The sequence below is a fragment of the Helianthus annuus genome, chromosome 14 (assembly GCF_002127325.2).
Source record: "Helianthus annuus cultivar XRQ/B chromosome 14, HanXRQr2.0-SUNRISE, whole genome shotgun sequence".
NCBI classification, from domain to species: Eukaryota; Viridiplantae; Streptophyta; class Magnoliopsida; order Asterales; family Asteraceae; genus Helianthus; species Helianthus annuus.
The window spans coordinates 59932888-60004976 of NC_035446.2; the positions used below are offsets into that span (position 1 = coordinate 59932888).

General features: G+C 36.1%; 2 protein-coding genes and 1 long non-coding RNA gene across 6 annotated transcripts; 2 read left to right on the forward strand and 1 right to left on the reverse strand.

Moving 5' to 3' along the window:
* Positions 1–30371: 30371 nt before the first annotated feature.
* Positions 30372–38913, reverse strand: LOC110908278. Of its 2 annotated transcripts, XR_004879061.1 has the most exons (4): positions 38592–38913; positions 34612–37827; positions 30670–32138; positions 30372–30593 (listed from the first exon to the last, which is right to left on the reverse strand). It is a non-coding gene; the product is annotated as an uncharacterized LOC110908278 (long non-coding RNA). The 2 variants fall into 2 exon arrangements; XR_004879060.1 differs by having other exon boundaries at positions 30372–32138.
* Positions 38914–44591: 5678 nt separating this feature from the next.
* On the forward strand, positions 44592–55484 carry LOC110908280 (serine/threonine-protein phosphatase BSL3). Of its 3 annotated transcripts, none has more exons than XM_022153188.2 (21): positions 44592–45695; positions 46282–46342; positions 46458–46536; positions 46647–46726; positions 46835–46929; positions 47017–47116; positions 47723–47792; positions 47972–48073; positions 48212–48293; positions 48575–48754; positions 52463–52733; positions 52872–53100; positions 53180–53350; positions 53430–53668; positions 53751–53835; positions 53918–54016; positions 54117–54316; positions 54416–54491; positions 54576–54711; positions 54804–54946; positions 55033–55484. In XM_022153188.2, the coding sequence occupies exons 1-21, from the start codon at positions 45329–45331 to the stop codon at positions 55114–55116; spliced, it is 2949 nt and encodes a 982-aa protein (XP_022008880.1). In that variant the 5' UTR covers positions 44592–45328; the 3' UTR covers positions 55117–55484. The 3 variants fall into 3 exon arrangements, with proteins under 3 accessions (XP_022008880.1, XP_022008881.1, XP_022008882.1); XM_022153189.2 differs by having other exon boundaries at positions 52875–53100; positions 55033–55476; XM_022153190.2 differs by having other exon boundaries at positions 52463–52586; positions 52875–53100; positions 55033–55476.
* Positions 55485–56931: 1447 nt separating this feature from the next.
* On the forward strand, positions 56932–63401 carry LOC110908281 (GTPase LSG1-2). Its single transcript, XM_022153191.2, has 7 exons — positions 56932–57299; positions 58978–59079; positions 59181–59267; positions 59454–59547; positions 59620–59676; positions 60637–60716; positions 62165–63401. The coding sequence occupies exons 1-7, from the start codon at positions 57073–57075 to the stop codon at positions 63225–63227; spliced, it is 1710 nt and encodes a 569-aa protein (XP_022008883.1). The 5' UTR covers positions 56932–57072; the 3' UTR covers positions 63228–63401.
* The last annotated feature ends 8688 nt before the right edge of the window (positions 63402–72089 follow it).

Here is a 72089-nt window from a genome sequence, read left to right on the forward strand (position 1 = left end):
GCTTTAGTGTTGAAATTAATTGTAATGCAACTTACCCGCGGCAAGTCGGCAACGCACGGGCATTACCACTAGATTCCCACATTCCGTAAGGTTACCTTTCTTTATGTCAATTATGATGAAATTTGTAGTGAATTTGTTTATGCTTTTTTGTTCGTTTGGATATTTAAGTTAAATCATTAGTTTATACCTTTTTCACCTATTTATACATGCCAAATAGCTAAATGGAATGAATTGAACTTCAACGAGCTTGAACTGCAGTTCATAAATGGGAATTTACTTGAACGGAGTTACATTCTATCAAGTTTTAATTACAAAATAATGGAATATGAACTACTAACATATACATCATCCAAGTTAAAGTTCTGCCTAACATTTCCTTGCTTTCTTTCACAACCCTACTTATGAAGGTTCTGATTCGGATGATTCTGTGGGTAACTACTAAGGGGAACGTCGACTACATGGCCATGCATTAGCGGCAGAAGATTTCGTGAATTATTAAATAAAACCGGAAGCTTTGTGAACTCCTTTAAGTTTTTTCCCTGTAATGTATGTTTTTAGACTTGGCATACATGTTTCTTCTTAAACAGATTCCGCAAACAAAGTTTCCTGTGCTATGCACGCCTTACATTTTGTGTGGCCGGTTTATGGTACAAGCTCTTATCACGTTTTGTATGACTTCTCTTACATTGTCTTTTGTCTAATTATCTTTTATCCATAGATAAACATTTTTCCCGAACACACAACAAAATGAAGGACACTAACTGTTGGTCATGTCGTGCATCGCATGGGCCTTCCCTCTAGTGAGATAAAAAGTAAAAACAAATTACAAAAGTTTCAAGGTAATTAATATGTTATGTTTTTCAAAATTTATAGATTTACATTCGCTATTTTCATGTAACAAGGTTAATAGTTTTTACTATTGATTTAAAAAGTTGTTAAGTTGTGTAGAGGAGTAGGTGTGTAGTTAGTGTTTTTTAATCGGGTTTCAAGTTATGTGGATTTTTTTTAATAGGAATCCAACCAGTAACCTGACCTAAATACGATTCGGGTTAAGCGGTTTCACATTTATTCGGGTTTAAATAATCGGTATACGAGTTTCTATGTACAAATTGCAATGCATACTTTACAATTTAATTTAACAATGCATAATCGGTATACGTGGCTCCAATCAGCGTGCGCCGACCACTTCTTCATGATCTCTACTTAGCCGCTGATGACAGAACAGTCAACAAGGACAACGGTCAGGACACGTGGATCCATTCAGCATGCGCCAGGTACTCTCTTACCTAGAAGCACCAACGGTCGTGGTAGAGGGGACAAAACGGATATTCCTTATTGTCGACTACATGCCCAAGGCCCATCAGCCCATCTCCTTCCCACACCTCTCCGGCTATAAATAGTGAACCCCACCTACAGGTTTAAGGATCGTTTCCTTGTTCTCTCACTCTTAATCACACACTTTTATCCTCAAAGCATATACTTATTCTCACGCCGGAGGGTGGTTGCGAGGAGAACCCCCTATTCCCCTCCTCGTAACGAGCTTAATGGTGTGTTTAGCGTTTTGCAGGATCTTCGCATCACAACTTGGACGAGAGAAAGAAGATTAACCTTATTGTTGGCTCATGTAATCCTTCCTTGAAGAACAGATGATATAAAGCCAAAACTGGTTCTACAACAGATGATCCCTAATAACAGTGTTTGAACATTATTTCCTTCCAATGGTAGTGTCACTCAACAACTGATGATCTCTAAAGTCTGATGGTTTTATAAAGACTGTTATGCTAAGCTCTGTTGTATGCAAAGACTGTTGAAGACCAATCATCTGCTAGAGTCAAAGTACTACTGAAGTCAAAGGCCTAATCAACCTTAAAGGAAAGCACTGCTCAGCCTCATCAGTGGTTGAGCATCATCAGAGGATAGCTATCACACCCCAACCGATGGCGGAAACATCGGGGTGAGGCAATGAGCGAAACAGATTGTCCAAGAGATTCCATAACAACTGTAATTACCAAATATTTAATCATTACGTCCCATACCGTAACATATAAAGTAACAAAGTTATTACAGACAAATTGTTCTCAAAGACAGATAAAAACTGTTCCGACAACTCATAAATTATTAAATGACGTTTCTAGACTCCCCTAGCTTGATTCCACAAAAGCTAGCATAGCATGTCAAATACGTTAAAATAGGTAAATACACATAGTGTAAAGGTGAGTATACAAGTTTAATAGTATAATAGATAGCGAAAGCGGTTTACGCATAACCAGCATGTAACATGTTGAAAAGTGAAGCTAGCAGGTTATCGACAATGAAATATGCACAGATATGACTGCGAGTTGTAGAATGCGCAACACATATCACCACTGTGACACGTGGAGTAAAACCCTTAACAACCCTTGTCCACGACAGGTGCTGAGTCCAAACTATAATACTATCGTTGCTAAGGTGTCAGGCAACAATTCACTGTGTAAACATAACATACAAGCATTCATCGAGTAACACGTATAACATGCAATAATGGTTAGCGTATAAAAGTGTTTGCGTTGTGTGTCGATTGTGATTTGAAATAGGTAACGTATGTAACACCCAAAAGTGCGTAAAGCAAAAAGGGTTCGAGTATACTCACAGATCGTGTTAAATGAATAACACAGTCTTGGATTGAAGGGAGCGCTGGAGAGTTAGCCTGATTACAGAACGATAGCATAAGCGATGAACAGTGCGTGAAACAACGTGTCGGTAAAACAAGTGACGGATAGTGATCTGATCGAATGACAATCCGGACGGACGACCATTCGGTCGGATAGTCATTCGTTTGGGATAGATGTGTTTGTGTATGATGTGACTTTGAATTTTCGTAGTAACATTTATAAAATAGAGAAGTATCTCTACCTTTCAGGTCGTCCGGTCGAACGGTCATCCGGACGGATGGTCGTTCACTCGGATGGCAATCCGTCCAAGTGAGACATGTCTCAGATTTATTTAAGTCTCCTGATAGAATAGTCATTCGATCGGATGGTCATCCGATCGGACTGCCGTGTGATCGGATGGTGATCCGATCGGACGGCAATCCGCTTGGTAACCAGTTCGTTTTGAAACCTCGTAGAATTTACTAAGTTTAGAAAGTTTTGCGTTTAGACCGAGACGGTATTACTATGTGTCAAACAACGGAAACCCCGTCAAGTCTAAGTCATCCGATTAGATGGGAATCACCCCGTCCGATCAGTAACTGTTCTTGACGGCCTTCATGTTCAACCCGTTAAGTCGGTTATCTCGTCGATAGAAATCAGTTCTCAAAATGACACTTCACTAGAGTATGAGTAGAAGGCCTGAACGAGGTCAGGTTCTATCGGTTTTTAGTGAAAAGTTAAGGACATTGAAGAAAAGTGGAAATCAGTTGGAAAATGTTTAGTTTTAAGAGTAATCAGTGTTTAAACATTGTAGAAATAAATCCTTTAGATCTGAGTTATTCTTGGTGGAATGAGGTCACACTTTGGTGTTCATGAGAATCCATGATGACATCATCCTAGAACAGCCCAAATCCACAGATTTCATGGTGAAAAGTTAAGATTTGATGGTGAAATTGATGAGAAAGTGTGTGTAGATCAAAGAAGTACAAGATTTGAGGTGAAAACTTACAAGAATTGCGAGGAATCGAGAGAAATGCAGCTGAGAAGGCGAAGGGTCGGAGGAGAGCTGTCACATCACATGAACAGTGATGTGACAGGTGGTATTTATAGGTGAAGAGGAGAAAAGAGGCGGTGTAGTGATTCGATCGGAGGGCCTTCCGATCTGATGGCCACCCAACCATTCTGGATGACCATTCGATCGAATGGTCCTTCGATCGGATGGTTTGTGCAAGTTGGTTTCCGTCTTTTGTTTCGTGCGTTGAGCGTTGCGATGCGTTTAAGCGAGTGTCGATTAAGCGATGCGATAGTTTTAAATAATAGTTACATAAATAACATAACTAACATACAATAACATAAATAAACTTGTGTTTCCCGTCCGCGATGAGATTGCGTTGCGATAGAATTACGATTACGGTTGCGATTAATCACCACAACATATAATAACATGCACAAGTAACACGTAATAGTACACACACGTAAAACAATATCCAGAATATGCGATTCAAGTTGCGATGCGATAGCGATGAGATTAGCGTTAAGTAGATTAGCGTTTAACTACGATTTATTGCATTTACTCCACATAATACAACTAAAGTAACACAAATTAAAGTATCGATTATCAAGTCAAAAAGTACAATTAATAATTAAGCAAGGAATGACATATCAAATTAGCAATCTTTTCTTCCTTTGACTTTGACTTTGACTTGTACTTTGACTTTCAAAAGTCGGGTTGTTACAGCCTCCCCTACTTTAGGGAATTTCGTCCCGAAATTAAGGCGCAGACGTAACGAATAGCTGTGGATACTTAGCCTTCATGTCACTTTCGAGTTCCCAGGTGAACTCGGCGCCGCACCGCATTTACCTTCCCAGCGAACCTTCACTATGAGAATGCGTGAGCGTCTGAGCTTCTTGGTTTCTCGATCCATGATCTCAACAGGTTTTTCCACGAAGTGTAATGTTTCGTCCACTTGTAGATCCTCAAGTGGCACATGTAAATTCTGCTCGGCACGACACTTTTTGAGGTTCAAAACATGGAAAGTCGGGTGGACGTTACTAAGTTCCTCTAGTAGTTCGAGTCTTTAGGCCACCTTGCCAATCCTTTCCAAATTTTACAGGGTCCAACATATCGAGGCGCGAGCTTTCCTTTCTTACCGAATCTGATCACCCCCTTCCAAGGTAAAACCTTTAGGAGTACGTGATCGCCAACGTCAAATTCAAGGGGCTTGCGGCGTCTATCGGCGTAACTTTTCTGACGACTCCGAGCTTTCAGCATATTGTCTCGAATTTGGAGGATTTTGTCAGTCGTTTCTTGCAGCAGCTCAGGACCGGTAATTTACGCATCTCCGATCTCGTGCCATACAATAGACGATCGAAACTTTCTTCCGTATAGTGCCTCAAATGGTGCCATTTGAATGCTAGAATGATAACTGTTATTGTACGAGAATTTGACCAAAGGTAAGTGCGCGTCCCAATTACCACCGAAATCTATGACACACGAGCGAAGCATGTCTTCAATAATACGTATCGTGTATTCAGTCTGACAGTCGGTTTGGGGATGGAAAGCGGTACTTAGATTAAGAGTAGTACCAAGAACGGATTGGAACGTTTCCCAAAGAAGCGAGGTAAACCGACCATCGCGGTCAGAGATGATATCACGAGGCGTCCCGTGTCGATAGATGATTTCGTCGGTGTAGATCCGTGCTAATCGTTCTACCTTGAAGTCTTCTCATATCGGCAGAAAATGAGCATATTTAGTAAGACGATCGACGATAACCCAGATGCTATCGTGACCTGATGGCGTGCAGGGAAGTTTCATTATAAAATCCAAAGCTATACTCTCCCATTTCCACATAGGGATCTCGGGTTGCACGAGTAAGCCAGAGGGTCTTTGTTGCTTGGCCTTGACTTTCGAACAAGTCAGGCACTTCGAAACATAGATTGCGATATCCTTCTTCATTCCAGGCCACCAGTACCGTAGACGAAGGTCATGGTACATCTTGCGGCACCAGGATGAATGGAATATCGAGACTTGTGTGCTTCAGTCAACAATATATGTCAAAAGTTATTGCGACTTGGAATCCAGATGCGATCTAGATAGTAATAGATACCGTTCGATTTGGTGACAAATTGAGATTCAGCACCACACTTCTTCATTTCCTCTCGCAAGGTATTCTCGATGAAGCAGGCGTGCTGAGTGTCACGAATTAAGGCTTCGAGGTCGTGCTGGGCGTGAGTATTATGAACGCTATGCAAATAGCTTCATCTGCTGAGGGCATCAGCAACAACATTGGCTTTGCCAGGGTGGTAACGAATCTCACAGTCGTAATCGTTAAGAAGTTCAACCCATTGGCGTTGGAGCATATTTAGTTCCTTTTGATTCAAGATATGTTGCAGGCTCTTATGGTCTGTGAAGACCGTACACTTAGTACTGTAAAGGTAGTGTCGCCAGATCTTAAACGCAAAAACAACTGCACCAAGCTCCAGATAGTGGGTTGTATAGTTCTTCTCGTGGATCTTGAGCTGTCGAGAGGCATACGCGATAACCTTGTCCCGTTGCATGAGAACACAACCAAGACCGAGGTTCGAGGCATCACAATAGACTGCGAAGTCTTCGTTCCCGTCGGGTAAAGCGAGAATATGAGCATTGCAGAGCATATGCTTGAGAGTCTGAAAGGTCGTCTCTTGTTTGGTTCCCCAAACAAAAGGCTTGTCTTTATGCGTGAGAGAAGTAAGCGGAACGACGATTTTAGAAAAGTCAGCGATGAATCGACGATAATAGCCCGCCAATCCGAGGAACGAACGAACTTCGGATGGTGATTTTGGTGTCATCTAACTCTTAACAGCTTTGATCTTCGCGGGGTCGACGTGTATACCTTGACTATTGACGATGTGACCGAGGAATTGAACCTCCTCTAGCCAAAATTCATACTAGGAGAACTTGGCATAGAGTCGATTCCCTTGGAGTGATTCGAGAACCAAACGTAGATGTTGCGCGTGTTCGTCTTTCTATTTTGAATAGATAAGGATATCATCGATAAACACAATGACGAAGCAGTCGAGAAATGGTTTATACACGCGATGCACCAAACCCATGAAAACCGCGGGTGCGTTGGTTAAATCAAAGGGCATTACGACGAATTCATAATGGCCATATCGGGTTCAGAAAACGGTTTTGGGTATATCTTCCTCCTGGATTTGTAACTAGTGATAACCTGAGCGTAAATCGATCTTCGAAAAACAGGTAGCACCTTGTAACTGATCAAATAAATCATCGATTCGGGGCAGGGGATAGCGATTCTTGATAGTCAGCTTATTCAATTCTCTATAATCGATGGACATCCGGAACGATCTGTCCTTCTTATTCACGAAAAGGACAGGTGCACCCCAAGGAGAGGTGCTAGGGTAAGCCTTTGTCAAGCAATTCCTGGAGTTGACTCGAGAGTTCGCGCATTTCAGACGGAGTGAGATGATAGGGAGCTTTAGCAACAGGATTTGCTCTAGGAATGAGGTCAATACAGAAATCAATATCACGACTCGGGGGTAAACCAGGTAAACCGTCAGGAAAGACGTTAGAAAAATCACGAACCACAGGCACCCTATCCATTGCCTTCTTTTCCTTTTCCTCCGCTACTACAATGTGTGCCAAGAAAGCTTTGTATTCCTTGCGGAGATACATGCTCGCTTGTATGCACGACATGAGTTTGAGATTCTTCGATGTGACTTCGCCATAGACACAAAGTTGATCACCATTCGCAAGCGAGAAACGAATCATTTTATCAAAGCAAACGACTTCAGCACGATTTTCGCGAAGAAAATCCATGCCTACTATGATATCAAAACTACCAAGCTGCATCGGGATAAGATCGATAGGGAAGACGTGATTGTTGAGTTCAAGCATACAATCACGGAGAACAGAATTAACAGTGATGGTTCTTCCAGTGGCAACTTCTACGTCGAAAGTCGAAGGGAGGTTAGCGCGTTTACGGTTTAGGAGCTTTTCGAATTCTAACGATACAAAATAGTTATCGGCTCCAGTATTAAATAAACACGAAGCATATACACCGTTGACAAGAAACGTAACATTAACCACATTGTTGTCTGCTTGCGCCTAGCGGGCGTTGATATTGAATGCACGTCCGCGGGCTGCTGGCTGCTGTTGCTGCTACTGTTGATGTTGTTGCGCTGGTGGCTGTTGTGGCTCTTGATTCGCCACTCTGTTTGGGCAGACATTTGCAAAGTGGTTGGGATCACCACATGCAAAGCAGGCTCTTGCGTGAGCAGCGGGAGCAGCAGCTGCTTGTTGGCCCTGGGGAGCAAGAATAGGAGCTGGCAGTGCAGGAGCTTGAACTTGAGCTTGAGCTTAGCGGGGACCAGTACGACAGTTGTGACACACCCTGACTTTTGCGGAAGCGTGATTATGTGTGACTTGCTTAATATCATTGCCTTTAACCATAACAAACAACTATATGATAAAACCAAAGATGTTCATCCATTGATTAAGTTTAAAACATTACATGCAACATGGTTTTTAAATCCCAAAACACAGACTTCGCGTTCAGAATACACACCAACAAGTTTTAAGTTCCGTAAGGACTTCCCAAAAGATACTTAATGAAAACTAGGCTTTGCAATATGTATCCTATCCAGGATAGGATACACACTCCAACCGGATGACATCTTTTATTCCAAACAACACTTGAAAACTTCAACGCCCGCTAGATCCTCACTTAGTTTCCTGAAATACATGTAGTTTGAAAACATCAACAAAAGTTGAGCGAGTTCATGTTTTTAGTGTGTGAGCTCGAATAAACTTTGTAATCATTATAAGTATGTATGAATTATAAACCCTGGTATGAAAGCAACAAGGAAACAGATCAACTAATGTGTAGCTAATACATTAATATAGGTGAACTGGTGCAGGAAGGCTCAAACCTTTGCGTATTTCATACTGGGCCACCCGGCTGGAATGACATAGTCACCACATGCGGCCAACTCGCGGACCCATGGGTGGGGCTCGAAACACCTAAATAGATCTATCACTCATGCCCCTCGGTCCTTAACAAGGATTAATGGTCTCAAGATAACGCCTACCCATTCACTTGATCTAACAGTATTTTCCTTAGCTAACCATACCATTTGTAATCATCGAAACATTTGTAACATGTATTTCACCCCCGAAGTTATAAAACCGAAAACAGTTAAGAGAAAAGGGGGACGTGAACTCACGGTTTTGCGTTCCGTAATCAACTGTAACTCAAAGCTCCTTCGGGTGTACACAACTACCTACAACGTACTAAGGTCTATTAGACGAGAAGGTCGTGCCTTGACTTTGGATTAATTAGTGTCTTTGAGTTACGTTTCATTGTGTCTTCAATATTATTCCAAGTTATATAATTATTTGTTAAAATAATAAATATTTTAACTTAAATTATATTTATTAAATTTTGGAATAATAGTTAAAATAATATATTTTAACTTGTTACATTTATGTATTTATACATATATATCCTTCCCAAGGACGGGTGTATTTGTATTCGTATTCTTATACTTGTATATTTTTGCCAAGTATCGGTGGCGTATTCCGGTGTGTATTTATACGTACGAGAATACGTATTTTTATTGTGTTTATTAAGTATCCTTATACTTAATTTTTGTATTAACTTTTCCGGAATAATATCTTTAATAAAAATACATCAATATATATTTCCAAAATATATATTTTGAGAAATATTACTTAGAAAGATTATTCATAATTTTTCTCTTGGCAAAATATTTATAAATCTCATACAAGTGTCAAAAATAATATATTTCCAAGTCTACCTTAGAAAATTATATATAAATCCATTTTTCTTCCAAAAATAATATATTTCAAGTTTATTTAAGAAAATACATTTTCTCCCAAAAATAATGTATTTCATGTTTGTTTGAGAAAATATGTATTTTCTTCCAAAAATAATACATCTTCTAATAATTCCAATAAATATATATATATATATATACATATATATATATATATACTTGCCAAAGATAATATATTTTCTCCTTGTAAAAAAATATGATATATTTTGTAATAATTGTAAAAATCATATTTTTGTTCTTTTGGTGTCCAAGATATTATTTACCAAAATATACTTACGAATAAACTTTCCGGAATATTTTGTAAGTTATATTCCTTTGTTTGGTTTCTCCAATATTTTGGGTATAATTTATATGTTCATTCTCTTGGAATTTTGGTAATATTTTGGATTGTAATTTTTGGTATTTTGATGAGTTATATTATTTCAAGTCCTAAAATAATATAACTAATACACATAATATACAAATAATCACACTCATGGTGACTTCTAAATATATATTTCCTAAATACATATTTAGTCACTTTTATTTATAAAAACCAACCTCCAATATTTATAATTTCTGTAACAAAAATTATGGCAAACTTTATATGAAGATTCATGGTTTAAAATATACTTGTAAATATTTGTTTAAAAATATTTTTCTAAGTGTTTAATTTTTAGAAAAATTTTGCCATAGTTTCCCCTAAAAATGGAGGTTTCCATGCCTTCAAGGCATATCATTTTCTTTTGTAAATCAACACAATCAACAACAAATCAATCTACACTTACCAATTTGCCAAAAACAAGCATAAACTACTACCTCATGAACTTGAAAATTTATAAAAATGTGTAGTAACTTACTAGTGTATTTAGTAAGTCTTGTTACCCTTTAAAGTGTGGTTGTTTATTTAAAAACTCTATTTTTAAAGAAATTAGTTCTTTACAACTTGTAATTACATTTTCTAAAAATGTTTCTTCTTGGATTTTTCTTGTTACATATGTGTTCCTACACTTGATTAACCACTAAAAATGCGGTTTATTTATTTAAGAACCAAGATTAAGTAAACTTTGTATTTTTAACTTGATTTCTTGAAAAATCATTCTTGAAATCATAGATTTACAAGACTTTATTCTTACTTTGTTCATCACTTTACAAGAAAAACATTTCATACTTTCAAGTTCATGATTTTCATGAGGATGATCTATGGATCTTTAATATTTTCATCCTCTCATCTTGCTAGATTATGTTTTTAATCATTATCTAGCAAGATCATGTGATGATCTACATCATTAACATAAACAATCAATCATCAAGTAGCACAACAACACTAAACAACATGATTTCTTAAGATTTTAAGCTTATGTTCATGTTTTATGTTCTTGATTCTTAGTGTTCATCATGATTAACAACATGTATCTTCTTTTAACCAACAAAATATGATGTAAAATGAAGAGTATAGTGTTCTTACTACTAGCTCAAGGCTAGGGATGATCAATAGAGAAAATGATGTGGATAAAAGCAAATGGTGAAGGTCCTTTAGCTTCCAAAGGCTCCAAGCTTCCTTATATGTCTTCTAACACCCTTGTATATGTGTGGATTGAATGAAAATGAGATGAAGGTGATGGTAGTGGGGGTGGTGGCTCACGGCCGAGACTAGAAGAGAGAGGAGGAGAAGAACTCAAATGTTGTGATGTTGTGGAAATGAAAGGGTTATGTTCCTTATAGTCATTCTTAGAATCCACTAACTCTAGTTTCCACTGGTTTTTATGTTTAAGAAAGAACAAACACAATCTATTATAAAATTCTCATAAAATCCATTAGTGGGGCCCTTGTTGGCCGTTTACTAGGTGGGGGGGGGGGTCTAGGCTTAGGTGGTAACTAGTAATTAGGTGAAGTAGTTAGATTTCAAGTATTAGTTAGGTTTATTGGTAACTAGATGTTACATAGTGTGTTATGATGTTCGGGGACCATAACTAGCTTGGTAATGTTAAAATAATGCTTCTAATGAAAATTTGGTGTTTCGGGTAATGTCCGGTTGTTCGGTTGGTTACCGGTTCGTTAAGGTGCTAAACTATGCATTTTAGTGTGCATTATGTTACCTTTTGTGACAGTTTTGATTCCCGACACTTAGGAAAGCATTCAGGATCATTTAATCATATTTCTGCATGATATTAAGTTGTTTAAATGCTGAATTTTGCTGAATTCTACAGAATTCTGCAGTTTATGTAAGCTTTAGGCACTTTCCGGCTCTTAAACTATCACTAGGAAGGCAGTTTTGTGATCCTTACTTTCCTACACACTATACTAGTGTAACTCTTGGTTTCTGGCCCATTTTATATCTCAATACCATGTCTGTTTATGTACTGAACCCCATCAGCATTTCTCTGATTTGTCTGATAACTGTGCTAGCTTTGTTTCGTGCATCATTTGAATCAATAAAGTGTTGCATGTAATAATGATATGACATTTGCAATATATGATGCACATGTATGTATGATAACAATAATCAAACAGTATTCACGAAATAAATGTTAAATCAGCACAATCATTAAGCACTAATTACTGTTTAATAATTGTACGGATGCATGTAAATTTGACAGTTGTCACAAGTTGGCAGTAAAGTAGCCGTACAGGTTGTAGTGAACACAAAATCGGCATGCAATCCCAATAGGATGATGATAAGTGTAGGTAGGGCACAGTGGGTGTGGACCAGTATATGCACACTTAGCTGGCGGTGCATTGGTCACTGGTGCCACTACTTGGCGGTTCTTGTTTGTGCATATGTCTGACGACTTCGTCTTTTATTGAGTCTTGTATCTAGATAGGATAGAATGGAGCTCGGTAGCTTAGAAAATAGGTTTTTAGGGTTGTTGGTCCAGTTCACGCGAACTGGCAAAGCCAGTTCATACGAAGTGGCCACTTCTCACGAACTGGTGATGTTTGGTTCATGGGGACTGGCCTGCCAATAGATATGAGAGCTCATGTCTTCATTTGTAACGTTGCTGATTCTGGAGCAGAGGTGCTGCCGAAGTGTCAAGTGGTCTGTAAAGCTTTAAAATCAATATACAAGACAATTAAAGTGATTCTCTGTGTTAATCAAGCTGTAATCAAGTCCGAATCATTGAATTCCGCCTTTGGATTGGATTAGAACTCTTCTGATCGACTCGTTTAGGTCGGACAACGATCCTACAAGTGGTATCAGAGCTCAGGAGGAAGAGTTCTTACCATTTCAGCTTGTTTTCACCGAAATTTCTGACTTCTACTCATTCTTCTTCACATTTTTCAAAATTAACTGAGATTTTACGGTTAAAATGGCCTGATTTTTACATATAACAAGCGAAATACTGTTTTAATCAATCCGTGAACATATTAGACCCTAATTCAACCTAAAAATTGATAAAATCATGTGAGACATCATCCAGGTCATACGGATTGAACCTCAGATCGCGTGAAACTGATTAGGTTATATTAGTTAGTCCAGTTCGCACCAAAGTTGAGCAAGATGTTTGAACTAGTATTCATTTCGTACGGATTGAACAAGTCTGAACCAGTTCGTATGGATTAAACAAATCTGAACCAGTTCGCACGGATTGAATAAGTTTGAACCAATTCGTGTGAGAGTAACCCAGGTCGTTTGAAAAGTTTATTCCAATTCGTTTGAGTTGTAATCAGAAAGTTTAAATCTGATTCAGATCGTTTGAAAGCATATTAGGTTGTTTGAAATTGTGATCCAGATCGTGTGGGGTGAACTATAAGCTACAAGGTCATTTGAAACTTTGATCAGTTCGTTTGAAAACAGTGATTTTGTGAAACCTTCTATACCGGAACATGGAAAACGAGTTTTACAACGCGTTTGCTACTGCTCCAGCTGCTCCAGTTACAGTTGCTGAAACTGTTAAAATCGAAAATGAAATGGGAACTTTCCAAAAACCTCCAAAACTTATGTACATTGAGGATTTTAAAGGATGGCAAAATCATTTTGAAAACTGGGTGCAAGGAAATAAGTTTGATGCATGGGTTTCGATAGAGAAAGAATATGTTAGACTGAAAGATAATCTTGAAAATGAAAAACCATTAAGTGAATTTACACCGAATGAAAAATTAAGATACGCCAGTGAAAAGATGATGATTAGCCTTCTCCAACAGGCTATAAAAGAAGATATTTTCGTGTTGCTTCAACATGAGGGAACTGCTAGATCAATTTGGTTAGCGTTGATTCAAAAGTTTAAGGGAAGTGCTGATATGATAAAAAAATAAACGTGCATTACTAAAAAAATCGTTTGATATGTTTACAGCTTTTGAAGGTGAAACAACAAGAACGACTATTGAGAGATATTGTCATCTTGTCCAAGAGATGAAAAGATTGGGCATCAAGAAAGAAGATTATGAATGGGTTGATAAGCTAGCCGATGCGCTACCGCATAATAAATGGGGAACATATCTGTTGATTCTAAAGCATAATCGAAAATCTGAAGATATGAATTTGTGTAAGTTTATTCAGAAGCTTGAAGAACATGAATTGGATGTTCAGAAAACTGCTATCATGAGGAATCCGAGTGCCCAACAAGATGTTAGTCTATACTATAGAGGAAGCAAATTTGAGACTACTCCGAATCCGAAGATTCAGACTGCTTTCAGTGCTGATGGTACTTCCGGAACAAATGTTAGCACTACAACTCAGAGTGGTGGATATTCTTCGTCTTATTCAAGTTTTGACCCAAATTTCTCAACACCAAGTTCTCAACAACGGAGTTCAACAAATTTGCAATGCAATGTGACATTAAACATACAAAATGGTCAAAATTTCTCTCCAGATATTGCAAAGCAACACATGGCATCTCTTGTTACTATGTTAGAGTCGTATGAAAGCTTAGTTGCTGGACGAATCAGGAATCCAATGCTCACTAAAGAAGATTATGATCAGATTGATTCTGAGGAACTTGAGTTGATGGACATCAAGTGGTGTTTAGCTAGTGTTTTGAGAAGAGCAGAAAAATTCAAACAAATCACTGGAAGAGATGATCTTCGTGATGCTGCTACATCTCAGCTAGGTTTTGACAAATCAAAGGTTACCTGTTTTCGTTGTCGAGAAAAAGGGCATTTTAAACGAGAGTGTACAAACAGATAAGCAACCAGAAGACAAGATCCGTTTGGAAACAACGATTATCATCGAAAAGCAATTTATCATTAGGTTGCTCAACAACCATATCAACAACAATCTTCAAGCTCAAACACTATTAAAATTGAAGATGGAAAGAAGAGAGCTTGTTATGGTCTGATAGACAAAGAAGATGAAAAACTTCCAAATGGTGGTCTGATAGACCAAGAAGATGAAAGGTTTCCAGAAGGATTCAGTTGGGATAAGTGGGATCCTAACAGAACTTGGGAAAAAACAGCATTTGTTGCTCAAATCCTTGAAGACTCAAGTTCAGGAGAAGAATCAGTCAAATTTAAGAAGAACCGTCCGAGAAGAAAACCGATTTTTAAGTCTTTAGAAAGTGATGCAGACACTGATGATGAGGAAGAGTATATTAATAAAGCTAGAAGACAATTGGATTCTTAATTTGTTTTTTGCAGATAAAATCGAGATGTTGAAAGAGAAAAGGGCTGCTAGACTGAAGAGAGAATTGGAAGCAAGAAGGATTGTTGAAGAAGAAATTGAAGCAAGAAAGGTTGCTGAAGAACAGACTAAAGTTCAGATGGAAGCTGAAAAGGCAAAAGTTGAAGAAAAATCGACATAGAGGGTCGAGATTGATGAGAGTGAAGTGATGATAGAAGTTGAGACATAACAGAATGTGATTGAGAAGGTGGTGGAGAAAATAGTTGAAGTGGAGAAATAGTCGAAGTTGAAAAAATAGTTGAAGTGGAGAAAATAGTCGAAGTTGAAAAAATAATTGAAGTCGAGAAAATAGTTGAAGTTGAAAAGATTGTAGAGGTTGAAAAATCTTGTCTGAAATGTTTGGAATCATGCAAACATTGTGAAGAGAAAGATAAGAAGTATATTGAGCTTAACAAGATGAAAGAAAAATTGTTGTTTGATGTTAAGTACGTGAAAGAATCTTATGATCTGCTGAACAGAACAGTTAACCAATTGGAAAAGACAAACTTAGAAGTAGAAGATGCTTTGACAATGATGAATGCAACGATGATGTCTAAGCAAAAGGCTATCAATCACTATATTGATGAGTGTGCAAAGTTGAAGCAGGAACTGGAGACTGAAAAGATTGAGAATGAAAGAATCAGAAGATTGCTGCAGAGTTATTCAAGTTCTGATTATTTGATTGATAGAATTTATCCGACTGTAGCAGGTTTTGAAGCCTTTCAAGATAAGAAGTCAGAAGATACGGATACTGGTAAGAAACAAAGTACAAATTATAAAAGGTGTCCGCCTCCGATCTGGGAAGGTTATTCTCCCAGAAAGTCTATTTCGGATGAAGTCAAAAAGGCAGTTAATAAAAAGTTAAAGTCTGAAACAACTGATGAGTTACTAGACAACATTGACATTACATTCACATCGTCTGACACTGATCATGAGTCTGAGTTATTAAAGAAAGTGGTCGATTAGGTGTTGGATACAGATGAAGAGTCAAAGTCAGAGTCTAAATCTGAAAGTTAGAGTCCATCAGACAAAAGCTCGAGTTCACCGGTCAAACAGGTTTACAATAAAGATTTTCTGATGTCAAAAAATAATTTGAATGACGAAACATTCAAAGTAGCATATACTTTGAATGATTCCGACAAATTATTTTCTGATGAGGAATTTCCAATAAGAAGTGTTAAAACTGAAAAGATTAACAAAGTTTTCAAATTAATAGACATTAATATTTCTGAAATAAAAGATGTAAATCTTACTGAAAAACCTAAAAAATACACTTCAAGAATTCAACAAAGATTGAACAAGAAAAAAGGTTACAGTTCTGGTTTTGGTTTTCAAAAGAAACCAAACCATAACAACAATTTCAAAAAGAAGGGTTTAGGTTTTATTCCACCCGAAAATCATAAAAATGAGAAAATTTATAAACCAAAAACTAAATTTGTTTCAGAAGCAAGTTCAGAAGAAGAAAAAGAGAAATCTTTCTGGAGACAGTCAAACAAGGAGTTTCTCGCTGAAAGGAAAAAGAATATGTTGAAAGAATCTGAACGAAGAGTTGAAAGAAGAACCTGTTTCAAATGCCAAGAGGTTGGACACATTGCTTGGAATTGCTCAAAGTCCACCAACACAAAATAGGAAGTTTCTTCTAACTGTAAAATGAAAGAAAAATGTGTTGAAGAAAAGAAACAACCAACAGAAAAATTTAAAGAGTTCAAAAATTCGACTTTCGAAGTTGGTGAAAGTTCGAAACATTTTTACAAAAGAAGAGCGAAACTTGATAAACAAAAATGGGTTGTCAAGAATTCAGATGTTAGTTCTGGCGATGAATCTGACTCGTCAAAGTCAGAGGAGCCACATGTTGTGAAAAGCAATGAGAATTCCGTTCCAACATTGGATGATGAAAACTTTCCACCATTGTCAAACGAAAACTTGAAATCAAAAGGTAAGTTTGAGATTTCAGATCAATTCTTCTCTAATGAGAAAGAATTTGATGCTGAAAAAGCTTTGAATGGTAAAACATTACATATTTTTTGGAAGATGGTCGACGGGAAGGTAAAGGGAGTGAAAGAGTTTTATAAATCAAAAAGATATGTTAAAAAACCGAGTGAAGATGACTCGGAATCACCCAAGGACCATCAGGCTTGGGTGAATCTCTTTAACTGAAAAAACCTGACTTGCCGAAGCTCCCAAGTTGGTAATCGTGGAGCAGGAATCGACATCATTCTTGAAAAATGTTTTTGTGAAAAACTTACAAGTGTTAAAATTTTACAAGTGGTGAAAGAAAAGGAAATGTGATCTTACAAGTGGTAATTTGAAAACAATGTGATGAAACCCCAAGTTTGTGAAATGACAAACAAAACTAATTTTCCGGAAAAACCATTTTGATTAAAACAAACTTAAGTGTTTTGAGATCATAATGGGAAAATAGTTTGTTGTCAGGGGGAGTTCTGATTGTTTATGCCATCTGGATGTCGAATTGAAGCAATTTACATCAGCTTGTCACTTTATTTGTACAGTTTATTGTGTTTTATTTTCAAATTTTCCTAGAAAATCAAAAATTGAAACATATTTTTGATTTTAGGGGGAGTAAAAAATTAGAAATTTTGAAAATTTGAAAAATCCAAAAACATGATAAAATCTAAAATCCAAAAACATCGAGAAATCAAAAATGAGTTTTGTTGTGAAAAAGAGGAAATGATAGTACATCAGTGGACAATCACAGCATGCTAAAGAATTGGAAAGTCAAATTTGATAAACGATCTCACTGATGATATGCCAGTAGGTTTTTATACATTCAGTAGATTGTTTTCGAGATATAAACCTAAATTTCAAATAGCTTACTTATTTCGTGGGGAACATCTTTCGAATATATAGGTAACCCCTGAAATCTTGTATGAAGGGCTTTCTATTTCTGACATACTAGGTCTTTGTGCGTGATGATATCTGGGATATTATACCAGGACTTCTGATTTTGCGGAAGCAATAGCCTAGTCCTCGTATAATATCCTGCACTTCTTTAATCTTAAAGCCCACCCTCAGCATAAAAATGATGAAACATTGAAAAATGATAATCATTTGTTGTTGAAGAAAAGATCCCCAAACGGGACACACCGAAAGACGAGTCATCATCTCTTTGTCTGAACGGAAGTTCTAACCTGAGCTCTCATGGTCTCGCATTACCCATTTATAGATATCATTAGTATACATTCACCTGTAAGACTGAATATAGGAGTCTGGATACGGGAGTATATTCTGAGGTGGAACACGTGAATAAGTTTAGTACTTAAAACACTAATCTCGTATCTCGAAACAATTGAACTTTGTGTGAAAATTTAAGTGGATCAGTATACTGACAATCTAAGTGAATCGTTTAGAACTTAAAGTGTTTAAAGCTCAAAGGTGTTAGTGATTTGTCTCATAAACTGATATGATCCTCTTACACAAACTCACAAAAATATTGTCTGTAAATATTTCTTTACTGCTTTTCATAAAAAACAAAATCCAAAAAGAATATGTTTTAGCATAAAATTTTGAAAAATCAAAAAGATTTTATTTTATCTTATTTTCGACAACTGATGTTAAAAAGCTGATTTTCAAAATTCCGAGTGCTAAACATGATGAACAACAGGATTTGGAGAGTTTGTTTTGAAATGAGATTTGATTTTGAAAAGATTAAATGGTTCATTAATTTGAAACCAAATTTAAATGTTTCGATTACAAGTGGATAATAGAGATTAAATTTGTTAAATTTTAATAATTGTGGAATTTACTGTTGGGTAGAGTTTTGTGCAGATCCCCGATTCTAAGCCTGAGCAGAGTTTGAGCCAGGTTTCAATTCTAGAACAAGAGCTATGTCAGATTGCGATCCCGGAACAACTTAAGGGGGAGTCTGATAGCAAAGGGGAGTCTGAAGATAGTAGAGCCAGTTTCGAATCCTACCGTCCAAGCCAGCTGCTAATGCTGAGGAGAGTAAGAGAGAGATTGAAGGATGCTTACACTGTCAGATACTTTGGAGAGCGTGAAGACTGATCAAGACTGAAGACTTGTCATACTGAAGACTCGACACCGAAGACTTTGTCAACATCCAAGGGGGGAGTCTGTTGGTGCATATGTCTGTCTACTTCGTCTTGTATCGAGTCTTGTATCTAGATAGGATAGAATGGAGCTCGGTAGCTTAGAAAATAGGTTTTTAGGGTTGTTGGTCCAGTTCACACGAACTGGCAAAGCCAGTTCATACGAAGTGGCCACTTCTCACGAACTGGTGATGTTTGGTTCATGGGGACTGGCCTGCCTATAAATATGAGAGCTCATATCTTCATTTGTAACATTGCTGATTCCGGAGCAGAGGTGCTGCCGAAGTGTCAAGTGGTCTGTAAAGCTTTCAAATCAATATACAAGACAATTAAAGTGATTCTCTGTGTTAATCAAGCTGTAATCAAGTCCAAATCATTGAATTCCGCCTTTGGTTTGGATTAGAACTCTTCTGATCGACTCGTTTAGGTCGAACAACGATCCTACAGTTCTGGGGTTGCGGTTGAGCAGGGACAGCTTGGAGCGGAGCGGTGGTTACTGCGCAGTTCTTGTTGCTGTTGTTGTTCTTGCGTTTGCGGTGGGAAGACTTGGAAGCTTGTGGTGCGGTGGTTTCAGTGGTGGGAGCAGCGGTAACTTGATTGAGACTTTTGGTGGTATTCTTGAAATAACCAGCCAACACTGCTTGTCATTAATCTCGGCAACGAGTAGGTAAGTCTCTTCAATGGTGGTCGTCTTTGCGGCTTGCACGAAGTCAGCAACACAATCTGGTAAAGCACGGATGTATTTCTTGATCGTCATCTCAGGCGTTGCCACCTGGCTGGGACAAATGATACTCAGCTGCTTGAAGCGGGCAGTTAGACCGGTGTTATCGTCATTGTCCTGCTTGATGTTCCAAAATTCGTTCTCCAGCTTCTGGAGCTCGTGGGGTGGTGATGTGTGTAAAATGCAACATATAAATTACATCAATTGTGGCATAAAACTAACCCTTTTTAGTACTAATGTTGGAAAAATGTGCTTTTGTCTTCCTTTTGTATTTTCAGGATGAAATGAGCGTAAATGAACAAAAGGAACAAATATGCAGCAAAATCTAACATAAATACAAGAAAAGGAATAAACGTGGCATGCCCGACCCCTCGACAGCATCTTCCCAAGCAAAAACAAGAGAACCGAAGGCTGACCACGGCCCCGTGCCCATCGGACATGGGGGCGTGCCCAGCTCAGCACGGGCCATGGTCAACGCTAAGATTCGCGGAATCCAAGCAAATCTTGATAGTACAGATACGCTTCCGCACACAGGGCCGTGCCCAGCGGACACGGGGGCGTGTGGAGCTCATGCAGACAAATTGCAATTAATGAAAAAAAAGAAAGAGGATGGACAGGGGCCGTGTCCGGGCTTCTGTGCAGGCTATAAATAGAGGTGCTTGGTTCACTTCAAAGGCATCCCTTGGCAAACCACCTCTCTCCTACTTCACCCACACTCCACCACCACTACAACCCACATCCACCACCATCATCCATCATAGAGTGTGTGTAGTAGTCTCGGGATCCAAGATTGATAGTAAGAGTTCTTGACAATCAAAGGCCATGTTTGCCTAAGTCTCTTACATCACTTGGTGAAGACAAGCATTTAGTGTACTACTTTTGATTTTTAATCTTTTCGCACTTTTTATTTGGTTTTGTATTAATGACTTTAATAACTAGTTTCTTATGTTGAAGGTGAAACTTCCTTATCATTTGTCCGTGGTATCTTGGCATTATTTTACTGTCTATATAAAATAAAAGATTTTCACCATTCATATCTCTACGGTCTATATAGAGATATTATGGCTACCTGGTCGGGGGTTAAGGGAATGGTTTGGAAAGGTTCTTGCCTTGTTCAGTGTATAGATCATGCAAGTAACTGGGTCAAGCTTACTAGGACCTCCTTCAATACCCACTGGTATTGGATGGCGGGGGTGCGAATGGCTTGATCCCCTCATATGTAAACTACTATTAATACATTAACCCGGCTACTTGGGATTGTATCCTTGCTGACTCAAACCACTTAGCCGAGGGTAACGTCACCTTCAAAAGAGGGACCTACCATATTACGCATTAATAACTTAATTAACTATCTTTCAATATTCCGACCCTTTAGGATTGTATCCTTGCTGACTCAGACTACTGGGTTGAGGGTAACGTCACCTTCAAAAGAGGGGCCTACTACTATAACTAAGATAATCTCTTAAAAAGTGCAAAAGTGCGGAAATCATCAAAGGTTACACTAAAGGCGAGTCGGATCCAAGTGATTCATCTTGTCTATCTGTTTTTATTTTATTTTTATTTTCAGCATTTTAGTTTTTAATTTTCATGTTTAAAACCTTTTCTAAACTTTTGATTTGATTAGACGTTGAGGATAAACCAGTATTAAAAGCTCTTGTGTCCTTGGACGACCTCGGTATCTTACCAACGCTATACCACGCTTACGATGGGTGCACTTGCCCATATGTGTGTTTAGTGTTAGTAAAATATTGTGTTTTATAAATTTAAAACTTGAATAAAGTGTTAAAAAGGGCTTAAAATATAACTAAAAACATATCACGCTACACACGCATCAGGTGGGCAGAATTCCTTCATCATGAGTTCCTTCAACTCATCCCAAGTAAGCCCATAGGCTGCGTCGTTCCCACGTCTGTTCCTTTCGGCGGTCCACCAATCCAGAGCTCTGGACTAGAAAACGCCAGTTGCGTTGACAGTACGAAGGTGATCGGGACATCCGCCCTGGCGTAGCGTGACTTCAATTGTGTCGAACCATTGAAACATAGCGCTTGGCCCATCTTCGCCTGTGAAGTCTTTTGGGCCACAGGCCTTAAACTACTTGAAGCTGAAAGTACCCTTTGGAGAGTCGGTCCTTGATTCCTCAGAGGACTTGCTAGCATTTTCATTAAGCTCGCTGACAATTTGCGGAATGACCTTAGCCATCTGCTTTGCGACTAGAGAAGCGATACGCTTGTCAGCGTGATTGCGTCAGGCGGCGCGAGAAGTGTGCGAGTCGAATGACGACATTGTCCGCAACAGACATCGTCATAGGGTTCAGAACTATATTATCGAATCTCACCACACAACACACTACTACTAAATAAAGCTCAGGAACACATCAATCACATAGGCACATAAGCACATAGTTCACTTAAGCACATAAGCACAGAAGCAAATAAACACATAGCTCACAGAAACCACGCTTTACACTATATTTTGCATGTATTCACCTACATATATTGCACGTATTCACCTATCATTCAAGTTCGCAAAGCACGTTCGAGAGTAGCGAGTGCGAGTAGCGAGTAACACAGCGTATAGCATTGCGTAAGCGAGTAACACAGCATGCGATTTGTTAACGTTGTGTTGTGGGTTGTGTGTGTTTGGCGGAGCAAGAAGCGTTAGATCAAAACCACCAGTATCTCAAAACGCTAACAAATAAACATGTAAAACCACATAAAACACATAAAAGCGATAATTCACAGAGTCAGCGGGTTGCGAGCTCAGAATCGAAGCACAGAAAATCAGCAATTGTGGCTTGAAATCGAAAATAGATTGTCTCGGTATTCCGAAACATGTCTAAACACCCAAGTGATTCGACTATTCTCAAAGACTTCGAGTACACGTTTTGGCATAATAGAGTGTGCTCTCTCACCGACATATGGTGAATGGCACACATTCTTTCGGTTATTCACATAACTCGAGTCATTGGAATCCATCGAGACTTTGGTGAGAGTTTTGTAAAACCAAAATAGAGAGCAGAACAAGTCATCAAGATTCGGGTTTCACCCCTAACTTAACGACTGCATCCCTATTTATGTGATAGAATCACGAGATAGAGAGGGAGATTTGCATCGAAGTATGGGCTTCACTCCTGATTCAACGCAAATTCTCGTGTTTATAGTAAAAATGCGCGTCGAGTGGGTGATTTAATCGAGAGTTCGTGGTTTTCACAACTAGTCTCGATCCAATCATGAAAAGTCGTGTGCGGTGTTAGCCTTAGGAAAGGCTAAGTGATAGAGTTCCAGCCTTAGGAAAAGCTGGTTTGCGTGAAGCTGTAGTATGTGGTGTTCACGCAAGGATGAGATCGAGAAGATAATAGAAATATGCTCGTGCGGGACCCCTACTGGGCTCGCACAAGGCGGTCTGTTGGTACTTAGACTATAGACTAGGTCGTTTCTAAGACATCGACCCGGACTAGGTCGAGTCTTGCCTAATTCCCTATAGTTATGGCTCTGATACCAATCTGTCACACCCCAACCGATGGCGGAAACATCGGGGTGAGGCACTGAGCGAAACAGATTATCCAAGAGATTCCATAACAGCTATAATTACCAAATATTTAATCATTACGTCCCATACCGTAACATATAAAGTAACAAAGTTATTACAGACAAATTGTTCTCAAAGACAGATAAAAACTGTTCTGACAACTCATAAATTATTAAATGATGTTTCTAGACTCCCCTAGCTTGATTCTACAAAAGCTAGCATAGCACAGCATCCTAAACACATGTCACATACGTTAAAATAGGTCAATACACATAGTGTAAAGGTGAGCATACAAGTTTAATAGTATAATAGATAGAGAAAGCGGTTTACGCATAACCAGCATGTAACATGTTGAAAAGTGAAGCTAGCAGGTTATCGACAATGAAATATGCACAGACATGATTGCGAGTTGTAGAATGCGCAACACATATCACCACTGTGACACGGAAACCCCATCAAGTCTAAGTCATCCGATCGGATGGGAATCACCCCGTCCGATCAGTAACTATTCTTGACGGTCTTCATGTTCAACCCGTTAAGTCGGTTATCTCTTCGATAGAAATCAGTTCTTAAAACGGCACTTCACTAGAGTATGAGTAGAAGGCCTGAACGAGGTCAGATTCTATCGGTTTTTGAGTGAAAAGTTAAGGACATTGAAGAAAAGTGGAAGTCAGTTGGAAAATGTTTAGTTTTAAGAGAAATCAGTGTTTAAACATTGTAGAAATCCTTTAGATCTGAGTTTTTCTTGGTGGAATGATGTCACACTTTGGTGTTCATGAGAACCCATGATGACATCATCCTAGAACAGCCCAAATCTACAGATTTCATGGTGAAAAGTTAAGATTTGATGGTGAAATTGATGAGAAAGTGTGTGTACATCAAAGAAGTACAAGATTTGTGTTGGTGCAACCGTCTGTCGTCTACGTCTTGTATCGAGTCTTGCGTAGAATAGGTTAGATCAGGGCACGGAATCCAAGATTTTGTCTTTGGAGTTGATTCCGCTCCAAATGACATCTTGTCATTTGGAGCGAAACCCCTATATTCTGATTCCGCCCGAGAGTGTTTTATGTCCTGATTTCGCCCGAAATGTATTAAGTCTGATTTCGCTCATGATGTAAAATGCTGATTTCGCTCCTATTGATCTTGCATATTGGAGCGAAATCAAGTCACCTATATATAGGATGTCAGTTGGAGCGAAATTAGAATAGAGTTTAGGGTGATTGTCTTCCGGTGAGCCACGAAGTGCTGCCGAAGTGTTGACTCGATTGTAAACATCGTTAAATCAATAGATTCAACAGTTTAAAGTGAATTCTCGGTGAATTGAACCTGATTTGTCTGTTTCCGTCGTTCAAATCAGGAAAAGTTCTTCTGATAGACTCAGTTGGGTCCGAATCCGATCCTACAAGTGGTATCAGAGCTAAGGAGGAAGAGCTCTTGCCAATTCAGCCGAAATTTCTGTTTTTCTACACCTTCTACACTGTCCTTTGCTAATTGACCAGGAAAAAGTTGTCGAATTGATCTGATTTTTGGACATGTTGCTCGAAATCAGTATCTAACAAAGCCTTGACAGTTTCATCAGCAAATTCGAATTAAAACTTGAAATATTTGTGATTCGCTTGAAACGAGTTTGAGAAATGATGACGTCACGTTTGATTTCGCTTGAAATTATGGTTTGATTTCGCTCCAAACTCCTGATTTCGCTCGAAATTACGGATTCCGCTCCAAAGTTACTTTCTGATTTCGCTCCTATTGAACTGGTTAATTTCGCTCCTGTTGAACTTGGTGATTCGGCTCCTGATTAACTTGGTGATTCCGCTGATTAACTTGCTGATTCCGCTCCTGATTAACTTGTTAATTCCGCACTAAACTGTAATCTCACTTAAAGAGTTGATTCAAGATTATTTTGTGAAATTTTTGAAATCTGAAAAATGGACGAAGAATTCTACAACGCATTCGCTACTCCAGTTACCCCAATCACTATTGCACAGAACACAATGCTAGAAAACGAAACGGGAACAATGCAAAAACCGCCCAAACTCATGAATATAGAAGAATATAAGGGTTGGGAAGGTCGTTTCGAAAATTAGGTACAAGCTAATTACCTAGACGCGTGGGAGTGTGTTGAGACGAAGTATGTGAGACCGTTAAATGACGATGAAGAGGAAGTTGCGATCAAAGATATGAGTACCGATGACAAAAAGAAATACAAAAATGAGAAAATGATGTTAAGTCTGCTACAACAAGCTGTGAAAGAGGATATTATGGTCTTATTGCAGCATAACGGAAGCTCTTATTCTATCTGGAAAGCTCTTAGATCAAAGTTTGTTGGTAGTCAGGAAATGATCAAGAACAAGAAATCTCTGTTAAAGAAAGAATTTTACTTGTTTCGTGGATTAAAAACTGAGAGCACAAAGCAAATCATCGAAAGATATTGCAATTTGTTGGTGAATATGAAGAGGGTAAGCATCAACAAAGACAATGAAGAACTAATTGAGAAACTAGCAGATGCATTGCCACACGAAACATGGGGCACATATTTGATGATGCTCAGGAACAAGAAAGGGTTTAGCACGTTAACCTTGAGCAAATTCATTGAGAAGTTAGAAGCTCAAGAGATGGAGCAAAGAAAGATTGTTCGAATGAAAGATTTCGACGGTGAACAGGATATCGGGTTATACTACAAAGCAGGGGTGAATGAAAAATCTACAAATTTATCTCCAAAAGTGGAAATTGCTTACAACGCCAAGAATTCAACCGGGAGTTCATCAAAAGGATCAAGCAGCAACACAAGTTTCACATCATTTCCATCTTTTGATCCGAACATTTCAGCAACAAAGAATGGAAGAAAACTTCAGTGTAGTATTGTTTTAAATCTTGAGAATGATCAAGATTATTAAGATGAAGTTGCTAAAAATTAAATGTCTTTATTGGGAATGGTTTTAGAATCTTACAGTTGTTTTGTTGTAGGTCGCATCGGGAATCCAATGCTAACAAAGGAGGATTACGACCAAATAGATGCTAAAGAGATGGAGCTGGTGGACATAAAATGGTGTTTGGCCAGCGTGTTAAGGAGAGCTGAGAAATTCAAACAGATCACGGGGAGAGATGATCTTCGTGAGGCGAATGTTTCTACTTTAGGTTTTGACAAATCTAAAGTTACTTGTTTTTGTTGCAGGGAGAAAGGTCACTTTAAGAGGGAGTGCACCAATCGCGAAGCAAGCGGAGCTCAAAATCCTTTCAACAACAACAATGATTACTACCGAAAAGCCATCTACCATCAAGTTGCTCAACAACCATCTCAACAACATCAGCATCAAGCTCAAACTGCACATGGAAGAAATGTGATTGAAGATTCTAGAAAGAGAGCGTGTGTGGTTAATCAAGATGAAAAGAAGCCATTCAACTGGGATAAATATGTTTCAGCTGATGGAAAAGCTTGTTTGATTGATCAAGATGATGAAAAGCTTCCCGAGGGTTTTAACTGGGAGAATTTCACTTGGGATGATTATATTCCTGATCAAGCCACAGCTCATACAGCTCACAAAGATTTCGTTGCAAGAATTGAAGAAGAAAGTGATGATGATGGAACTGAGTACTATGCTAGACAAATGGCACAACCTCTAAAGATGATGGCAGAAAGCGACAGTGAAGATGAGAAGGCAAAGAAGAAAAAGAAAAAGGTAAAGACACCGGTGAGTAGTGATGATGAAGATGTTCCGGTGATTAGAAGGAAAGTGAAAGAAGTTCCCAAGTTTGAGATTAATGAAGAAGCTGTTGCGAAAAAGAGTTTAGTAATTTGTGAAAATTGTGAAGCTGTAAAGAAACAAAACAGTTCGCTGATTCCCAATATGAACAGGTTGAAGGAATCTTACGATGTGCTGAACAAAGTGATGAATATATACAACGACACAAGTGAAGAGCAACCAACTGCAATGAAGACACTTCAAGGAGCGTTCATGATCAAGCAAAAAGTTGTGAACAATTATATCGAGAAGTGTGCTGCTCTTGAACAGAAACTGGAACTTCAGAGAATTGAAACTGAAAGAGTTAATCGTTTGTTGAAAAGTTACTCATGTTCATCTTATGTCATTGACAGGATTTATCCGACAGCTGAAAGCTTAAAGGCATTTGAGGACCATGATGTAACCGAAGAAAAGAAAGTTTCAGAAGAAAAGATTGAAGAAAAGACTCCAGTGAAAAAGACTAAAAAGAAGAAAGACACTGAAAAGATAACATCTGGTAAGAAACAAGGTGTCAGTTACAACAAGTGTCCACCCCCACTGGAAAATGGATATTTGGCTAGAAATCCAAATGATGAAAGAGTCAAAACGGCTATAAACTTACAATGGGAGTCAGAGTCGTGAGTCAATCTACCAGAAAGTATTGATGTCATGTTTACATCATCTGAAACTAATCAACAGTCTCAATTGATGAAGATAGTGGTGGATCGTGTGTTAGATAATGATGAGACAGAGGAGTCAAAGTCGGAGTCTAGTTCAGAGTCAAAGTCTGAGTCAAGCACTCCGGGTCAAACAGAAAAACAGGGCAAAATAGTTTATGATAAAGAATTCCTGTTATCAAAATCTAATTTGGATGATGAAACGTTTAAAGTTGCTTATACTTTGAATGATTCTGACAAATTATATTCTGATGAGGAATTTTCAATAAGAGGTGTCAAAACCGAACTGATAAAAAAGATTTTCAAACTTACAGAAATTAATATTTTTGAAATAAAAGACTTATGTCTTAATGAAAAACCTAAAAAATACACCTCAAGAGTTCAACAGAGATTAAACAAGAAAAAAGGTTACGGTTCTGGTTCAGGTTTTCAAAAGAAATATGACCATAACGGTAATTTCAAAAAGAAAGGTCTTGGTTTTACTCCGACAGAAAAACAGAAAAATGAAAAATATGTTCATGATTTTAAATCAAAAATGACATTTGTTTCAGGAACATCATCTGAAGAAGAAGAAGAAGAAGAAGAAAAGAAAGCATTCTGGAGGCACTCAAACGATGAGTTCTTTGCAAAGAAGCAAGATGAAATGAAGAAGATGGCTGAGCAGAAGAAAGATACGAGAACCTGTTTCCAATGCAACAAAGTTGGACATATTGCCAGGGAGTGTACTAAGGCAATACAATCAAAACAGGGAGTATCTCGTAAACTCAAAGAGAAAGTGGTTGAGTTTGAACCACCGATTGATAGAACTGAACTGTTTAAAAATTCTATTTTTGAAATTGGTGAATGTTCGAACAAGTTTTATCAGAAGAAAGCTAAATCTGACAACCAAAAATGGGTTGTTAAGAAAGCTGTTGAAAGCTCTAGTGATGATTCTGATAAGTCAAAATCAGAGGAGCTATCTTCTGGCGATGAATCTGACTCCACAAAGTCAGATGAGCCTCAGGTTGTTTCAAAAAGTGAAGCTATTTTGAAAGATGAAAAATCAGTTCCGATTGTGGATGATGACAATTTTCCATCACTTCGGGCTGAAAACTATAAGAAGAAAATTGGTAAAGTTGAAATTTCTAACCAATTTTATAATGATAAGCAGGTTTTTGATGCTGAGAAGGTCTTTAACCCCAAGGTAAAGCATATCTTTGGTAAGATGATTGACCGAAAAGTCAAAGGGGTTAAAGAGTTTTATGAGAAGAAGAGAGGAGTTAAGAAACCGAGTGTTGATGACTCGGTGACACCCAAGGCTGGTCAGGCTTGGGTGGATATTTTCTTTGAATGAAAAACCTGACTTGCCGGAGCTCCCAGGTTGGTAAGCGAGGAGCAGGTATCGGCATCTTTCTTGAGAAGATTTATTCGGTAATGTCAATCATTCAAAAGGTAAAAAGGTTTGTTTATGTTTTACTTACAAGTGGTTAAGAGGTTTGATTATGAATTTTTGCAAATGGTAAATCAAGGACATTAATTTGTACTTGCATTTTCCTACTAGTGGTTGAAATACAATATGATGAACCACATCCCCGAACCTATTATTGATATACCTACAAGTGGTAAAATCAATCAAACTTATTTTCCGGAAAAACCATTTTGATTAAAACAAACTTAAGTGTTTTGAAATCTAAATGGGAAAATAGTTTGTTGATAGGGGGAGTTCTGATTGTTTATGCCTAGTGGATGGAGAATTGAGGCGATTTGATATCGGTTGTCAAGTTCTTGTACAGTTTGTTTTCAAATTTTTTTAATATGTTTGCATTTTAGGGGGAGTAAAAATTTCAGAAAATCCAAAAACATTAGAAAATTTGAAAAAGTCAAAAACATGATAAAATTCAAAAATGAGTTTTTGTTGCATAAAAGAGGAAATTATAATACATCAGCGGACTGTCACAACATGCTAAAGAAATGTAAAATTAAAAATGTGATAAACAATCTCACTGTGGACGTGTCAGTAGGTTTTTACACACTTAGTAGACTGTGACGATATATAAACCTAAAAATTCAAACTTGCTTATTCTGTGGGTAACAACTTCTTGGATATATAACTAACCCCTGAAATCTTGTTTGAAAGGTCCCTTATTCTGAGATACTAGGTCTTTATGCTCAGTGATATCTGGGGTATTATCCCGGGACTTCTGTTGTATGGAAGTACTGACCTAGTCCCCGGATAATACTTTCTGCAAATGCTTGAAAAAGCGCCGCCCTCAGCAAGTTGATTAAACAATAAAATTGATAGTCACTGCTGTTGTAACAAAAAGATCCTCTAAAGGGGACACACCAAAAGTCGAAGCCGTCATCTCTTTGCGTATACGGAAGTTCGACCAGAGCTCTCACGGCCCTCGCATTTAACCCCTGACAGATATCATCTGTTGTATACTCACCTGTAAGACTGAATATTGGGATCTTGTAACGACCAAAATTCCTAATCCGAACGTAATATTATCATGCTATAATTTAACAAAAATCGGGCATGACCCGTTCGTATTATGAACAATTCCCTGTAAGACTAACTTGCAATAACTTAAAAATACAACACAGCGGAAAATATGAACCCAAAATTTCGTTCTTTAATAGACATAGTACTTACAGGAAAGTTCGAATACCAAATGTCATACACTCATTAAAAAGGATTTACCATGTTCCATTATATTAATACTTCGGACCTACATTTGTTAAACTATGTGACCGATCCTTCCCGTACAATCCTTTGCTCTTGACTCGATCTTCAATCTTTCCATCCTTCATAATGATGCTAAATCCAAGCAACCTGCATTCACCACATACATGTGCATCGGTTAGATTTAATGACATCATTCCTAAACTAAACACACATGATCAATAACCCGTCCGCGTTCCTTCTTCCCATACTGATCCTTACGAATATGCTTTCCATGTACATTCGTGCACTTCAATTCCTTAACCTTGGTAAAGACATTAATAGAGTACCTGCAATCACATTTCATACTCAAGACAACGGTTTAGTAACTTAACGCTTCCACTTATTTAAGTTGTACGAACACATACCCAAGTTCCATTCGCTCATAAGCAATGAATCCTAATTGAGACGCAGGCACAAACACACGTGTATTCATAGCCATGAACTTCCACACGTGATTACGTACCCACGTACAAACGTACAACCCTTATAAATCACTTAAATCATCCCAAGGTTTACTAAGGTATGCTGATTACAAGCTTCCATACAAATAGACCACGTACATACATTATAAACTGCACAATTCTACACTATTTTAACAGCTCGATATGCATAAAAACTGCACTATTTTAATAGCAATACACAGCACAATTCTGCACTATTTTAACAGCTCGATATGCATAAAAACTGCACTATTTTAATAGCAATACACAGCACAATTCTGCACTAGTTTGACATCTCAAAATGCATAAAAACTGCACTATTTTAACAACAATAAACAGCACAATTCTGCACTATTTTGGCAGCTCAAAATGCATAAAAACTGCACTATTTTAACAACAATAAATAGCACAATTCTGCACTATTTTGGCAGCTCAAAACGCATAAAAACTGCACTATTTTAACAACAATAAACAGCACAATTCTGCACTATTTTGGCAGCTCAAAACGCATAAAAACTGCACTATTTTAACAACAATAAACAGCACAATTCTGCACTATTTTGGCAGCTCAAAACGCATAAAAACTGCACTATTTTAACAACAATATACAGCACAATTCTGCACTATTTTGGCAGCTCAAAACGCATAAAAACTGCACTATTTTAACAACAATATACAGCACAATTCTGCACTATTTTGGCAGCTCAAAATGCATAAAAACTGCACTATTTTAACAACAATTAACATGAAAATTCTGCACTATTTTGGCAGCTCAAAAATGCATAAAAACTGCAATATCTTAACAACAATTAACATGAAAATTCTGCACTATTTTGGCCGCTCAAAAATGCATAAAAACTACACTAATATACTCTTATTTTAACCCGTTCGGTCTTCTTAGCGAACACCATCACCTCCAATAACCGAATCCTAAATAAACTTAGATTACCATACTTAAGTAACTCGCATATAGCCTTCCTAAAATGGTGTAGGAAGTGATTCAGAAATCACTTCCTTAGTGCTCCTTACTTGTTACAAATGTCAATAAAGCATCTTGCATAATTGCTAACATTTATCATACAAATAACCTCTTTTACTACTAAGGAAGGAGTCGGGGAGTTTACTTACCTCGTGCGTCCGAATTTACACATAGCTTCCGTGTTTACCTTCGACCCGTAGCGCTTCCATATTTGTGCCTCTATTGACATGACTCCTATCCATACATGTCATCATAATTGTAACACGGTTAGCTTATAAACATTCGTTCATTCGGCTTTCAAATCATGCAATATTTGACTTTCGTTAGCTTATTAACGCATATAAGGGATATGTATCATCATACTTTATTACTACCGAACATAACACATCGACTAGCAAGTTCATAATGCAATAGTTTCTCGCATACAACTTTTACCTTTTTAACTTCAATCCTATACATAATCCACTCTCATTTAAACTATGCCATTCACTTACATAACTATTGCATTCACATATAGTTTGCATTCCATAACACTTTTTACAAAAGATCAATTCCATAATTTCCACATACAACACAAGACTTCCTAATTCATTCAAAATTTATAAAATTAACCATTCAAGCATTTAATCGAACACTTGGTGTGCATATAACAACCTTAGCACTAAGTACAAGTGTTTTATGCATAACTTCTCTAGTAGTCTTCATAACTTTTATCAATCAAAATCACATAATTCATTCATAGTAAAACCCTAGGAGTTCATCAATTTTACTAGTACTCATACATTCATCATCACAATATTCAATCTATGGAACTACAAGATCACCAAACTACTAGATTAAGTGGGTTTTACTTGAAACCTTCAATACAAACGAAATTAAGCATAAAACATCTTCTAATGATGGTTCTAATACATACATCAATTCGATTTCTTCAATTTCACGAGTTGATTAAAACCCTAGTTTCATGAATATGCATCAAATCACAAAATTCAACTTACCTTGTCTTCAGTACACTTAGATTAGCAAGGAATTTACTTCATGCATTCGATTTTCTGGATCAATAGCACCTTAATTCCCTGAATTCTTGAAATTTTATGAAGGAAAAAGGGTTTTCCTTTCTCCCCTGGTTCTTGGTCGCGACCCACACACACCCACTATACTGGGTTTTTATTTTTTTTAATAAGTTAGTAACATAATTACAAGTTTAACCCCTCAAGGTTGTTTAAGTTATCATTCTTGTACTTTTTTTTCTAACTTTTAAACTTTCATTATTCATTTATAACGAACTAATCATTTAAAACATTTAAACATTCAAATAATCTTTTATAAAAAATTTGGGGTGTTACAAGTCTACCCCCCTTAAAAGAGGTTTCGTCCCCGAAACCTTTCACATTTTGTACTCCTACCATTTCACTGTAATCATTCAAGGGCATACTATAACACACATACATTCGGGTTCTTTGGCTAACGGTCTTACTCTTAAATAAACATAATGGCAGGTACTGAACATACCTTCTTAGGTTAAGCATTATACTTTCATAATCACAAAAAAGTCGGAGTCTTATCAAGAGCTCTTAACAGTGTCGCTTTCATTTTAATAATGCTAGCTACTAGCACACTTCATCGCTAGCGGTTCATTCGTTGAATTCATTCAAGGTGCATACTATTGCAAGAACATACTCGCGATCATATCATGTTTAAGGTTTGCTTCTACCTTTCTAATTAAGCATAGACTTTTATACGTTTACCCATCATGGTGGTTCAATAAATTTCCTTCTCACACATGTGTCACTCATGATACTTCATTCTAGCATTAATCACATAAGTTCCTATCCTTCATTTTCCTTAGTTCGTATTCAATCTACCAATTCACGCTTATGATTCATGAGTTAGACGTTATACTCACCAAGAGTTCTACCATTCTTTCCTATAAAATGGATGATTAGCACCTTTCATTCACATTCTTTCGAGTATGGCGTTAATTAAATCATCTTGTTTACATACTAGTCATTTCTAGATTCTTTTTAAAACTGTAGATCGTTTGACTTATTCATAGTGGGTTAATACCTGACCATTTTCTAACATATTACTTTCGTTGTTTGACCCGTTTACGACGGGTCAATACATAACCGTTCCTTTGCAATTGTTTAGCTTATTTGTCAACTTCTGCAGTTTGACTTTCCAAAGTCAATCTGTCACTTCTTTCTTATTATAAATACACATAACGAAGCACGCGTTTGTACTTCTTGTCGATTCAAGCATGCATACAATTTCATTGCTTCATGCTTTAGTGCTTCTCACGTATACTTGTCCTTTCCATTAAAACATAAGCCTTCCGCCCGGGTCGTAACCCGTCATTCCTTTGACTCTCTAGAGTCGAGTATTAACATATCTCATGCTTGATTTTATCTAAGGTTTATTTCTTACAACTAAAACTTCTGGCCACATCAACCGTTTTCAAAGTTTTATACTTACTTACTTAATGGACCAGACTGCTCTATCCATTCTTTTATTACTTGTTTATTACTTATCATTTTATTTCGTTTGACTTCTGGAAGTCTAATTTGTAATTTCATCCTTACATATGCGTAACAATTATCCTATTCTGACACATCCACCTCTAGTCGAGTCATAAGCTCCTATTAAAAGTATAACCCTATTTTTACATACCTAATGTAAGCAAAATTCATTGATTCGTTATTCATACCTTACGATGGTCCTTTCTTTCCAATTAGCGACATTGCGTGCCCATTCATCAAGCTCACCTATAAGTATAAAACTTAACAAACCAAAACATTAAATATCGATTAAAATGGCGATTACCATTTGACCCGCATGACTCATCCGTCCCTTTAACCATTCTTGCATACAAACATATTTGTGTATATATATAAGTTTAAGACATAACTTAGATAGTATCCTCTTCTTTTTTTTTTTTTTAATATTTACTTGCTTAGTCTGTAATTACTTACACATTCGAATCTTTTCATTTTTTTTATCATTCATTATGTTTTGAACCCGTCTTGCGGTTTATAACATCTCATTCCTACTTTTATTCTTTCTTTGTTTTGAATCCATCTCGCGGATTCTAACATATCATTCATGCTTTCATTCCTTTCATGCTTCGAATCCGTCTCGCGAATTCTAACACATCATTCATGCTTTCATTCCTTTCATGCTTTGAATCCGTCTCGCGAATTCTAACACATCATTCATGCTTTCATTCCTTTCATGCTTTGAATCCGTCTCGCGGATTCTAGCACATCATTCATGCTTTCATTCCTTTCATGCTTCGAATCCGTCTCGCGGATTCAAGCACATCATTCATGCTTTCATTCCTTTCATGCTTCGAATCCGTCTCGCGGATTCAAGCACATCATTCATGCTTCGAATCCGTCTCACGGATTCTAACATATCAGTCATACTTTCATTTCTGAAAGTCTTGCATTCCTCTTCACCCCCACGTCCACCTACTACCTAGTTCTAGCGGACATACCTGTAACCATTATCACGGTCTCACGAACGTCATATGTTTCTTGTGTACTGGCCAGGTACACAATCCGCATACTAGTTTCGTGTCTTCGTGTAATCGCCACCTTATGTCCGAAGAATTAGGTTTCGGCACGTGTAACATTTTCAAAACTTCATTATCATTCCATTATTACATTTTACTTAAAATTTTTCTTTCACTTGCTAGATTTTACCATTACATGTACTTACACATATTAAATATACGTACCTGGAATCAATTTATCTTACTACGTGCCTTGGTGTCGGTCCAAGACTGTACTCGCGGATCATCCTCTCCAACAACTATGCTTACCCTTCACATAACATGGTGTTAGTTTTTTTTTTAATATACATGCTTAAATACACACTTACATTAGCTTCTACCTTTAAATTTTGATCGAGTCTTGGATTGTACGGGTCCCTTGTCACAAGAGCACTCTGGTTTGAGTTCAAGTATTTACCTCCACATACTTGATTTCCCTCAAACCATGGCTCTGATACCAACTTGTAACGACCAAAATTCCTAATCCGAACGTAATATTATCATGCTATAATTTAACAAAAATCGGGCATGACCCGTTCGTATTATGAACAATTCCCTGTAAGACTAACTTGCAATAACTTAAAAATACAACACAGCGGAAAATATGAACCCAAAATTTCGTTCTTTAATAGACATAGTACTTACAGGAAAGTTCGAATACCAAATGTCATACACTCATTAAAAAGGATTTACCATGTTCCATTATATTAATACTTCGGACCTACATTTGTTAAACTATGTGACCGATCCTTCCCGTACAATCCTTTGCTCTTGACTCGATCTTCAATCTTTCCATCCTTCATAATGATGCTAAATCCAAGCAACCTGCATTCACCACATACATGTGCATCGGTTAGATTTAATGACATCATTCCTAAACTAAACACACATGATCAATAACCCGTCCGCGTTCCTTCTTCCCATACTGATCCTTACGAATATGCTTTCCATGTACATTCGTGCACTTCAATTCCTTAACCTTGGTAAAGACATTAATAGAGTACCTGCAATCACATTTCATACTCAAGACAACGGTTTAGTAACTTAACGCTTCCACTTATTTAAGTTGTACGAACACATACCCAAGTTCCATTCGCTCATAAGCAATGAATCCTAATTGAGACGCAGGCACAAACACACGTGTATTCATAGCCATGAACTTCCACACGTGATTACGTACCCACGTACAAACGTACAACCCTTATAAATCACTTAAATCATCCCAAGGTTTACTAAGGTATGCTGATTACAAGCTTCCATACAAATAGACCACGTACATACATTATAAACTGCACAATTCTACACTATTTTAACAGCTCGATATGCATAAAAACTGCACTATTTTAATAGCAATACACAGCACAATTCTGCACTATTTTAACAGCTCGATATGCATAAAAACTGCACTATTTTAATAGCAATACACAGCACAATTCTGCACTAGTTTGACATCTCAAAATGCATAAAAACTGCACTATTTTAACAACAATAAACAGCACAATTCTGCACTATTTTGGCAGCTCAAAATGCATAAAAACTGCACTATTTTAACAACAATAAATAGCACAATTCTGCACTATTTTGGCAGCTCAAAACGCATAAAAACTGCACTATTTTAACAACAATAAACAGCACAATTCTGCACTATTTTGGCAGCTCAAAACGCATAAAAACTGCACTATTTTAACAACAATAAACAGCACAATTCTGCACTATTTTGGCAGCTCAAAACGCATAAAAACTGCACTATTTTAACAACAATATACAGCACAATTCTGCACTATTTTGGCAGCTCAAAACGCATAAAAACTGCACTATTTTAACAACAATATACAGCACAATTCTGCACTATTTTGGCAGCTCAAAATGCATAAAAACTGCACTATTTTAACAACAATTAACATGAAAATTCTGCACTATTTTGGCAGCTCAAAAATGCATAAAAACTGCAATATCTTAACAACAATTAACATGAAAATTCTGCACTATTTTGGCCGCTCAAAAATGCATAAAAACTACACTAATATACTCTTATTTTAACCCGTTCGGTCTTCTTAGCGAACACCATCACCTCCAATAACCGAATCCTAAATAAACTTAGATTACCATACTTAAGTAACTCGCATATAGCCTTCCTAAAATGGTGTAGGAAGTGATTCAAAAATCACTTCCTTAGTGCTCCTTACTTGTTACAAATGTCAATAAAGCATCTTGCATAATTGCTAACATTTATCATACAAATAACCTCTTTTACTACTAAGGAAGGAGTCGGGGAGTTTACTTACCTCGTGCGTCCGAATTTACACATAGCTTCCGTGTTTACCTTCGACCCGTAGCGCTTCCATATTTGTGCCTCTATTGACATGACTCCTATCCATACATGTCATCATAATTGTAACACGGTTAGCTTATAAACATTCGTTCATTCGGCTTTCAAATCATGCAATATTTGACTTTCGTTAGCTTATTAACGCATATAAGGGATATGTATCATCATACTTTATTACTACCGAACATAACACATCGACTAGCAAGTTCATAATGCAATAGTTTCTCGCATACAACTTTTACCTTTTTAACTTCAATCCTATACATAATCCACTCTCATTTAAACTATGCCATTCACTTACATAACTATTGCATTCACATATAGTTTGCATTCCATAACACTTTTTACAAAAGATTAATTCCATAATTTCCACATACAACACAAGACTTCCTAATTCATTCAAAATTTATAAAATTAACCATTCAAGCATTTAATCGAACACTTGGTGTGCATATAACAACCTTAGCACTAAGTACAAGTGTTTTATGCATAACTTCTCTAGTAGTCTTCATAACTTTTATCAATCAAAATCACATAATTCATTCATAGTAAAACCCTAGGAGTTCATCAATTTTACTAGTACTCATACATTCATCATCACAATATTCAATCTATGGAACTACAAGATCACCAAACTACTAGATTAAGTGGGTTTTACTTGAAACCTTCAATACAAACGAAATTAAGCATAAAACATCTTCTAATGATGGTTCTAATACATACATCAATTCGATTTCTTCAATTTCACGAGTTGATTAAAACCCTAGTTTCATGAATATGCATCAAATCACAAAATTCAACTTACCTTGTCTTCAGTACACTTAGATTAGCAAGGAATTTACTTCATGCATTCGATTTTCTGGATCAATAGCACCTTAATTCCCTGAATTCTTGAAATTTTATGAAGGAAAAAGGGTTTTCCTTTCTCCCCTTGTTCTTGGTCGCGACCCACACACACCCACTATACTGGGTTTTTATTTTTTTTAATAAGTTAGTAACATAATTACAAGTTTAACCCCTCAAGGTTGTTTAAGTTATCATTCTTGTACTTTTTTTTCTAACTTTTAAACTTTCATTATTCATTTATAACGAACTAATCATTTAAAACATTTAAACATTCAAATAATCTTTTATAAAAAATTTGGGGTGTTACAGATCTGGATACAGGAGTATATTCAAGTAGTGGGACACACGGATAAGTTTAAGTTCTTAAAACACTAATATCGTATCTCGGATCAGTTGAAGTTTGTGTGAAAATTTAAGAGGACAAACATACTGACAATCTAGGTAAATTGTTTAAAACTTAATATGAAATCAAGCTTAACGGTGTTAGTGATATGTCTTAAAACTGACATGATCCTCTTGCACAAACTCGAAAAAAATATTGTCTGTAAATATTTTAATTCTGCATCTTGTACTTTCAGAAAAACCAAAAAGATTTTTAGTGTGTTTTAGCATAAATTTTGTAAAATCCAAAAAGATTTTCGACAACTGGTGTTGAAGAGCTGACTTTCAAAATTCCAAGTGCTAAACTTGATGAACTGGTTTGGGAGAGGTGTGTGTGAAAGATTTGAATTTAAATTTACAAGTAGTCATCAAAAGATTTGAACATAAAATGGTTCATCATTAACTAATTGATAGATCATTCTATGTTTCATTTTACAAGTGGTGTCTGAATGCTTAAATGTTTATCATAAATCTTATGTTTGTGGTAGAGTTTTGCAGGACAAGAGCTAGGAAAAGATCCTGAATTTGTGATTGTCAGACTGCGATCCCAGCTGATTGAGAGGGGGAGTCTGAGTTGCAAAGAGTCAGGTTCTGATCCAGAGATTATTTCTGCTGATTTGAGAGGGAGTACATGTTGGTGCTCATGAATTTAAAGATGTTAATATCTGAGGGAAATAGTTTGTTGATGATTAAAGTGAAAGAGAAGAGATAGAGATTGAGGATGCTTACAATGTCAAATATTTCAGAGAAAAGCTCAAAGACTGATAAAGACTGAAGATGCGAAGACTCGACACTGAAGACTCCGTCAACATCCGAGGGGAGTTTGTTGGTGCATCCGTCTGTCGTCTACGTCTTGTATCAAGTCTTGCGTAGAATAGGTTAGATCAGGGCACGGAATCCAAGATTTTGTCTTTGGAGGTGATTCCGCTTCAAATGACATCTTGTCATTTGGAGCGAAACCCCTATATTCTGATTTCGCCCGAGAGTGTTTTATGTCCTGATTTCGCCCGAAATGTATTAAGTCTGATTTCGCTCATGATGTAAAATGCTGATTTCGCTCCTATTGATCTTGCATATTGGAGCGAAATCAAGTCACCTATATATAGGATATCAGTTGGAGCGAAATTAGAATAGAGTTTAGGGTGATTGTCTTCCGGTGAGCCACGAAGTGCTGCCGAAGTGTTGACTCGATTGTAAACGTCGTTAAATCAATAGATTCAACAGTTTAAAGTGAATTCTCGGTGAATTGAACCTGATTTGTCTGCTTCCGTCGTTCAAATCAGGAAAAGTTCTTCTGATAGACTCAATTGGGTCCGAATCCGATCCTACAATTTGAGGTGAAAACTTACAAGAATTGCCAGGAATCGAGAGAAATGCGCCTGAGAAGGCGAATGGTCGGAGAAGAGCTGTCACATCACGTGAACAGTGATGTAACAGGTGGTATTTATAGGTGAAGAGGAGAAAAGAGGCGGTGTAGTGATTCGATCGGAGGGCCTTCCGATCGGATGGTTTGTGCGAGTTGGTTTCCGTCTTTTGTTTCGTCCGTTGAGCGTTGCGATGCGTTTAAGCAAGTTTCGATTAAGCGATGCGATAGTTTTAAATAATAGTTACACAAATAACATAACTAACATACAATAACATAAATAGATTTGCGTTTCCCGTCCGCGATGAGATTGCGTTGCGATAGAATTGCGATTACGGTTGCGATTAATCACCACAAACATATAATAACATGCACAAGTAACACGTAATAGTACACACACACGTAAAACAATATCTAGAACATGTGATTCAAGTTGCGATGCGATAGCAATGAGATTAGCGTTAAGTAGATTAGCGTTTAACTGCGATTTATTGCATTTACTCCACATAATACAACTAAAGTAACACAAATTAAAGTATCGATTATCAAGTCAAAGAGTACAAGTAATAATTAAGCAAGGAATGACATATCAAATTAGCAATCTTTTCTTCCTTTGACTTTGACTTTGACTTGTACTTTGACTTTCAAAAGTCGGGTTGTTACAATAGCTTCATCAGAGTTTAGTTAATCGGTGTCTTAATATAACAGTGTCCGTAATGCATCAGTGTTTAGAGTTTGTTAAGATTGTTAGATGTCACTGTTTAGGAGACGTCAGCAAAGATGCCACTGTGTTTAGGATTTACTATAAATAGACAGTGCCTGTACTGTTCTATTAGCTCTTTTCACCCACTTGCATCTTATACGAACTAACATTGTGAGCTCAGGCTGAGGGGGAGACAGTGTTCATGCATGCATAGTCGAAACATTGTGTATTCAATCTTTTGATTAATGAAAGCTTGTATGATGAAAACTATTCTTTCCTTGATTGTGTTATAAAGTTTTACTTCATTCCGCTGCAAATTATTTCTCTGTTTTATCTTTTTCCATCTCCATCTTATTAGAACAACACAATCAAGCAAAATTCAGATCCTAACACTTATTTGTCTAGGCACAAACCACAAACTAATCACTAGATTAGTTTGGTGTTTCTTCATTGGCGCCCACCGATTTTTTACAATCACTTTCATCTTCTTTTCTGAGCTGTTTTTTCTTTCGATCTATGGCTGATCAGGGAATCCCTTTTCCACCCATCGGTGCACACTCTTAATTAGGTACAGTGGAGGACATCTCACACGTCCAAAACCTACCTAATGACGAGTATGCCGAGGGGGAAGGCACAAATGTTGGGGCCATCGCGCAAGTGGTATTTGTACCACCCAAACGGTGACCTCAACAAGTCATGGTGCTGGTCCGTCAACACCAACGCCATCAGGAATGTCTACGCTGTTAGGACTACCAGAAGGGGAAACTCTCGCCTCCTGGTATGCAAAAAGCCAAGCGACTTTGAATCTCATCTACGCGCAGCATGCGTTACTTCAAGCCTAGACATAGCCATCTCCATTGGTGACACTTGCACCAAGACAGGTGAATGAGACGCCGCCTCAGGAGCGCGTACAAAGACAACAGCATGAAGGACCCTCATCACCAAGAAGGCAGAGTGCGCGTGATACGCACGACACTTACGGTAAAACTGACAGTTATTAATGTAGACGACAATCTTGTATCAAGCTCTAATGAGAACTTATCTCAAAATCTTTTGAAATTAGTATTAAAACCGGATTTGGGGAATCGTAAGGCATTGTTTCACCCTTTGACAACTACATATTTCCTCGCTTCGATCTTATCATTCTTCTAGCAACACAAATGACTGATCCTCGATCTAGCACATATCATATCCGACATTCTAACACTCCAAACAATCTGTATAAAATATTCTTGCAGTTTTGAAAGAATTAGAGAAATTGGAATTTGATCTAACTAACTCCCTAGTTGACTTCGAGCAACATATATTTTCCTTATTTCTTTTACTTACTATATCAATATTCCTTGTGGACGTAAGAATGAGTTGCCTTCAACAACCCATTGTTCATGAAGATTCGAAAATGATAATTCTATATTGAACGAATTTCTAGTTCATGTTCACTCATTTATTGAATGAACAAACGTAAAGGAACTTTCCGCCAAAACAATTGGATGAAAGTTCACGACCCAACTTGGGGTCATCTAAATTGAAAATTGGGAATTTTCAAGAAAATCACAAAAAATGGGAACCACCTCTAAGTCTAAAACCTTTATGTATTCATTTCACTTTCTTAATGTTTTTGATGTATACTTTCATGAGAAAACACACAAAAAGAAAAAGAAAAAGAAACGAGTGCCTTGGAGATACATCAAATCAAACGAGTTTCAACTAATATAACAACTTTCTCTTTTGTTACCACTTGTAGCCAACAATGGATATATTATATACAGACAAAAGATCAAATACAAATAGAGTTATTGTACAAAACGTACGAATGGCATGGAAAAGTAAAAAAAAATGTAGTGGCATTTTCGTAACTATTTTATTCGTAGAGTAATTATCTTAGTGAACTAGTAGAGTAATTATGATACACTTGTAGAGTAATTTTGAATTTTATGTTGATTGATGTACTTGTAGAGTAATTTTGAATTCTATGTTGTTTGATGAACTTGTAAAGTAAAAGCGTTTGTTATTATTATTATTATTATTATTATTATTATTATTATTATTTTCATAAACTGGTAGAGTAATTATGATGCACTTGTAGTATAATAATGATAAACTGGTAGAGTAATTATGTTAACTTGTAGAGTAATTTTGAATTGTATATTGTTTGATGAACTTGTAGAGTAATTGTGTATGTTATGTTATTTTGATGAACTAATAGAGTAATTAAAATGTACTTATTGAAAATTTTGAATTACTAGTTATTTGATGTATTTGTAGAGTAATTTTGAATGATTAGTTGTTTGATGCACTTGTAGAGTAATTTTGAATGATATCTTGTATTAGTGTATTAATAATGAACTCGTAGAGTAATTATGATACATTTGCAGAGTAATTTCGAATTGTATGTTGTTTGATGAACTTATAGAGTAATTGTGTATGTTTTGTTATTTTGATGAACTGGTAGAGTAATTATGATACACTTATAGAGTAATTTTGATAATTACTCTAAGAATAGATACACTTGTAGAGTAATTTTGATAAATACTCTATGAATAGATGCATTTTTAGAGTAATTTTGATAATTACTCCACGAATAGAATAATTACGAAAATGTCACCGCGTTTTTTACTTTTCCACCTTATTCGTATGATAAGTTTATTTGTACTGGATCTTTACTCTTAATTATGTAATTTCTTCTGACCAATTATCGTATATAGGTTTTCCAATACGCGACTAGCCTTCTGATCAATTGCCATACATAGGTTTTCCAAATTATGCGACTAGCATCACCTGATGTACAACTATTTTAACAAAACTAGTATTAAGCACCCCCACCCGCGTTACGGCGGGGGCGTTACACCATGACAAATAGCATCAATGCCACACTATCGCGAGCGACCACCAACACTGAAGTTGTGACGTGTCAATGTGAAGAAATTAGACCGAAACACAAAACATGGAAAATAATAACTAAGTTGATCCCCACACGTTATGTCGAACTTGTCAAAAATAGGCGACGTAAAAACGTTAAACCACACATGCATGTTGCGCCGTGCTAACTCGCAAAATTTAGAGTAAAGCGTAAAACGAAAAAAATTGCGAAAAATGAAAAGTGTAAAAGACCAAAGTTGAAAGTAAAAATATTGTGAGGTTAAATTATAAAAGATAAAAAGTTTTGGGTTATGAGTATAAAAGCCAAAGTTTTAGGTTAAGTTAACTTATCAAATACCTTTGGGTTAAAAGTAAAAAAAAAAAATCAATTTTGAGAAAAAAAAAAACTCCTAGAGTATTATATACAACAGATATATGCATAAACAAGTTTCTAATTTATAGTATTTAAATTTAAATTAATTAAATTAAATGAATAAAGTTATAACACTTGTACAAACATATCTAATCACGATTTTCTCCTAAACTAATACTTAAAAAAATAAATAAAAAACACTAAAAAAACTAATCACGATTTTCTCCTAAACTAATACTTAAAAAAAATAAATAAAAAACACTAAAAAACCTCTTGATTTCATGAAGAGTGGTAGCATGCCGGTCTTTTTCTCTTTAAATTCCGTACGACTTTGTGTTGAAACGTTCATGATACGCGCACCCGGCAGCGCGTTCACAACCCTTTGATTTAGGGAAACTGCTGTCTACTCTCTCTTCAGCCTGTTAATCATTGACTCCTGCCACCGCAAACCACCGTACTCCACCACCTCACTCAATCACACAGTCACTTCAATTTTATAAAATCTCTAGATTACATCACCGTTTTAGAGAGAGAGAGCGCTTCCGTATTTGTCTGCCGGTTCGTATTTCTCGCTACCTTCCGACGGTTTGGAGAGAGAAAGCTGGAGATGCAACATCGTTTTTAGAGAGAGAAACTGCGGATACTGAACCTCAGAGATAGATACAGCTTCCGTATTCGTATTTCTGCCTACTTACCGACTGTTTAGAGAGACAAATCTGGAGATACTGTAGCCGGAGATACCGAGCCTTAGAGAGAGAGAGAGACATCTTCAGTGTTCGTCCGCCGGTTCGTATATACTTTCCGACGGTGAGGAGAGAGAGAGAGAATTTGAGTTTCATTTGCATTTGCATTCGTATTCCGATGTATTGAAGATTTGATTCTACTAGGTCTGAATCTGTTTAACCTAGGGTTAATTTGAATCCGTTCTGATTGAAATTGAAGTGCTGAGGCTGACAGTTATGCAAATCTGTGAAGTTCGAGTTTTAGGTTTCTGATCTGAATACTTGTTGGTGAAAGATGGATGTGGATTCGTCAATGGTGTCGTCTCCGTCGCCGGAGGTTAATGATAGTAACAGTAACGATGTAAGTACTAATGGTGGTGAGCTGGAGGAGCGGCCGGGAGGTCAGGTGCAGCAGACAAGTACAGGTCTGGTAGGTGGGCCGAGGCTTGCGCCTACTTACTCTGTGGTGAATGCTATATTAGAGAAGAAGGAGGATGGTCCTGGACCGAGGTGTGGGCATACTTTGACTGCAGTGGCTGCGGTTGGGGAGGAAGGGACCCCGGGTTATATCGGTCCCAGGCTTATACTGTTTGGTGGTGCAACTGCTCTTGAGGGTAACTCTGCTAATGCCGGAACTCAAACCTCTGCGGGCGGCGGAATTCGTATGAATCTTGCTCTGTTTTACCGACTTTAATTTGTCTTGATTGTGTATATATTATTGTTTATTCACTGCTAAATCATATATGTTTAATTGTAGTAGATGCGGTAAGTTTGAACGTGGAAATACTAAACTGGAATCCGAAGCAAAATTCATATTTTGGTTTGAGTAGTCAAATTCGGATTACTACTAAAGTCAATGAAAATTAATTGAAGTGATTCGAAACTCTTCATATAAAACCAAGTGCACAAATGAACTTTTCTGTGTTTAATTGGATGTAGTTATTGCCAATAAATGTTTGATCCACATACCCTCAGTATGTAAACACTAAAATTCATTATGTAGACTGTAGTGTGTGTATGAATTCATTTTGCTACATTTCTAGTGCTTCACGAGTTCACCTTAAGATTCTGTGGACTTAAAAATGATATTTGATATCTAGGTTGTGTATTGACTTTCTGATAACTACAGTTTCACGTGAAAGGAATACTGTAGAATAAGTCCGGATTTTCGTTATTAATGCGTCATTCCGTGTACATATCTGAATCTTTGCTTCTTTGTAAACGTGTTTAATTCTTCTTGAATCACAGGTTTATCAGGTGCTACTGCTGATGTGCATTGTTATGACGTATTGACAAATAAATGGTCTAGGTGAGATGGTTTATGTTGCTAAATTCCAGATCCTTTCCCTAGTTGATATAATTAGTGTTCCTCATTAAAATTCATTTATTAACATCTCAATGAGATTTCAAATTAAATTTTGCAGAATAACTCCTTTTGGAGAACCACCTACGCCAAGGGCAGCTCATGTGGCGACTGCTGTAGGTACCATGGTGGTTATTCAGGTTTGATAACTAGATGTTTCAAAAGCTTCTCCTTTTCCTTTTGCTCAGTTTACTTGTCATTTTTAAATCGATTCACTTTGAAGTAAATACCCTTGTTTAACCTATTGCAGGGTGGCATTGGTCCAGCTGGCTTATCTGCCGAGGATCTTCATGTTCTTGACCTTACACAACAACGGCCCCGATGGCATAGGTTTGATTTTTGAAGAATGTGCTTATTGACTTGTACAGTTGTACGTATCTGCTATGCTGGAAATTATAATTATGCAAATTCGGTGAAATAAATGCTTGTTTCTTGTAGAGTGGTGGTCCAAGGCCCAGGCCCAGGCCCAAGATACGGGCACGTCATGGCTTTAGTGGGGCAACGATATCTTATGGCAATTGGTGGAAATGATGGTCAGTTACTTCCAGCTTTTGTGTACAATTCGTGTTTTCTTTTGACCCTTTTTTCACAGATTTACAAAACCATTTTTGTATGGCCAGGGAAGCGACCTCTTGCTGATGTATGGGCGTTGGATACAGCTGCTAAGCCGTACGAATGGCGGAAATTGGAACCAGAGGGAGAAGGTCCACCACCATGCATGTATGGCTTACTCAGTTTCCCATTGGCATTTGTATAAATAAAATGTATATAGAAAAAATCAATTTTATTGAACTGAAACAAAACTAATACAGAGATAATATGTTCCGCCAAATTTAAACTACTTTCTCCTGCATATTAGCTGCTAATAGTAGTTGTATAGCTTCTTATTAATTCAGACTGGACATTTCTTATCACCATTTATGTGAAATGTGTCAGGATTAGAATATTCTTGTGCCTTTAACTTTGAAGTCCTCGTAAGAGTTAATTATAAAACTTAACTTTTGGGTAGTACAACCTTTATGGTTATCAGGTTATCAATATGCTATTAATGAGCTATCTTTTTTCATTAAGTGATTTGGTACCTTTTACTTGTCTATAAATGTATGTGGCCATGCAGACTGAGTTATAACTTAACATTCATTGAATGTATGCTTCTAGAAGATTTAATGTTACACATGGGCCACCTTCAAGTAATAGGCATTTCCCCTATGTTGCTTTTTGGGCTGTGATGCTCCCATATGTGTTGGTGCCAATGTGCCATTATGTGTTTCGGTTTTCTGTATGTGAAGCGGAACTCCTCATTTGAATATTTTATTTTGATATAAGGTATGCCACTGCAAGTGCACGCTCTGATGGTCTTCTATTGCTTTGTGGGGGACGAGATGCAAACAGTGTGGTAAGTCAGTAAGTGACATGTCGTAGTCAGCACATGGTTTTTATTTAATCAGTAATTCTGTGCTTACTGTAGTCGATATCTTAGGACACATAAGATATACTAGTACTTTTAAAAACATGTTATTGCATATATGCGTCCAAAAGTCTTATCTTATAACTGTATTTTCTTATAATGTGCAGCCTCTGGCAAGTGCTTATGGACTTGCAAAGCATAGAGATGGTCGCTGGGAATGGGCAATTGCTCCTGGTGTCTCACCATCTCCCCGTTATCAACATGCAGCGGTTTGTTCTCATTAGAATTATATTTTTTATTGACTCTCTCTACTTACTCGCTCATGCGTGAGTGTGCGCGCGCGCACACACACACTCCACACATGTGTTAACGCAGAGTACTCAGTGTTTTTATTATCCTGGTTCTAGGTTTTTGTTAATGCGCGGCTCCATGTTTCTGGGGGTGCCCTTGGTGGTGGACGCATGGTGGAGGACTCATCAAGTGTAGCAGGTACAGTTTTATGATACTTATTGAACTCTATTGTTGAAATAAAGTAACTGTGCTGATGTGACAACTAATGCTTTATGTGGCCTATATTAAGTTTTCTAAGACAAAGTATTTCCAACTAAATTTGAATCGTCACTTGTCAAAGATAACAAGAAACTTCATACATTTTGTTTTGTTGGGGGCACAAAAGACATACATTATCAGTCTGTATCCCATTTGACATTTATTTCTATATTTGCCTCTTTGATCTAACCACACATTTTTTCACTTGCGTTTTTATGTAGTTCTGGATACTGCAGCAGGAGTGTGGTGTGATACGAAATCGGTTGTCACGACTCCACGGACAGGTAGATATAGTGCTGATGCTGCTGGTGGAGATGCTGCGGTCGAATTGACAAGACGCTGTAGGCATGCTGCTGCTGCTTTTGGTGATTTGATATTTATTTATGGCGGTCTACGTGGAGGTAACACTAGGCCCTGCAGTTTTAAATTAAAATTTTTTGTTACCGGATGAGTAATAATAATCTTGATTAGTTAGTTGGTTCTTTTGTAATTTGGTCATATTTGCAAAACTAAAAGTTTTAAGTTTATACGAGCCCATTAACAACTACTTCAGCTTTATATATATGTAATTTTAAAATGCATGATCCACCAACCAGGCATTTTAAGAGTATACTAGATTTTTACTTGTGTCGCGCGTTGCGACGGCAACGTCATGTTTGTAACTTCGTTGCATGCAATGCGTTGATGACATTCACGTGTGGTGCCCACACGTGTCGTGATGTGTTTTTTACTTTATTACACACATTACGTTAGTGACATTAACATGGTTAGGCATAGATAAAAAGTATAATGTTTCGTACGTTGTTATGTAAAGTCTTAAAAGTAATTTAAACAAAATAATTGAAGTGTTCGAGAAGATGAAGTATGAAGTTATTAAGTAGAAATAAATCAAGGGTCGAAGATGTTAAATAATAGAAGTTAGAGGCCAATGTGTCACTTACCAAAAGATTGGGTTGAATGTGTAAAGTCTATAAATTTGAAAGTAAAAAAAGAAAATTTGAGACCATGATCCACCGACAACCTTGCATAAATCATACTTAGCAGTGGTAATTAAATATTCTAAGATTCAAGTTATATGAGATAAGCTATATAAATAGATTATAATAACTAAAAGGAAAGGGTCAAGGGTAAAATATAACTATATAATCATAACAAACTATGTAATTTACTATTTCAGATTAAATATTAAGAAAGAAATACATAACTAACGCAGCATTAAGAAAATATTAAGAAAGGTCAAAAAGAACAAATGCAGAAATTGGGCCTGGCCCAGAAAAACCAAGAAAAAAGAAAGATGGTGAAAAAAAACCATAAATGCAAAAGAACCAAGAGTAACCGGAATCGAACTTTCGCCATCGGTGTAAAGAAATGAATAGCGGCCCACTAAGACAAACATCCACACTTGCTACATTCTTTTTTTTTTGGGTAAAAGGGTATACCACACTTGCTACATTCTCGGGAAATATTATATAAATAAGAAAAAAAAAACGGAAAAACTGGTTGGTGGCAAAGCCACCGACCTTTTTATTTAAGATAGATATAATGGCTGCATACAAGCTCATAATCTGGACAGTAACAGCTTATATCATATTCGCTCCTTGCCGGTGCAAACTAGCCGAGCCGAGCTTGTTTAACTTATTAACGCTCAAGCTCGAGCTAGGCTCGTGAGTAGTTTTTCAAGCTCGAGCCCGGCTCGTTATTATTTATTATGTAACTTATATTATATTATATTATATTAGTTATAATTATTTTGCGTATAAATTTTCTATATAACATAATTTATGTATATACATATTATTTAGTTGTTTATATCATAATTTTATAATTAATAATAATTATTATAGAAATACATATTTAATATATAAAATAAATATATATAATAGGCTTGTTTTGGCTCGCGAGCAAGTTCGAGCTCGATAAGTGAAGCTTGGGCTCGGACTTGTTTACTAAACAAGCTTATTTTTAGGTTTGGGCCATAGTTATCAATAGTATCCATAGCGGACGCTATAGCGAACAGCGTGGCCTGGCGGCCATACGCCACTACAAGGCACATATCGAGCAGATACCGACTCCAACGGCGAATTTCGGCGAAAAATTCCGACGCTGGTGATGCTTTCTGTCAGAAACTGGGATGAAGAAGATAGCGGCTGGGTATTTCAGCTTAGGCTTTTAGGGTTATATAACTTTATGCATTTTAACATTTAACCCCTCTAACTTTATGTAGTCCTTAAAACTTGTAAAAACTTACATAAAATGAGTAAAATTAGCTTGTGTATTTTAACATTTAACCCCTTCTATTTTCACTAGTTTACATTTGCTCCTGAAATTTATAAATTTATACATAAAAAGTACAAATTTAACATTATATATATATATATATAGGTAGAGGATCCTGTAAAAAGTGCTCAAAGTGTGAGAAGTGTAAGAAGTGTATTATAACACTATATATAATAATATATAACACCATATAAACACCGTATAACAATATGTAACACCATATAATACCATATAACACTATGTAACACTATATATCATTATATAACAAATATAACACTATAGTTTGTCTAATAGCATGTCTATGATAGATGTATAGTGTTATATTTGTTCTATAATGTTATATAGTGTTACATAGTGTTATATGGTATTATATGGTGTTACATATTGTTATATGGTGTAATATAGTATTATATATAGTGTTATAATACACTTCTCACACTTTAGGCCCTTTTTACACTATCCTTACCCTATATATATATATTATAAATAGCTATCTTTTATTTCTTAAATTTTCAACTACCTTATCGCTAAACACGAAATAGCGGTCGCTATTTCGTCGCTATCACTACGTAGCATATAGGTACCTTGTCGCTATTCGCTACCAATAACTATGGCTTGGGCTCATTTAACCTCGGCTCTAATTATCGAGATGATCTCGAGTAGCTCACGAGCAACTTGGCTCGTTTACACCCCTACTCCTTGGTATTAAAGTTATTTCTCCAGCCTGGATTGTAGGGGTGAGCAAATACCGAACCGTTAACTGAAAAAATTAACCGAAACCAACCAAACCGAACGGTTATGGTTAAGTAACCGACCATTCGGTCACGATTACGTTTAAGGGATCATCATTAACCGAATTTAACCGACGAACCGAACCTTGTTTTTTCATATTTATTTGTGATTCTTTTTATATTTGTGCTTAAAGTTAAATATCTTCCTCTTATTTTCTTGTCTCTATTTATTTGTCACTTTTTTTAATTATTAGAATATGGTTATATTAATTTTTAGTTACTTATGAACTAAGTAATTCATTTTTCAGTATATGGTATATGCTTTGAAAACTAAAATAACTCGTATAAGAGCATAATCAGGTTTTAATTTTTGAAACATCAATAAACTATATACATGATAACAAGAATACAACCATATTCTTATCTAAAAACACAAAAAAACATATATATCGGTTAATAACCGAAATAACCAAAACCTAACCTTAACCGTCGATTAACCGAACTATGGTTAACCGCCTATCGGTTATGGTTACGGTTAACACTTTTCAATTAACCGAACCCTTGATTAACCGACCTTCGGTTAACCAAACCCGTTGTTAACCGACTTTGCACACCCCTGCTGAATTGTAAGAATCACAAGGCGCAAAGGCCTCGCCGGCCTAGGTGATAGAAAGAAAAAATAATATGTAATGCTATAGAAAATTTGATTTCTCAATTTTAAAAAAACCCTAATATAAATATATATTAAAATTTAATCCTATTCACATATAGTGTATTATTGATGGTATAACTAGTATAAATAAATTAAAGTAAGGATTAATATATATGTTTTTTACTGTATAATTTAATATGTAACTAAGAATAAACTTACTATTATTTTTTTTCAGTATGTAATTAACTATAAACTTACTATTATAAGTATTTTACCTACAAGTACAATAACTTGAAGGATAAATATGTAATTACACATAAGGGGAGCTAGCCCATGTTTGTAGAAGAACCGTAAACCAAGCTGATGTAATTGCTTGATTATCTTTCAGTGTATCTCTTAGTCAACCAATAGTCACTAATAAGATGACACGTGGCATTTTCTTGTCGCAGGGGTGTTGCTAGATGATCTTCTAGTTGCTGAAGATCTTGCTGCTGTTGAAATGACCTCTGCAGCATCACAAGCTGCAGCAGCTGCTGCTGCATCAAATGCACAGTCAGCAAGGTTACCAGGAAGGTACGGTTTTGCTGATGACAGAACAAGACAGACAACCGAAGCACCTTCTGATGGCTCGGTTGTACTCGGTAATCCTGTTGCTCCACCTGTAAATGGTGACATGTATACAGATATTAGCACTGAAAACGCCATGTTTCAAGGCTCACGGTAAATTGATATTATTAAATTTTAGAGTAAAATGCCATTTTCGTCCCTGAGGACCAAACCTCATGGATGAAAATGGCATTTTACTCTAAATTTTATTTTATTCATTATCATCTATGGAATGCAATCATGGTTTATTAGCAGGAGACTGAGCAAAGGAGTTGAATATTTGGTTGAGGCGTCAGCAGCAGAAGCCGAGGCTATTGCTGCAACCCTAGCTGCTGCAAAAGCACGACAGTCAAACGGAGAAGTTGAATCGCCAGATAGGGATCGTGGAGCAGAGGCTACTCCTAGTGGGAAACAGAACAACCCGGATGCTGACGTGGCAAATAATTCCGCTCCAACTGGAGTGCGATTGCATCACCGAGCTGTTAGTATTATTGTCATGTGTATGTTATTTTCATCTTTTTTTAACATACGTGTAGGTGAATTGTACCTTGGATTTGCAGGTGGTAATAGCTGCAGAAACCGGTGGAGCGTTAGGTGGTATGGTCAGACAGCTATCCATAGATCAGTTCGAGAACGAGGGAAGACGGGTCGGTTACGGAACTCCTGAAAACGCAACTGCAGCAAGGAAACTTCTAGATCGACAAATGTCTGTTAACAGTGTGCCCAAAAAGGTAAAATAGGATTTTTGATGTAAGTTAACTAATTAAGTGCACCTATATTCTTAATGAAAGAATTATCGACATATTTCAGGTGATAGCTCGTTTATTGAAGCCTCGTGGGTGGAAGCCGCCTGTTCGTCGCCAGTTTTTTCTTGATTGCAGTGAAATTGCTGATCTTTGTGATTGTTCTGAACGATTATTTTCAAGTGAACCTACCGTTCTGCAATTAAGGGCTCCTGTAAAGATATTTGGTGATTTGCATGGCCAATTTGGTGACCTTATGAGACTTTTTGATGAGTATGGGTCCCCATCAACTGCTGGAGACATTGCGTAAGTTTTCTTGCTATCTTTTTTATTTACTTATTTTCTAAAAGTTGTTATCTGTATTCTAACTAAAAGTAACATGTACCAGATATATCGATTATCTCTTCTTAGGAGATTATGTTGATCGAGGTCAACACAGCTTGGAAACTATCTGTCTTCTCTTAGCGTTAAAGGTACTACTAGGGTCTTTTTATCATCATTAGTCTTGTAAGAAGCACAAGTCACCATGATATTACAATTTGTCAAATGTTGTAGGTCGAGTATCCACACAATGTACATTTAATTCGAGGGAATCATGAAGCTGCCGATATTAATGCTCTTTTTGGCTTCCGAATTGAGTGTATCGAGCGCATGGTAGTACTGTCATCGTCATTTTGTTGCGCCCGTGTTTTAATATCTTATATTTACCCAATTTTTATTCCGCGTATTAATCTCTTGATATCTTGAAAATCAGGGTGAGAGAGATGGAATTTGGGTATGGCAGCGGATAAACAGATTATTCAATTGGTTGCCACTCGCGGCTCGAATTGAAAAAAAGATTCTCTGTATGCACGGTGGTATTGGACGATCAATCAACCATGTTGACCAGATCGAAAATCTTCAGCGACCAATTACAATGGAAGCTGGTTCTATAGTTCTTATGGATTTGCTGTGGTTGGTGCCTTTTTATATATATCAAATTATCAACTTGTTAACCTTTAGTTAAAAAATGTTTTCCTAGTGGCAACTATTAATTATCATCTTTCTAAACAGGTCTGACCCAACGGAAAATGACAGCGTGGAAGGCTTAAGACCAAACGCCAGAGGTCCCGGGTTGGTTACTTTTGGGGTAAGTATCATTCTTTCTAGAATGTTCTAGTTTATAACTTTATTCACCGTTACAGATTTTACGACATGGCTACACGTTTTGCAGCCTGATCGCGTGATGGAGTTCTGTAACAACAATGATCTACAACTCATTGTACGTGCACACGAATGTGTAATGGATGGCTTTGAGCGTTTTGCTCAGGGACATTTAATTACCCTTTTTTCAGCCACTAATTATTGTGGTAAATATTTTTGCTCTTGATGCTGTTTGTAGCATTTGACTTTTTATCTGTGTCTGGAATAATGTTGTATTGACGGTGAGATTTTCTTTTAGGGACTGCAAATAACGCGGGTGCAATATTAGTACTGGGTCGAGATCTTGTAGTAGTTCCAAAACTTATTCATCCACTACCGCCTGCAGTTTCATCACCCGAAACAACTTCCCCCGAACGACATATAGAAGATACATGGATGCAGGTACTGTTATGAATAATTACTATGACAAATATAGGTGTGGACAATCTCAGCTCAAAATTCCTGAAACATGTATAATTTGGTTGTAGGAGCTTAATGCAAACCGACCGCCAACACCAACTAGGGGTCGACCACAAGTAACCAATGAACGAGGCTCTCTTGCATGGATGTAAACTCTCTTCAAAATTATACGAGTCATACGCACTAGCCCTCCTGGGAACGTGATGCACATGTGGGCCCACAATTAGTGAAATGAACCGATGCCACATGGAACGCGGTTATTGTGATTGACAAAGGAGATCAGGTTATCGGTTTGTGGGATGGTGGTGATGCTTTCGTCGAATGATTTTTGATGATAGAGATAGGTGTGTTGTAATATTGGTTTTTTGTTTATTTTTCTGAAAATTAGAATGAGTTATAAACTAAAAAGAAGTGAAATATGAGGTGATCATTGTGTGTAAGTTGGTGTTTTGTGGGTTTTTGTTGGATGATGTAACATTTGTTTGAAGATAATGAAGCTTCTTTGGTGACAACAATTTAATGCTTGGTGATGTTATTTTTACTTTATCAGCGTTATATGTCACTGTTGACATTTGATCGAATCAATATTAAATCGCCTTTTACATTTAAAAAAAAAAACCGAAATCAGGGTTAGGAACTGAAGGAGTGATTTAAGATTTTATAACTTCTTTTCAGCTCATAAAGCCAATAGACAATCATTTTTGTGTTACCGAATTGGTTTCTTAAAAGCTATCAGAACAGAACCAACTTTTGGTTTGATTAATTTAGAACAAGATATTTTAGGTTTTTTTTTTTATAATTGGGGAATTGGCCTGTAATAATTACAACTAGACGTCATTGGTCATTGCCAGTCGCATCTTTGAATATTCCCCATGTCAGTCTTACCTTTCACTTATTTTTTCGCTACCGGTCCTCAGTTAAAAAAATTTAACAAAGTTAAGTTTTTTTTTTTGAATTACAAGCGGACGTTTTAGGGCTTTTGATCAGAACGAGGATACGAGGCGAATGATGTAAAACTTACCTTGAAACTGTGTTCCAAAAGACACGAACGAGGCAAGAACTTTACCCAAACCACCCTTCTAACCCCCTTTCAAGGCAGTTAACGCGCTTTATATATACCGTGAAGACACGAATGAGTGAATCAACAAAAGATGAAGAGATGATAGAATAAAGTTCACTTTCGATATAAAAAACTAGATGTTAAAGTCATTAATACAAACTGAATTAAAAAGTTAACCAAAGCTTGGAAATCAAAAGTAATACGTATATAAATGACCTGTCTTCACCAAGTAATGCAAGAGATTAGCCAATCATGGCCTTTATTTGATAAAACTCTTACGATGAATCTTGGATCCTGAGACTACTACGCACTCTAAATATGGATGATGGATGAAGGTGGTATTGTGGTGGTGGGGTGGTGGCAAGTGTGAGAGAAGTGGTTTGCCAAAGGATGAATTGCAATTGAACCAACCACCCCTATTTATAGTTGGAAACAGACAGTTTACACGGCCCCGTGCCCCCTTCTTCTCTGTCTTCATTTAATGAGTTGTATCAGTTCGTATGCTTGCACTGCACCATGTGTCAACGGCACGGCCCCGTGACCCATGTACTTGCTGTACACTCCAAGATTCTGTAAATCTGGAAGTTGACCACGGCCCGTGTCCATAGGACATGACCCCATGTCTCTTGCCTGCTTCGGTTTGTCTTTTTTTTCAAGTAATCTGGAGTGGGGCACGACCCCATTCCGTTGTTTTTGGTCTTGGGGTGAGGCTCAGAGTATGTGTCATAAATTATCTTTTTATAAAGGGTAGAATTGTCTTTTTATCTCATAAATTATCTTTATTAAAATAAGGAACACGACAAAAAAAAAAAAATGTTAACCGAAAATTCTGACCAAGTTTATCTTTTGGATGAGAGTGACCTAAACTTGAGGAACTTATTGCATTTTATTCTTTAATCAATAACATAACACGTCTACAAAAGGCGGTTAACATGAACATTTTAGGTTTGGCTTCTTGTATTTAGGCAGCCGATTGCCCCATTCAACCAGCAATCCATACATACATATTCCGTTAGCCGTAACCAAAAAAACACCTTATTTGTTGTTGATGGGGAAAAACGATAAATCATCGTTGGGAAGAGCCCTAGTTAAGCATCACAACCACAAAATCCAAGAATCCAAAGAAAAGGGTCAGCTTTACTACAAACAGCACAAAAAGGTCCTTGAATCCGTTACCGATGTTGCCGATATTGACGCCGTTATCCAGCAAGCCGACGATGCTGTGCGCCTTTTCTCCGTTGATAACCCCGCCGCCGTCAATACCCTTATTGATTTGTATGTTGTTTTCTTATTTTATTATTATGTTTTCTGCTGAAAGATGTTGTCTTGGTATATGATAATCATTTTTCTTTTAAGTTGGTTGTGCTAAAATTAGGTCTTGTGGGTATGAACTTATGGCCAACTGATGGTATGATTAGTTGATTAGGAAGGAGATACATGCAAGATGTGCTGATAGTTGTTGTATGTAACAAGGGTTTTGTATATTATGAGGCGAAGCATTGAAGGGGCCGGGGACACCCGACCCCCGAACTTTTCGCTCAGTAGTGTTATGTATGTACGTTTCGTATAGAATTTTTTAGGTATATACGTTTTCGAGAACCCGGTTTTTAAAAGAAAAATTTAGGTATATACTTTTAGGTCTGGTGACTTTCGACCCCCGGTGGAAATTTTCAAGCTTCGCCATATAATCCTTGTGTTTTTGTGAAAAAGAATTAGGCATTGTGATTCGTGTAATTTGACCATTTCCAAGTAGAGGTAAACCCAAACTGATTTGGGATGAGCGGATTAAGCAGGATTTGCTAGACTCTAACAATAGCCTTGCTTTGCTGTTTGTGGGATTTACTGGGTATGGTATGGCTGTTGTTGTTGATGTTTCCTGTGCAAGAAGTGGTGTTTTTATATAAAGAAGATGATGACGGTGGAGTTCAGTTTTTTTGTTATGTTTATATGGTTGGTTTGTTATTTTGTTGTACGGTTCCTGTTTATGAACATTAAAATCATAGTAGTAAAAGGGTGTGCACCTAGGCCCTCGGGTGTGAGACATGAAGGTGACCAAGTGCACATGAAGGCAGACAACTGGTTTTTCTAGCCGCTAAAACATGACCTGGAAAAGATGCATGGAAACAAAGTTGGAGATAGAAACCAAACTGTTTCTGGAGAAAAACAGAGAGGGGAGAAGGAACCATGCGACGACCGGATATATATATATATTTTTTTTTATTTTTTTCAGTGTTACACATATTTTGCCTCTTGCGCTTAGGCGACACGTGAGGTCTTGTGCCTTGAGTGGACCTAGCTCTTTTAACTACCTAGATTAAAATTAGTTTTGTAAAATTAGGAGCTGGAAAGAACATTAATCTTGCAAGTCTACTCACGTTTTAGTGGGCAGAGAGAAAAAGTGAATGGTCAAATTTAACAAACTCTTACAAATTTATACATCCATAAAGATATGAAAACTTTATGGCATAAAATGAAACATTGGATCATGGTTTTAAAAAAACGGTTAAGGTGTGCACCTCGAGGCGCGCCTCAAGGAGAAACGGCCAAAAAACGATTCTGAGGCGCGCCTCAGGGGGTTTATACTGTATGTGCGCCTCAGAGGGGCTGAGGCGCTAAAAACGTTGCGCCTCAGGGGTTTTTGATATTTGTTTTTGATGTTTTTGTGTCAATTTCAAGCAATTTATGTCTTTTTTATGTGTTGTTTTGATTATTTTGATGATGAATTTAGTTAGTATTACTATTTTTATAAGATATATAATATTTATATTTATTTTTTAACTCCGCCTCGGTTTGCCTCGAGGCTTACGCCTCGTGAGGCGAAGGGAAAACGCCTCGAAACTCGTTTCCGTTTTTTTAAACCTTGCATAGGATGTTGATATACGACATATTTGTTATCTTGTTTTTCTTATCTATGTTGTGGATGGTCAACTTATGGTATTCTTTAACCACACAGAGAGTCAGGTTCTAGCACCAGTGAGCTGACTCCTCATGAAAGAAGAGAAAACCAAAAGAAAGAGGAAGCTTTGCATGCTAGCAGTCTTAATGTTCCAAGAAGGTATGCATCTTTTGACACTATTATTTTTGCGGGCGTGTCTTATTTTGCATATTTAATGGTTCTAAATTTATTCCTATTTTTTCTGCGATTTGTTTTTTCAGACCAGCATGGAATGCCAACATGACTGTTGAAGAACTTGACTCTAATGAAAGGCGTGCCTTTTTAGTTTGGCGCCGTAGTCTTGCAAGGTTGTATTTTATTTGGATTAATACATATTTTAGTTAGGGGCTGTTTGTTTACCTCTTAATGAGGCTCTTACTGGTTCAACACTTAATGGTTCAGACTGTTTGTTTGCGCATGAACTCTTTCTAGTTGTATCATAGAAAAAAATGTTACGGTTACGCTCTTGTCATTCTAAAACTTTTGTTTCGCAGGCTTGAGGAGAATGATAGTCTTGTTCTTACTCCATTTGAGAAGAATCTGGATATATGGAGACAACTTTGGAGGGTTCTTGAACGTAGCGATTTGGTGAGTGTTTAATTGCATACAAGTATATTATTCGTTTTATTGTAAGCTACTAACTTGTATGGCTCTCTACAGCTTGTCATGGTGGTTGATGCACGAGATCCACTGTTTTATCGTTGTCCTGACCTGGAGGTAATTTTGTATTTTATGACCTTACGAGTTTCTAGCGTATATAGATAGATATATTAATATGTTATATATTTACTTGCGTTCTTTCAAGAACTTTGTGTAGAACACATCAATAACCTATTAATACATGATAATTATATAAATGAGGAACTTGCACAAGTTGGTTCTGAAAGCATACTTCGTTTCCAACAAAAAAACATGTCTTTTAGTGAACATTCGTGTTAATTTTCTTCCCTTGAATCGTAATTTTTTTTAACAATCATTAGTGGGTTGTCAAAGCAAGTTATTGGCTTATTTTGAGAAAGGGTCGTTCAAATACAGTACCAGTTTTAAGAATGGGAATTGTGTTGTATGTGTTGCATTCTTGGTTTAAAAAAGCGGGAAGCGAACCGCACAAAAGCGATGAGGTTTAAAACCGACTTTTAAAAAGCGAAGCGCAAAAGCGGTGAGCTTTTCGTACGCAAAGCGCGAAGTGATTATATAATTTATTTTATATATCCCATAAGTGTTTAGCATCCAATACCTATGATTTAGCTATAATTAAGCTTTATATATGTTTTAAAATGAAAAAAAACATAGATGTACAGCATAAAAAGCCTGTTGTACAACACTCAGAAGCAAAGAAACACCCTATGTACAAAAAGCGTGCCCCTCAGCTGCGCCTTAGGTCGATTTTCACCCTAAAAAGCGCACCTCAGCTGTGCTTCTTGTACATCGTGCGCCTTATGTCACACAAGGCGATGGGGTTTGCGCCTAGATGCGCTTTGCGCTTAAGCACACTTAGGGCGCGCTTTTTTAAACCAAGGTTACATTATTAGCTGTGATATATAAGACAGTTATGTAATCACATAATTACAGTCACCTCTGTCTCTCTCTCACATTATACCTAGTCTCTTATGATTGACGGGTCGGGTCGTATAATATTTTGTGCATTATTGTAAGAATTGGATCGTAAAAGTGCAGGCATACGCTAGAGAGATAGATGAGCATAAAAGGACACTGCTCCTGATTAACAAAGCGGATCTTTTGCCATATTCCGTGAGGTCAGTGTTATATACCATATTATCCATTTTTTTAAATAGTCAGTAGAGATCTTATATGATAAGAAGGTAGAATTTTAAACTTAATTTTTGCCTTTTTAATCTAATTTGAGATATTTTTGCTCATTTCTACTTGGTCATTTTATCTGTTAAATATTTAGATTTACCAAACATCTAATAATATAATCCTTGCAAATTTAAACAATAGAAGCACACATCCAAATTTCACCTTCGAAAGCCGGTTTCCTTACAGCTGATTATCTGATTCTGATTACTGAATATCATATTATTTATTTATATACTATTAATTTAAAACATTTGTATGCATCTTTAGTTGTAAGTTGTGCTTCAATGTTTGTACCTTAATCAAATCTTGGTTGTAAGTTGTGCTTAAGTGGTTGTACCTTAATAATGTATGCATGTTTAGTTGTAAGTTGTGCTTAAATGTTTGTACCTTAAATCAAATATTGGTTGTAAGTTGTGCTTAAGTGGTTGTACCTTAATCAAATAATGGTTTCATTACCTTACCAAATTCAATCTGTTTTTATGCATGTATGGCTGTAAATTGTGCTTAAATGGTTGTACCCTAATCAAATAATGGTTTCAATATCTTACTATATTCAATCGGTTTGATCCATTCAAAATTGTGTTATTTTATTTGTAAATTTATATTTACATACTATTAATTTGTAACATTAGTATGCATAGGGCAAGGATAGTGTAAAAAGGGCCTAAAGTGTGAGAAGTGTAAGAAGTGTATTATAACACTATATATAATACTATATAACACCATATAAACACCGTATAACAATATGTAACACCATATAATACCATATAACACTATGTAACACTATATATCATTATATAACAAATATAACACTATAGGTTGTCTGATAGCATGTCTATGATAGATGTATAGTGTTATATTTGTTATATAATGATATATAGTGTAACATAGTGTTATATGGTATTATATGTTGTTACATATTGTTATACGGTGTTTATATGGTGTTATATAGTATTATATATAGTGTTATAATACACTTCTTACACTTCTCACACTTTGAGCACTTTTTACAGGATCCTCTACCAGTATGCATATTTGGTTGTAAGTTGTGCTTAATTGGTTGTACCTTAATCAGATATGGTTTGTATAGTGGTAATGAATATTGTATATAGATTACGATGAACCAGACGCGGGTTCATCGTAACGAGCGAGTCCTAGATCAACTTAGTTATTTTATTCTATGTTCTACGTTTCAGTTTAATTTCTTCGCATTAACACCGCAACTTCAGTGTCAATGGTCGCTGACATTAGTGCTTGCCCCCGCCGCAACGCGGGGTACTTAATACTAGTTGCTTTTAAAACAAACATCCAAACGGCCGTAAACGGTATAATGCAAATGCATCTTCTGTTCTTGTAACTATCTATCTTTTGGTTTCATTTGCAGACAGAAATGGGCCGATTACTTCCAGCTTCATGGTATTTTGTATCTCTTTTGGTCTGCCAAGGCTGCAACAGCAGAGTTAGAAGGAAAACAACATGTTTCTTCTTCGCAAGAAACCGTTGACGAGGACACAAAAATATACGGGAGGGAAGAGTTGTTATCCCGTTTACAGTCGGAAGCAGAGGAAATAGCCCGTATGAGAACCGACTCACAGCAAAATTCAACTGATGTGAAAACCGAACATGTAACCGTTGGATTCGTGGGGTACCCTAATGTTGGAAAAAGTTCAACGATCAACGCTTTAGTTGGTGCAAAACGAACGGGCGTGACATCTACCCCTGGGAAAACCAAACATTTCCAGACGCTTATAATTACCGAAAAGCTGACTTTATGCGACTGTCCCGGATTAGTATTCCCGTCTTTCACAAGCTCGAGATATGAAATGATTGCATCTGGGGTTTTACCGATCCACAGAATGACTGAGCATCGGGAAGCGGTACAAGTGGTTGCAGACCACGTTCCACGCCACGTCATCGAGGGTGTCTACAATATCAAACTACCAAAACCGAAGCCGTACGAGCCTGAAAACCGACCTCCTTTTGCATCAGAACTTTTGAGGTCATACTGCGCGTCTCGTGGGTACGTTGCATCTAGTGGACTCCCTGATGAAACAAAAGCCGCTCGTCAAATTCTGAAGGATTACATCGACGGAAAGCTGCCTCATTACGAACTGCCACCTGGCATGTCGGACGAAGAGGATGGTTCAAGAGATGCAGGTGGGTCCGACGCGAGTGAGAGTGATGAATCGGATTCTGGTGAAGGAACGAGGCTTGATGACGTGATGGATGACCTTAAGTCATTTGACGTGGCTAATGGGTTAGGTCCTGGTAACGTGGTTCGTGGGGCTCGGAAAAAGGCGAGCTCGAGTGCGTCTTATAAGCAGCATAAGAAGCCTCAAAGAAAGAAGGATAGAGCATGGAGGGTTAAAGACGATGGAAGTGATGGGATGTCGGTGGTGCGGGTGTACCAGAAGGCGGCCAATGTTGGGTCGGTTATGGCTAAGTGATAAAATTGGATTATGAATGTTTTGTATGAATTTATAATGTCATGTGATGCACATGAATAGAAGAATATGATTGATTGTTTGTTTGTTTGTTTGTTTGGGTTTTGACCTTTGAAGTTCTGTTGGAATTTCATATGTTGTTTGTGGTTCTATATTAAAACAAACCTTTCATCACCACACCCATTTGCATTTATTTTAGGGTTTTAAATAATCAACTAGTGGAATTCTCCCGCGCGTTGCGGCGGGAATTCGATTGCGGCCGGTATGGGTTCAGTTTGTTACGTTACCAATTCTCGGTATAGTAACCAAATAGAAAACAAAAAAAATAAGTCATGATATGGACAAAAATACGTGTTTATAAATATGAATTGAATCCATTTTTTTAAAGTAATTTAGATAGTAAACAAAAACGGAAGAAAAAGGTATTTAACCAAAATAAGAATTTAAGTGAAAAAAAAATAGTTTCATAGTGATAAGGTGAAGGAAAGAAAAGCAGGGGTCGAACCTAGGTTCATCATTTAAGGAGGATTAAAAATAGTTTCATAGTGATAAGGTGAAGGAAAGAAAAGCAGGGGTCGAACCTAGGTTCATCATTTAAGGAGGATTCATGCAAACCACTAAACCAACTCAACTTTTGTAATTAAAGTTGAACTTTATTTTATATAATAAAAAAATATAAGTCAGGTTGTACCAATAAAAAAGCAAACTATTACGGCAAGAGGACAAACGGCTATGTCGGCCTCACCCACCGACATAACCTAGCCTTTTAAGTAAGTATAGAATTTGAGATCTACTTAAGCTACACGATCGTAGATCTGAAGCAAAGCTACACGAATCCGCTAACGAATTTGAGATCTAGTTGTTCAGATTCGGATTCAAGTAATTTTTATTTCAATTTGTGTTTAGTTGTTGCATAATGTAGAAATGAGTTAATAGGGTAGGGATAGTGTACATTAATCCAAAAGTGTGAGAAGTGTATGTAACACCATATAACACCATATAACACTATGTAACACTATATAACAAATATAACACTATACATCTATCATAGACATGCTATCAGACAAAATATAGTGTTATATTTGTTATATAGTGTTATATGGTGTAGTGTTATACGGTGTTTATATTGTGTTATATATATAGTGTTATAATACACTTCTCACACTTCTGGATTAATGTACAGGATCCTCTACCTGATTTAATAACTTTTTAAGGATTCTGTAGTTTTAATTTGACAGTTTAGCTAATCGAAGCTGAGATCTTATGGTTACGTTGTTAATTATGTTTGAATTTGGGTAGGTGTTTGTGTCTTGACCAATGTTATTCGTTTTGATTATCAATTGGAGTTCAATTTGATAACCTAGATGAAGTTTCATGAACTAGTAATTGGTTAAATTTAGGGAAATTGATTAGGGAGTTTTGTAATTTAGCTTGTAATTAACCTATTTTCAAAGTTTTATTATCGATTAACGTAAAGATAAGTAAGTTTTGATGATCGGCTACTCTATGAATGTGGGGGTGCTGGAGTTCCAGGCGGGGGTGATGAAAACGGTGTTCGGGGTAATGAAGATGGTGGTGGTCAGATTTTTAGATTCGGTGGCCGTCATCACCATCTTCAACTTCATTTGGTGGGAACATCGATCGAGAGAGAGGCATTTACCAAAGTAATTGTAATTCACAATTTTACATATATATTCCCTCACATGCAAAATTACTAAAACACTCTTAGGGGTAGGGGTGGTTATCACTCACCACCCATTTATCACTCACAACTTCCAATCAAGTTCCACCACCATCGAGCTTTATTCCGTCACTCACAACCTTTTTTAGTGGAAATACCCATCACTCACCACCACACCCAACAATTTTCCCCCAACCAACAATTTCCCTCACAACTATTAAAAGATAACGCATCAAAAGTTTAACGCCATACAAGTTCCACGCGTGAATTATATGGGGTGGTGGTGGTATTGTGCAAATGTTCACGCGTGAACATATTCCATCACGTACAAAAACTTCCCGACTCTGGGTCCCCTTACACTTAACATAAAAAAACATCATAGATAGCGTCAGAGGTTAAGAGAGTTCGAAAATGAAATGTTGGGAGCTCATTTGTTAGAAGATTCATTTTTTAGGCTAGAAGGGTTAAAAAGGCTAAACAATACCAAAATAATAATTTACTTGTTTTTTAACCTACCATATTTATAAAAACAAAGTAATATTGGATCTAGGTGTTCATTATTCATAACGTAAATAAACTCAAGTCGAAACTAGATGGAAATCCAGTTTTTAACAACTTTCGAATAGGTTAGCATCTTAATCTAGTTACTAATTTGTGATATTTGAGTGGATTTGAATCCAATATCCACATCCAAATTATATATTTTTTCATTTAAAAATACATATATTTTTATTTATCCTACATATCTAGTAATTTATATTTTTGTCATAAAGCGAGTTATGGAATCAACCCGAATCCAAAATTATGAATTCGGATTTTGTTTTTGAACTAATTTTATGCCTTGTCCGTGTTGCGGCGCGCTAAACCGAATATTTCTCGGTTTGATAACATATACGCTTTTGTGTCGGTTACTTGTACATGCTATTCATAACAAGATCTCAATAAAAATTATATCGAGACGTAGATAAAAATACATTAGTCAAAGAAATATTTTTTTAACTAAAGTTTAGGAACTATAGAGTTACTTTATTAAAGTTTAAGAGCGGTAGTGTAAACTGACTTAAGAAAAAGATAAGAAAAAAACTGGGTAAAGTTAAGAGATATAAAATATAATATCTTAAAAAATGGAAAAAAAGAATTGCACTATGGGTTTCAAAACCGGCTCCATTCACTTTGAATAACCATACTTCCAACTTCTAAACCACTCTACCACATGCTCTTTTAAATTTTTAATACCTAAATCCACTTTGAATCGTTCATATATTAACTTGAAAACACGAAGCAACCCAAATCTACCTATAACAACAATCATCAAGGCAGGGAATAATGTATCTCTGCTATTGGTCGAAGTGAGCGACAAGCTGCTACGCTGGCATTTCTCCATTGGTCAAGCTAAATTACAATTTTGTCTGTTTAAATTTACAGTTTTGCAACTGGGTTTTGTTTTTTTCTTCCCAGCAAAATTACGATTTTGCCCTTAGCTCAAATTTACAGTTTTGCCATCCTTTTTGTTTTTCCCCCCTGTGAAATTACGATTTTGACCCTGCGTAAAATTACAGTCATGCCATCGTTTTAGTTTTTTTTATAAAATTATGGTAGTGTTTTGTTTTAATTGGTTGAATCCGTCTAATTTTTATTCGTGCCAGTTGGCTGTCTGGCAGACACTCATTTGTCCTGAAAAATTACAATTTTGCTCCCAATTTAAAATTATAATGTTTCCATCATTTTAGTTTTTTTAGCAAACTAAGGTAATATTTTGTTTTAATTGGTTGACTTGATGTAATTTTTTTAGGTCGTGTTATGAGTAGTATGTACAAGTAACTGAGGCACAAACCTACATGTCATGAAAGAGAAATATTCGGCTTAGTGCCCGCAACACGGACGGGCAAAAGCTAGTTATTATATATCTATAAATAGAAACTAATGAATAGTAGTTTTAATATAATAATATATATATATATAGTTTTTTTAATACTTTTATTATTTTAATATTATATATAGTTTTCTTAATACTTTTATTATCTATCTACTATAATAAAAGAAACCAAGTTTTGGACACGTGTCATTCATAGAAGGTATCCTCAAATTTATACTTATCTTATATTAACTAGATAAATAAATAATAAATTAATATTAAATCTTATCATACTTTAATAAAATATTATCCTCAAATCTAAATTGTTATCTTAATATATATTTAGAGTTAATTACAAAGTTAGTCCCTGTGGTTTGCACAAAGTAACATACTTAGGTACTAATAGTTTAAAATCACATTTTAGGGTATTAACTTTTCATTTTATAACGTTTGGAGGTATTAACGTTATTTGTAGGTTTAAATTCACATTCTATTTTGTGCAAACCACAGGGACTAACTATGTTAATACCCAAGAAGTTAATATCTCCAAATGTTACAAAATGAAAAGTTAATACCCTAGAAGGTGATTTTAAACTATTAGTACCTAAGTATGTTTATTTTGTGCAAACCACAGGGACTAACTATGTAATTAATTCATATTTTTAAAACAAATACCTCTCTTTCCTACTTATCTTATATTAAAATAATAAATTAATATTAAATGTTATCCTAGTTTATTAAAAATATAACTTTTTTTATTAATTGGTATACAAAATTATATTAACTATGTTAATACCCAAGAAGTTAATACCTCCAAACGTTACAAAATGAAAAGTTAATACCCTAGAAGGTGATTTTAAACTATTAGTACCTAAGTATGTTATTTTGTGCAAACCACATGGACTAACTATGTAATTAATTCATATTTTTAAAACAAATACCTCTCTTTCCTACTTATCTTATATTAAAATAATAAATTAATATGAAATGTTATCCTAATTTATTAAAAAAATATTTTTTTATTAATTGGTATACAAAATTATATTTATTCAACTCGTGTAAAACGCGGGGTTTTTAAAAATATAATTTTTTTATTATTTACTATACAAAGTTACATTTATATAACACGTGTAATACACGACGTTTTTAAAGATATAACTTTTTATCATTTGCTATGTAAAATTAAAGTTATTCAACACGTGTAATACACGGGGTTTTTAAGGATACAATTTTTTATTATTTGGTAGATGTTTCAACCCGACTATACACGGGTTTTTTAAATATACGACGTTTTTAGTATTTAATATACAAAATTACATTTATTTAATATGTGTAATACACATGGTTTTTAAAGATATAACTCTTTTTTAGATCTATTCAACACGTGTAACATACAGGGTTTTTAAGGATGTAATATTTTTATTATTTGGTAGATTTATTCAACCCGATTATACACGAGTTTTTTAAAGATACGACGTTTTTAGTATTTAGTATACAAAATTACATTATATAACTACTTTTTATTATTATATATATAAAATTACATTTATTTAACCCATACAATATACGGGGTTCATAAAGATATAACTTTTTATTATTTAATATATAAAATTACATTTATTCAACCCGTGTAATACACGGGGTTCTAACCTAGTATATATATATATATATTATATTAATAATAGAAGCTCATGAATATTAATATATATATATATATATATATTATATACAGGGTAAGGTTCATGCGAGAACCGCGAGAACCAATGTGAACACAACCTAAAATAGCTAAAAAAACCTAACCCCTCCCCCCCCCCCAAAAAAAAAAAAAAAAAACCTAATCGCAATAAAGGGTGGTTCCTAACGGATCTTTGTCCTATATATATATGGGTGAGGTTCTAGAGTGAACATTAGTGTATTAGTGAACTGAGTGAACAAATTCTAGCAATTGATTTACATCATCAAATCGTAAAATACACTACTGTATTTTCATCTTCAAATCTTGATCAAATCCTGGCCATTGATTTACATTTCTGTATTGATAATTAAGAGCTAGGATTAGTCCAACAATTCACTATCAATGAGTTTGTTTACAAATAAACCTAACCCTTATATAAATATTATATATATATTATATACTAGGTTATAGACCGGCGTATTACACGAGTTGTGTGTGTGTATATATATAATATAAATCTCTAAATACATCATAGGACCGGAATTACATTTTCACGTATGATAGTGGAAACAATCAATTAAAGTCGTATTTTGTCAGAAAGATCAACTGAGTAACATGTTTCATTTTTAAAAAAGCAAAAAATGTGAAATGACTAAATGTGTCAAAAGTATTTGAATGCTTAAAATGTTCTTAATCCTTTAATCAAAAAGAAATCTTATATCATATTTTTGGTAATATGTTTTCGCTACTCATCATATATATAAAAAAATAGAATGCACTTCAGGTGTTGAAACGTTGGCTTAACATGACTCAAATCCTCTTGACCTGTAAAAAAAATCATCCGTTTTTACATGAACCCGTTACAACCTGAAAAGAAAGATAAATAAGATTCAAACACTTCCCATTAAAAAGAAACAAAAATCCTATTTTACGAGTATGTGGTTGACCTGAGTAGTTCATAATATTTATCTTAAAGATAAATTATTATGAAATAAAAAATAAATCAGAAATCACAACTAATATGTGGAATATGAAAATTACATATTGTATGAAAAAAAAAACTTAAGCATGATTACTCATTTTAAAAAGTATTAAAATCATAGGTTCTAAAATTATAGATAATTGCCGATAAAAAGAGATAAAAAAAGTTGAACTATTTTTTTTTCATAAACACTTTAAGTATTTGCATAATACTTTTAATAATCATTAATTAAAATTAGATATAAATTAAATAATATAATTAATTAATGATTTGAAGAAGAAAATGCCATGTGGCATTAGTGGGAGTTTTTTATTATAATTATATATATATAGTTGACGAAATATGATGAATAGTAACTTTTTTTTTTAAAATAATATATATTTATTTATTATTTTTTATTTAATATATTATAATAGTTTATTATTATATTTACTTCTAATAACATAATTTTACTTTTTTTTTAAAACCACAAATTTCCTTTACCATATTTTTAATAATTAGGTATCATAAAACAGTACGATGATAAACTAAACCGCTCTAATGGTTTAGTTTTCTAAACAACATGTTTTATTTTTAAAACACGTTTGTTTTACATTATCATTTGTTCGGTTTTGCCGCAATGCACGACGCCAAAAAAACTAGTATATATATAGTTGACAAAGTATAATGAATAGTAACTTTATTTTTAAAATAATATATAACTTTTTATTATTTTTTATTTAATATATTATAATAGCTTATTATTTTTAATAACATATTTTATTTTTTTCTTTTTTAAAACCACATATTTCCTTTACCATTTTTTAATAATTGTTTTTTCTCTTTTTAGAACATATATTAATTTATCAAATAATTTTAACTCTTTAATAATTTACGTTTATAACTTTTTTCTAAAAACGTAAGTACCCAGTTGTGCTTGATTTTTTCCCTCAACATTCCGTTATAAGTTTTGTTAAAAACGAACTTGTACTCAAAATAAAGTATTTATTTGGTATCATAAAACAGTACAGTGATAAACTAAACCGTTCTAATGGTTTGGTTTTTTAAACAAAATGTTTTATTTTCAAATCACGTTTATTTTACATTATTATTTGCTTGGTATCGCCGCAACGCACGACGTAAAAAATACTATATATACATATATTAATAATAGAAGCGCATGAATAATAATTTTAATATTAAAATAATATATATAGTTTTTAATACTTTTATTATTTTAATATTATATATCATTTTCTTAATACTTTTATTGTTTTAATATTATAATAATTATTATTTTATTTACTTTTTAACTTTAATGATTTTTTTAGTGTAATGGGTTGGGATAAACTTGGTGTCAACCAGAAATCAAAAATACCGGTATGGTCTTTTCGATATCGGTTCATGAAGGTAAAAATTGGCACAAACCTATACAGAAAACGCCAAAGGTCGGTATCGAATTGATATAGAAAACATTTTAGTTCGGGAAATTCAGTGCTGCTACACGGTACCATTTGTTCATCCCTGATCACGGGTACCATATGAACAACAATGGTATTGAACAATATATTTTTTTTATTTTCTTCAACTTTTAATGATTTTTTTAGTTTCATGGGTAGGGATGAGCTTGGTGCCAACCGGTACCGAATCGATACTAGTACCGAAAATGCTGGTTACGGTACCGATATATGAAGGTACAAACCAGTGGCAAACCGGTACCAAGAACGCCAAAAGTCGGTACCGAATTGGTACTTAAGATCTTTCGATTCGAGAAATTCGGTACCGGCACCTAGTACCATTTGCTCATCTCTGACCATGAGTTTGTTGGTGCATTGAATGTCTGTTAACTACGTCTTAATCGAGTCTTAGGTCTGAATAGGATAGTTTAGGGTTTGGAAAAACAAGAAAAGTGGTAATTCATGTAATTCCGCTTGAAATGACATGTTGTCATTTCAAGCGAAATCTAATTCTTGTTATTCCGCTCGAACAATCATAGTGATTTCGCTTGAGTCATTTGAAGCGGAATCAGGTTTCGCTTGGAATTTCAAGCGGAATCAGCAGGTCTATAAATAGGTTTCGCTTGAATTCATTTGTAACAGTTCGAGCGGAATCAAGTCATTGGTTTAGAGTCGAGGTGCTTCCGGATTTTAGTCAGAAACCATTGTAAAGACTCAGAAATTCAGTAATAGAAAGAAATTGAAAGGAAACAAGCTGTTTGACGTTGTTTACTTTGATTCCGCCTTAGTAAATGATGATGAACTGCTCAACTTGACTGTTTAGGGTCACTGGAACGATCCTACAAGTGGTATCAGAGCTCAGGACGTGGAGTTCATACCAATACAGCTTGAAATCATCGGATTCTCACACTTCTACCCCTTCTTTTCTGATTTGAACATTATTTTACGGTTGAAATGGCCTGAATTTGACATATATCAAGCGAAACATAGTGTTAACTAATCCCTGAGAGTTTTGGACCTTAATTCAATCAAAATTGAACAAAATTAACAGATTCCGCTTGAAATTTCGTTCGAAAATGCTGACATCATCAGATTCCGCTTGAAAAATTTCAAGCGAAACCTCATTAAAAGCTTATTCCGCTTGAAAATTTGGGTTTGATTTCGCTCGAAAGTCTGATTCCGCTTGAAATACTTGTGTAATTTCAAGCGAAATTAGATCAAATCATATTCCGCTTG

Bases quoted from the DNA above. Each gene is read 5' to 3' on its own strand.
- LOC110908280 (XM_022153188.2), top strand. From the start codon at position 45,329: ATGGATGTGGATTCGTCAATGGTGTCGTCTCCGTCGCCGGAGGTTAAT. The intron at 53,101-53,179 runs GTTAGTATTATT...TTGGATTTGCAG, and splicing joins TGCGATTGCATCACCGAGCT to GTGGTAATAGCTGCAGAAAC. The intron at 54,317-54,415 runs GTTGGTGCCTTT...CTTTCTAAACAG, and splicing joins GTTCTTATGGATTTGCTGTG to GTCTGACCCAACGGAAAATG.
- LOC110908281 (XM_022153191.2), top strand. From the start codon at position 57,073: ATGGGGAAAAACGATAAATCATCGTTGGGAAGAGCCCTAGTTAAGCAT. The intron at 59,548-59,619 runs GTGAGTGTTTAA...GGCTCTCTACAG, and splicing joins TTCTTGAACGTAGCGATTTG to CTTGTCATGGTGGTTGATGC. The intron at 60,717-62,164 runs GTCAGTGTTATA...TTTCATTTGCAG, and splicing joins CTTTTGCCATATTCCGTGAG to ACAGAAATGGGCCGATTACT.